Here is a 60,948-nt window from a genome sequence, read left to right as displayed (position 1 = left end):
TATTTCTCATTTTTTAAACAGAAATCACGGGTTAACTATTCGAAGACTTCGATCGAACAGCGGTTAATCAACTTGAAATGATCGAACATTACATATTTATCCATCAAAGCCGGAAAAGACTATCCTCGTTAACGAAGTAATTTTCCAACAACCGTATGTTTTGCGTCATTGAAGTGAAATATTTTACTACTTTGTTAGCAATTCTATAAAGTAGAGGACTTAATGCATTCGTAAAATTGTTTACCGAATGCGAGAAATGGAATATAAATATCTGATAGGATCGCAGACATAAATGATCCTTCATCGTTTCGATCCTTATGCGTACAGTCAAGAGCAAATATGGCCTGCCTTGGAAAAATGTGGCAACGAAAGATGAAGAGGTCCATTTTTTCTAGAGATGTTTAACAAAGAATTTGGGTGCTTTGCAAATAGGGAACTTTAAGACTTACGAATTTTTAGGGAATTTGGGAATTGGGGTATTAGATGATTTTGAGTGTTAGACGATTCAATTATTTTCAGGTATTAGGGGATTTGCGAATTTGAAAAAAGGATATATGAATTTGGGAACTTGAGAATTTAGAGATTGAGGATGAATAGATGTGGAGATTTGGAGATTTAGTGATTTAAAAACTTAAGAACTTTAAGTTCTTAGGAACTTAGGAACTTGCCAATTAAATTTCTAAATAAATATTTTGAGATTTAGGAATGTAAAAAATTTGAAGACTTAGAAACTTACGAATCTAGGAGTTCAAGAACCTAGAGATTTGAATTTCTACGGATTTGGAATTTAGGGATTTTGATGTTCAGGAATTCAAAGGTTTGTGGATTTGAAAATGTAGGAATTTGGCGATTTAGGTATTTAGAAAGGTAGTGCTTTGGGGATTTAGCGATTTAGGGATGTATGGATATGGTAATCTTGAAATTTTTAGGTTTTGCCGTTTGGGAAAATAGAAATTTGGGGGTTTAGAGTTTTAAAAATGAGGGAATTTGGAGAACTAGCAATTTCAGGACCTAGGAATTCAGAAATGTAGCTATTTGGGGATAGTGGAATTTGGATATTTCTTCATCTTTAAATTTAAAAATTTCAGAAATTTAAAAAACATGTAAGATTGAAAAATCTAACAAATTCTAAAATTTGAGTATTCGAATACTATCAGATTTAACAATCCTAAAAATATTAAAAGTTTTCTCAACATCGTAACATAAAATTCCAAAACCTTAAAATTAACAACTTTTTCTCATTTATACAGAGCAAGTTTACATTACACTCATATTTACAGTATATCTAAAAGTAATGTAACAATTAATCAAGAACAATTGCACAAATCACAAACGAGCACATCTGGGGAATTACAGTTTCACTGTATAAATCACAATAGGTATATGATCGATACACGATGTCCAGTTGCACATTTTTTTAACTCTCACACATCAGTTATACGCAGTACAGTATGTACGCGTAGAGTATTAAAGTTTCACAGGCAATTCCCCTTGGTTTATGGTGTATTTAGTGTTCAGCCTATGGCTGTTTCATAGACCATACATTGCCGTGGCTGCTCGTCGAGAAGGCTGTAAACCAAGAAACACGATCGGTTACGTGAAGGCTTTGCTTCGTTTCCTTTTTTTTTTTGCATCATTCATACATTGTACACGATTCGTGCCAACTAGTGAATCTGTAGACCGGGTGCCTTATGCGTATGTAAAAATGTATTTCAAATTTTGACTACCTAAACATATGGATGAAACATGAGTTTTAGAGATTTTAAAATCTGAACGATCAAACGTGTGTGAAATATTGAAAACGATACTAAACATGATTATTGTTGATTTCATTACGACTAACAGCAATGATGACCGTTGTCGTCAACGATGAGCTGCAAGGCTTTTAATGTGGTTCTAAGTGATTATATACATCAGAAATTATAATGCTTTGAAAACGTAAAAATTTGTTATAATATTTTCAGTGATATGAGATTGAAATTCTCAAAATTTCTATATTGCAAAGATTCCAAATTCCTCAAATTGTCAGATTGTCAAGTTCCAAATTTTTCATTTCCAAAAGTTCAAATTTCTAAATTTCAGAGTTTCAAAATTCCTAAATTTCTAATTGTATGTTGCTAAATTTCTAAATATCTAAGTTTCTAAATTTTTGTGTGTACGTTTGTACGATTGTAATTTTGTAAGTTTCAGAATTTTTAAATCTCCAAATGTGGCCCTTACATTCCCAAGTCTCCAAATTCTCAAGTTTCCAAAATGTCCACTTTTTCAAGTCCTTAAACTTTCAAATATCCACTGTTGCAAATTTTCAAAATTTCAAATCCTTACACCAATCTTTTCCCTAGAAAACCATACTTATTATTTTGCAACACATACAGACATGTCACAGTAGATGAATTCGTGTAGCATTCGTGTGTTGCGTGTCTGACATCGTTACTCGCCTGAACACTGTCACAAGTTGATCTACTCAATCTTACCATCCTACTGAATTTTTCCATCTGAAAAATGTTCATTTACACGCTAGTGAGCGAACAAATCACCGCCCGCTGCGATTTGTCGTAATTAGCATATGATTCTGCCTACGCATCGAGTAGCATTCGCCACAAGATAGTTTCTTTCGTTTTATGGTCCCACGCAGTTCAGTCCTCGTCTGCTCGTATTTCTATACATAACATACTTAAATCATAACACTAAAGAACCAATCAGGAATAATCTATTACAATACTAACTAGAATATAAGCTTGAAATGTTCGCTCATTAATAAATATCACGAGAATTGAATCTTTTTGTCATAACAAAAGTATCTGCAATGTGGCAGAACATTCAACCTATTAGCTTCATATGAAATTCGTATTAAGTCCTTAACCTATAATTTTCTAGGTATTGCGCCATTCACAGCTATATAATTATTGCTACAACGTTGAGACAAGTAAGGAAAGTTAAAATGGTAGGCACGTTTTGCCTTCAGCGATTCTTGATGGTACGGATTGTAGTTGGAATTGAACCCAAAATTCAATTGCAGGGAAAATACGAGTCTGGTTTATCGCATTTCACTCCACAATCACGTTTACCGTAATTATAGTCACGTGTGTGACACGTAGTTATAGGGTAAAGGGTTAATAGTGTGTGTTTTCAAAGAAGTTCTCTGAAAGATTTGTAGAGTTTATTAAATATACTGAAAGGATATTTTACTATTATTATTAGGTTGTTAGTTGAAGTCAGCATATTTATTAATAAGATTTTTATAAAAGAGTACAAGGTGCGTCACGCAGGTGGAAGAGTCATGTTTTAAATTTAATAACAGACAGAAGAATACTGTTGAAAGAAAGGTTGAATTGTATTGTAAAGTCTATTTTTTTACAGATTTATTTTATTGTTATTGCTATGTTGTTACTTAAAGTTGGCATATTTATTAATAAAATTTTTATAAAAGACCACATATATTTAATAACCTGATAGCAGAATACTGTTGAAAGAATGAATTGTATGGTAACGTCCATTTCTCTACAGCATTTTATTGCTTTACTGTTAGTTGCAGCCATCGTATTTATTAATGGGGAGGCATATAAAACTGCGCAAGGTACGTCACGCAAATACAAGAAGAGCTATATCTCAAATTTAGTAACAGATGCAAGAGAGTTGTTGAACAGAAGATTGAATTGTATGATTACTTCTATTTTTCTACGACTTCTATTTATTGTTATTTGAAGCTATCGTATTTATTAATGCGGGTCGTATAAAACTTCAAGGTGCGTCACGCAGATGCAACATCATATCTTGAATCCTGTAACAGGTGGAAGAAAATTGTTGGTAAAAAAGTTGAATTATGTCATAATGTCTATTTTTCTGCGACTGTGATTCATTATTATTGTTAGGTTGTTATTTAAAATTATCGTATTTAGTAATAAGGGTCGTATAAAACTGCAAGGTGCGTCATGAAGATATTATATCTTGAACTCTGTAACAAGTGAAAGACTAATAGTTGATAAAAAAGTTGAACTGTGTAATGATGTCTATCTTTCTACATCTTCATTTTTTAGTAATAATGAAATATTAGCTTTTCCTAACAGTACCGTAATGACTACATATATGTATGTACATTTCTCATGAGTATTATATGTATATTTACAGTGTATGTACCTGTTTATTTCTGATAAAGTAATGGAACAAAATTATCAAGACTTATATATAATCGAAGTTAATATTTATATTAATCCACGTTAACAATTTTATATCATTATTATTATTCATATTGAACTACTTCTGAATAGCGCTCGCCCTGAATAGTATTCATTGAACATTAATAACACTCATATTATTAAAACTAAGCTCAATCTTCCACCTACACCGATTGACAAAATATAACGTACAATTTTCTAATACATCGAAAAATTTGTCGATATTGAAATTCATGTAAGCTGAATGGTCAGTTTTATAACTGTATATTCTAGTATGGAACGTGTTAAACAACATCAATATACCAATACCTTGGTTGACTGCCGAACAAAATGGTAGTCTAAAAATCGATTAGCACGATTCCCGTGTTAACCCGTCCGTGTACTCTCTCTTTCTCTCTCCCTCTTTCTCTTTACTCCCCATAAACCTCTCGCGTGTCGTGGTCACGTTGCATTAATAATTCATTTCCGCGTGTTGTGCGTATTTCGTGTATCACGCGAATAATCAATTAATTTCCGTGGAAATAGGTTTTACCGTAATGCCTCGTAAAATTCTACCACGCGTTGCTATTAAACGCTCTTCCCACCCGTTACTCTCCTTGAACAGTACTCGCCTTGTGTTTCATGACATTGTTCTTGCGTTTCGCTATAAAATTAAACGAAATGGCAGATTGTCATCGAACGTACACCCTCGTACATAAATACCAGGACATTCGGAGCTATTATACACGCAGAACAATCACGCTTTATAGATAATATATTTTCTTGGATTTTTCGAAACCTTTATTGGTATGTACAACTCGGGGCAAGAGTTATTACGTTGTGGACGTCGGAAATTTAAAGTTTTTGTTTAGAAATTGCTAGCGTGTTACAAGAAACAAGTTAAGAAGTTTCTATGATAAACTTAAAAATTATGTAACTTGTGGACATTTGGGTTAAGTGATTTCGGAAAATTCTTGGAATTTTGGAATTTGGTTATATGGTAGTTTGAAGAACTGGAAATTTGGGAATGTGTAAATTTAAATATTTGTTGTGGAAATTTAGGAAATTGAGGCATTTGGTTATTTGATCATTTGGACATTGGGACATTTGTGGATTTGGGGATGTGGTCATTTGGTCATTTTGCTGTTTAGTTATTTGATCATTTAGTAATTTAGATATTTGATAATTTAGCTTTAATTACTTAGGTATGTTGCTGTTCAGTTATTTGATAATTACTTGGTTATTTTGCTGTTTGGTTATTTGATGATTGAAACATTTAGACATTTGAATATTTAGAGATTCAGCAATGTTTGAAAATAGGGATATGAAATTTCAAAAATTTAAACATTAGAAATTAAGGAATTCAATAATTTTTTAAATTTTCGAAGATTAGCAATTCGGAAATTTAAAAATTCAACTATCTGTTTCAGACATTACAAATTTCAGAATACAAAAATGAAAAATTTTCTAATCCTCCAGCTCAAAAAGATCAATACCTAAAACTGCATCCCTTGCATGTCGGTGCACCTCGCATAGTTACGCATCACTGAACTAAGCGCACATATACTTGACAAGTTATTAATTCCTGAAATTATTGCTATTCTATGCTTCATACACAATTTTTCTCAAGACTGGTAATGGCTACAATAGGAAGTCGTTACAGAATACCGGTAACCGTAATACCATTGTAAGTCAAATCGATGCACGCGAAGTGCTTTCGAAACTCGCTCGCTCCTCCCACTTTAGAAAATAAATAATAAGCGGACCAAGTAAGCGGTAGTTCGCGTTGTTTGTGAGGCGATACGGAAGCTGCATTAGCCACGGTATTTTCGCTTACGAAAGAGAAAGGATACGCTTTTCTTATTTTCTTTACAACGCAAATGATGTATAAATCTGACTTTTAATTTAAGCGTATTAAATTGAGTTTCAAATTTCACATGTCAGTTTACATTTTAATTTCGATGTATAAATCTGTCATAAATTTGACGTATATATCTCAGTTTCATATTTCATTAATTAATTTAGATTTTAACTTCGATAAATTGGGGTTTTAATCTTGATGTATTTTGAGGTTCATATTTGACGTGTATTATATGTGTTTCAAGTTTGACCTCTACATTTAAGGTTTGATATCATGGTATGGATCTTCAAATTTTATGCATAAATCTCAGTTTCAAATTTGACATGTATGTGTTGAGTTTCAAATTTGACGTATATCTACAGTCAGTGTAAAAAGTATTCGTACAGTAATTAATTTCCACAAAAATGTTGTGAAACGTCATTTATTAACAAAATTTGAACAAATAAAAAATACATACACATTCTTACATAGAATACATAGACATCTAAGAATATGTAAGTATTTTTTATTTGTTAAAATTTTGTTAATAAATGACGTTTCACAACATTTTTGTTGAAATTAATTACTGTACGAATACTTTTTACACTGACTGTATGTGTTTCAAGTTTGTCCTATACATTTAAGGTCTGACTTCAAGGTATGGGTGTGAACTTCAAATGTTATGCATAAATTTCAATTTCAAATTTGACATGTATGTTTCAGTTTGAGAATTAAGTTACAACTTTGACATTCCATTTTAATATATAAATCTGAATTTCAAACTTGACGAGTAAATTCGAGTTTCAATTTCGGTATACGAATATCCTTTAAATTTTATCTAATTTGATGTACAAATTTGATGTGCAAATTTAAATGTCAAATTTGACTTAGAGATTTAAATTTTAATATCGAAATATAGATATGAATGTCGAGTTTGATGTATAAATCTCAGCCTTAAATTTGTAGTACAAATTTGAAGTTTAATGTATAAGTTTGATTTTCAAAGGCAAAGTCATGTACATAAGAAAGAAGAAGAATGAAATGACACATGTCGACATATTACGTCAAAGTCGAATTTCACTAGTAACTTCGTAACCCAATTTTATTGGTAAGTTGGTAAGATCTACAGAGTGTTAAAGATTGATACAAGATTCGATTAAAAGAAACGCGCGAGCTTAGTATGAAAAGCAGTTAGCGGCATATCATGAGAAGAGAGAGCGCTTCAGCATCGAGGAGAATCTTTCTCACGGAGCTATAGGGCAAAGATGTCTGCATATGTCCGACGACACGATTATGATTTATGCTGAATCGAATCGAGACTGATTTATGAGAACGTAATGTTCTTAACTCTGGAATATACAGGGTGTTCATTTTACGCTTTCCTCGCAAATGCTACGTGAACTAAAATATTTTACTGTTTTTTATCGACATAATCGTTTACGTTTGCAATGGTCTTCCATAACCTAGCCGTGAACGCTATTACTCTTTGACACCTTATTAAGATTATTTATAAATAGTGTAATTAAGTGTAATTTTATTCATGAACTACTGTAATTTTATTCGTGAACTACCGTAATTTTAGTCGCGATCAGATGTTCAAGTAAGCTTGATTATGTTATGAAAGATGTGAACGATATGAAAGTACAATTCGAGTACTGGTCGAGTTTTCTCAACTAATCTGCGTAAATAAGATAACATATCTGCATGACAAATAATTTACATTAAAGTGAAATTATGTGCGATTTGCATAGGTTTACACAATCGAACGAAAAGAAATAGATAAAGCTGTAACGTTATGGATGCTTTAGATTAATGCAGGTAGGAGTTACCGAGGTTCGACTGTATCGCATAAAAATAAAATGGAATAGTACTTAAGAGAACATATTGGAGACAGGAAGTTAACTACTATTCGTTTCTTATGGGCCTTCATTAGCGGTAGTATTACTGGTTATTAAATTATAATGCATGTAGTTTCATAAGCTGCCTTTATGATATTATTCCCTAAGGTGCTATTTGAATTAAGATTATTGGGAGAAAAAATGTATTCAAAGCTTTACATATTCAGTTAATAAATATTAAACAGTGGTATTATGATTATTTAATGTAAATTGGTAATGTGAATATTAAATCACACTCGCTTTCTCTCAATTTTCTTTAAAAATATGTTTTAAGTATATTTGAAAATCGTATACTTTTTAAATACATTTGAAAAATGTATACTTTTTAACTGTATTTAAAAATCGTGTAATTTTTAATATATTTGGAGAACGTTTATTTTTTGGTATTTATGAGACGTGTACCTTTGAAATACATTCATAAAATATATGTTTCTGAATTTTATAAAGACACATCAGCTACTAATCAATGATAAGTGATTGATAATAATAATAGTTATAAATTTTTATGAATTGCATGTTGTAATTAGCCAGAAATGCAATATATAAATTAAGTCTCAAGTTTTCGATTAATTGAACATACTTATGCAAGTGTAGTTATTATAATATTATACACTCCAAGTACCTCTAGTAAGTAGTATTAATCAATTGAAAATGGATCAAGAAAGAACTTGGATTAAGGAAACTATTTGTACACAAGTAGAAAATCAATGAGAATATCAACTAGAGTTATTGTTTTTAATATATTTATTACTTAAAACCCAAATATTTTGACATTAAGCTAGTAAAAGCTGAGATCAGATTGAATTGTATTGGAAATATGAGTAGCCTTTCGATGTAGTTTGTAACGCACGGCCATTTTGTTTGCAACATCACGCGTTAAATGGCGACCGTGTTGTCTCAGATTATTCCTTGCTCTTATTATTGATATTATTATTACACGTTTCACTTTTTTGAATTTAACAAATTTCAGTAGTCTTCTTACAGCACTTTCAATTTTAAATTAGAATAATGTCAATTTGAAAATTTATTGCATTTAATATAATATAAATTGGACCAATCTATATCTGGTATTGAAAATTTATTGAGCATAAAATATTTAAAGTGCTCAGTTCAAAAGGTTATAATGATGTGATTAATGACTATAAATTATTATGGATTATTGACAAAAACAAGGTAATGGCTGTAATGTAGTTTCTGATTTTCAAAAACAAATTACTCACACGCAAATGTAATATATAAATATATCTCTTCAGTAAAACACAAAGCAATGCAAGCTGTATATTCACTTATTCCATGAATGTGAACGAGGCTTAATAAAATCATAAAAATTATTAAAATTATTAATTTATGTATATAATAGACACTGTCCGTATTCATAAATTTATTGGTAGAGAAAGAAGTCGTAAATTTCTACTAAAACATATAAACAAATAAAAATACACATCAGACAAGAATATAAACTATCGATTCAATAAAACCATAATTATATGACATTATGATACTTTTACCTGCTTTAAAAATCTTTTATAACGCCAATTAGTTAATAATTTCCTAGCATTTAATAGAATATAACTGTACACGATAAGTAACTCGTCTTTTTATTTCTGCATTTGAAAATAGTATTTTTTTTGACATTTCTATTCGAGTTTCGAATGGTTTGATTATCGAATTATATAGTTTCTGAAATGGGCATTTTGATGTCAATAATAATTCATCATTTTATCTTTTCTTTCTTTTCTTTTTCTTTGATTTTCTTTTTGTCGAGGGATCTTCCAAGGGAACACGTGGAGGCTTAGGAGGTGGACTACCTTCGGCAAGACGATTAGCCACCGGAGAAATTCCAGCGATATCTTTGATCGAAATTCCCGGTGAACGGGTATCACCTTTCATCTTCTGATTTCCGTTATTTGCTAAATTACTCGCGTATGATCCCAGCATTCCTGTCGATTTCTTCGACGACTCTTTAAAGTTGCATTTATACTCGGGCCCCTCGGGCTCGGTTTTGAAGAAGAAGCAGTTGGGCGCGAGAGCGGTATATGTTAACAAGCATCTGAAATGTTTATATTTAACTATAAACAATATTGTATATATTGCAAATATTGTATACTAATGTAACATTTAATCATATTATATATTAATATGATACTTACTTATATTATATATTAATAAAATATTTAATTATGTTACATACTGATATAAGATTTCAAGAAAAATAGATATTCAATTTCAATGTGTTTACTCTCATGTAGATTAGTATTAATCCATATTATAAAGAATAGTTGTAGTTGGTAAATTTTTATTTAGGAAGTGAATATTAAGAAGGTTAATGATTATTTTAAAATATTGAAGTATATAAAGTAATTATTAATGTTTTCTAACATTTTTTAATGTTATAGAAAATGTTATAGAGAGAAATATTAGAAACAAGGTATTAGAAGAAATAAACAATTTTGTGAAAGAAAATGATTTAACATATTGGAAATAAAATATGGTGTAAATAGTGTAAGGATTATATAATTTACAAGTAGGTAACTATTTTTACTATTTGTGTATTAAGTAGTTAAAACTGTAATATATACAGCCATATGTACATCATTTAAATAAATATTGTTTGAAAATGTGTTATGAATTATAAGGAGATAGTGTCATGAATTACAAGATTTTAAAATTAGGGTTTATTTGATTGATTTTAAAAAATATTTTTGATACCTTCCTAAATTTGAAATTGTTATATCAAGATCTACCTCGCCGGCGAAACTGTGTCCAGAATCTCTGAGTTCAAATGGTCCTCTAAACTTAAAAGACGATGGATTTTCAATACGTTGGGAACCCTAGAATATAAAAATTAAATTATTGTGACGAATCTCGTATACTATAATTAATGATATGATGATTAGTATATTAATATTTGAAAAATTTTATGATTGATATTTTAGCTGTATTAATAATTATATTTTTTAATTAATATAAAACATTAAAATGAGTAAAAATATTGGTTGAAGTTATGATTGATCGAATTGACACGATTATTAATTAGAAATTAAATTTCTAGAAATCCAAAAATAAATTATATAGAAAGTAGATAAAAATATCTAGAAATTAAATTGGTAATTAAATTACAATTATTAATTAAAAGAGATTACAAAACAGTTAATATTGATTTTTATTTATATTAAATTCGGTCAGACGATTCTTATTTTTGATTAAACGAAATTAATTTCAAAATTAAATTATTATTCAGTATTCAAAATTTCAATTAGCAATCAGTAAGTTAATCATTAATTAATAAATTCTTGCAATAATCTTTCAGTCCTCAACATAGCAAGTTTGAATTAAATATTAAGCTTTAATTTTCAATTAGTAGATCGTTCTATTAACATTTATATGTTAGTTATAACTTAAAATCGTACTCAATTATCGATTACAGTTTGATCACTTATTGATATGATCAAAAACGTCTGCTCCTTAACAAAGTCGTATCAATATTCTCATATTTTTACGCAGAACAAATTTAATCCGATAAATATTTTATATATAAATCTTTTAATGAACGTAACTCGTAAATTTAAACGAAAGATATCTTACTAAGTCGCAAGCACATCCGCTGAGATGCGTTTGAAGATAACAGACAGGAAAACTGTCCTCCACATTGAAAACTCCAATTGATAACGGAACTCTCTTCATCTTCATGACCAATTCCTCAGAAGACATCGAGAAATGAATAGACTGGCCATTATTGAATTTGTAAATGAAAAGATTGTCGTCTTCATTGCGAGATCGTTTGCGTTCCTTAATTTCTGTTGGCGGAAAATTAAGAAAGACAACTTTCACGAAAAGCGTTGCTCCGCCGGTATCGATGTACACCTCTTTATTTAAAGTTAATTGTGATACGAAAACGTCTAAAAGATACAATCCGAACATAACAGAATTCTGTACAATGAAGCACAGAAAGCGTGTTATGACGAATACTTATTGCAAGGTTAGAGTACACTTGAAAATTTGTGAAGTGAAGTTGCGTCGGTCAAATAAAAATTTGTGGTTAGATCGTTTCTGTATATTTATGGATTAGAGTTGAACATAATATACATTCTTTAATTTTACAACGAAAAATAACTTCACTTAATTTGACAATTTAATGTCTTTGCAGTAAGAACTTAATTTTTATTTTTTAATGACAATTAATTGTACTTATCAATTTCACTTTTTTACAATAACAGTATAATTTTAATTTCCCTTAATTTAGCAATAAAAACCATTCGCGTATCAAACACGAGTTGTATTATTTTAGCAATATTATTAGAGAATTAAAATTAGCCAAGTAAAAGTTCGCTAAAAATTGTGTATTTAAAACGAAATTAAAGATATTCGTTGTTTAAAGTGTAGACTAAATACTGAAAGTAAAAATGCACTTTTAGATATTTAAACTTCAGTTACGTTGAATGTTTAAATTCAAATTTTCTGATTGAAGTACAATACGCAGTCAGGGTTAGGAACCGCGGAACCGGTTTCAGGACTATGAATCCATAGTTCCGAGCTGAAGTAATTTACTGTTGGACATGTGAATTAATAGACTCGTTTGTAATAATTGTCTAAACATCGTTAACCGTTTGTGTCCGAATTATTTATTTCAGAGATTGTAAATGAGAAAGATATAGGGGATCATTTACGCGCAGTAAATGAGACGATGGACACATTATTATTCTGGGAAACAGTATTTATAGGACACTTGCAATATTAAGCATCAGATTTTTATTTATGTTAAAGTTGAAATCAATTCATTCGACTACAGTTGAAATTTGTGTACTAGATGGGGCGTTTCAATCATTTCCTTATTGTACTCTCGTTAATTTAATAACACTGCCAAATTCTTAAATTCCTAAATTTCTACTCCACAAATTTTCTGAATTCCGATATCACTATGTTTTCAAATTCCTATATTTTCAAATGTGTAGGCCTTTAAATCTTGATATTCCAAAATCATTAAATCCCTAAATTTTTTAATTGTTAAATGTACAAGTCCTTAAATCTCCAAGACCCAATCCCAAGTCTTCAAATCTTCAAGTTCCCAAATCCCCAAAACCTCAAATTCTCAAATCGCCAAGTCCTCAAGTCCCCAAGTCCCCAATCCCCAAACCCCAAACTCCAAGTTCTCAAGATTCCAAATCGTCAAATTCCCAAATCTCTAAGTTCCCAAATCCTCAAGTCTCCACATCATCAAGTTCCCAAATCCCGAAGTCCCGAAATAGCCAAGTCCCCAAATGCTCAAGTTCTCAAGTCCCCAAAACCTCAAATTTCCAAATCCCCAAGTCCCCAATTCTTCACGCCCCCCCAATCCCCAAATCTCCACGTTTTCAAGTTTCCAAATTCCCAACTCCCCAAATTCCCAAATCTCCAAGTTCTCAAATCCTGAAATCCGCAAGTTCCTAAATCCCCAAGTCCCCAAATACTCAAATCCTCAAATCCCAACCTTCTGAAATTCTTAAACTATTATTATCATTTCCTAAGTTTAAAACTTCACAAATTCGAAAATCTTCGAATTAGAACCAACAATCAATATTTCCTCTTTCTCGTAGGTCACTAATTTCCCTAGGGAAATCCAAATGACATCATCATTTTCCCCACGGATGCCTACCGTGTTCATCTACCTATTCAATCCATATATCTGGAATCTAGAATTTTAATCGAACAACCTGTGCTGTGTTAATCAACGCTTTACCGTGTTTAGCAGGGGGAAGGTTAATAAGCAATTGAATATGATATACGAACAACTTGCAAGAATTCTTGGTACTATTATTTTTCGTGGGAGCTGTTAATTGGAGTTCAGAAAACATTCACCAAGGAACTAATTATTATTATTAAGACGTTCAGAGGCTTGTGGCGCTAGCTCATATCCTGTCGGTATTCGTGTTATATTTACCAGTTCGTATCACGCAATTAATATAACATCTAATAAATTTTTCGCGTTTTCCTGATGTTTCCTTTGACATATTTTATACGCTAGGCTTGTGAACCAGGATATTTCATGTTTTTATATAATGTCGACAGGTTACCGAACGGTGCAGTGATTCGGGCCATGTACTGTTTGCAATATAAATGTTTAGTGCATTTTCTCGATCTGATGTTTACTTATCGAAATTATAAATGTCTCTAATACCAATAAGGACGCTTAACAGATTCTGTTTTACGAGAGCCACTTTTTCGTAATTATTCATTGATAAGGGCAAGGTAAATTGCACATATTTTTGTGTTCTGATTAGAAGAAATATGGGTGGTTGTAGGAAATTATTCATAACAGTAAATAGAAGAGACTGATTAAAAACGCGAATACCGCGAATCGAATGGAAAAAATTTTAAAAAGATTCTGATAAGAATCTGTATAATAAATTTAAAGTTTTATTTAAATTGCAGACAAATCATATTAGTTTCTTTACTGTGACGCTGTTATTTTTTTATTATTGCACTGCTATATATTTGGTATAGAAACCATAAATTCTACGAACTCAAAAGTGCAAAAATGTCTCATTTTTGTGTCACGTTTGTGTCATCTGTCACTAATGACCATAGCAGTGAAGGTGTTAAGCAAAGTGTGATGTTCGCCTCAAACGAGTAACGTGCCAGGTCAAGGTGTAGTCCTCGTGGGGAACTAGGAAGAACATCTGGTTGAATGTTCCGATGAAAGTAACATGATTGTACGTTCATTCGTACCTTATTGCGGTGATAAACAACACTGTTAATTTTCAGCCGTGTTCAAGCGACGACGTTAACCCCTGCTACGATATGATATCTCAATGACGGCTGTTAAATTTGCATTGCGCCAGGAGCGTCGCTGGAACAACGGTAATGTTAACAAGGGAAGGTGTTAACGAGCGAATGACTCGACAAGTGCGAACAAAAAGTCCAGGCAGTAACAATAACACTTGTCGTAATTCTACCCCGTTTAAATTTTTATCCGGCTCGTTCAAACTCTTGGAAACCAGAGCCAACAAAGCTGGATTCACTCTATCGTTCCTAGATCGTGTATGGCGGTGTTTGGAAAATTTACGCGTCGATTCAAAGTGAACTGAATTGGAGTTGAATTCGAAAGCGACGTGTTTCCTTTCGGTTTGTAAAATAGTGATAAGTGAAATGGTGAGCGAAAGAAAGAAAAGTTTTACCGGTATTTCATAACTGAGCGTATATTTGGATAGTTAAGAAGGTTTATATATACATATGCTTATGCTAAACGACTACTGATGCAAATACTAAACACAGTATTCGTCGTAATTTTACTACTTGTTTATTTCCAAAAATTACATTATTTTGTAAGTCTTTTATTTCACCCATTTCGCAAAAAAATCGTGTATAATACAGGCAGTAATATCAGAAAATTAACTTTATACCAAACAGTTACTCAGAGTTTCTTATCTTTATTTAATAAAACACTCGTTGATAATTATACCATTAATAAAAACATAGGTTTTTTCTTGTAATACGTAAGTACATGTATTCGTGTCGTTCCTCAATTTTACCCTTCATATCTTTCCATCGATAATTATATGTTGAAAGGTTCGAAATTTCATTACCATGTGCTAAAAATCTACCTACTTTATCGTTAACGAGTTTAAAGACATTAAGACTGAATCTGACCAAATTATATGATAAATAAAACAAACAAAATGGATGTGTATAGCTAACACTTGAAAGAATATTTAATACACACGGTTTATACACTATGTTTCTTTGTAACATAACTATCAATAATTTTGAATTAAAAATTTCCTATTTTATTACTTATGTAAATACAGAAGCCTGATAGAATCAAGCACGTTAGCCTGCGATATTTTATCTCCTATACCCTTCATGACTTTTCAGATTAAACTTCAAGATTCGTTAGAAGTTTAATGCCTACCATAATGATAATATGTATTCACACGCAAATAACCAGAAAAGTGTGTTTTAAATCAAACGAACCAGTTCCGTTTAAATTAACATGGGTGTGCAAGAGGAAAGAAAAATGGTCGTTCCATGCAGGACGATACTTTTCTAATAGAACCGTCATGGAAATAAATTTCTATCCAGGATCGATTCACAGGTTGCTGATGTTTCCCACAAGTGGCTGAGCATCGCTTTACAAATAGATTAAAAGCAGGATTCCATCAGGAATCGTGCACCGTAGCATCGATACGTTAACCTGCTCGTAGCCTCGCGTCAAGCTAATCTTCGACGCAATCGCGTTTGAGAGGCATAAGCGAGTCGAACCATCACACGGTCTCCCATAGACGCAAAATAAATTCCACGGAGACGGTCTGACAAGGATTCTCGACGGACGGGAAGTGTCCCTCTTAGTTATGGTCGTGAACAACGTAAGCTGTGCAGAAAATCGCCGATAGGTGGAAACGGTGGAATCATAACTTCTTACGGGGCGACGATTACTCGAGCATCGCCAGATAAAACCCAGCCTCGTCCTAACGCGTTCACCTTTCTCTTTCACCCTCTTAATCCTCCTCATTTTACCTCCTCTTTCTCCACCGTTTTCTCCGTCCTCGTCTTCTCGGTTCACCCGGTGTTTTTCTTCCTCTTCTTTTTCTTCGTAGTTTCTTTAGGCTCGAAGCGAATCTGCTCCGGCTCGCATGCGAGAAAAAGGTGGGCACCGTTTTGCCGATAACGAACTGGTTAACACGCGTTCATTATCCGCGGCCACGTAGGTATATTAACCAGGCTATCCCGACCGGATTCTCTACTTGCCAGAGGCCACCTCGTAATCATTTCTTTCCGTTTCCCCTTCTTATAATTAGATACGCAATCGGTCACACGCTGCTTTATCGAATTCCATTGGAATACCGGGTGCACTGCCTCTGATTATTCGGATAACTAATTGGACCGTGAGTTATAGCACCTTCCTCGTTTTCGGTGGTCGGACTTTCCGATCATTTAGTATTACGGTAGCGAAGTCTTTTCTTTCTTCTTTATAATGCCCAAACTTTTTCCAAGATAAATAAATGTTCTAACGCTAAACCTACCGACATATAAAGTGTACTTAATTCGAAATTAAAAATGAAGTTAAAAAAGAAATGGACAAACGACGAAACATAAATTAGTACACACATTTGTTCTTTATCTTGATGAAAATCAGTACTGATTTCAAAGAATGTACTTTAACAGAATGTGTGCCTTATAATAAGAAACTTGTGCAGCGACCATTTGACCTGTTTGATAGTTTTAGATTAAGATAGTATAAAAACTTTTCAAATGTTGTTGTAGTAACTGTTTAAGTATAGTATTAAAACTGTTTAAACGTAACGTAAAAATTGTTTAAACCTAGTATAAAAAATGTTTAAATACGGTATAAGGAAAAATGATATGACGTCAGCTATGAGAAATGTTCGACGCATCATTAAACATGGTCGCTTGATAATTTGGGGCCATTTCTCATAACATGAAACGGCTGCTATCGATTATATTAACACTTTAATAGTTTACATAATCAGCGGAGAATGCGTTTGAAAAACTTAACTTTCCAATAAGATAACTTTCACGATTACTTTATTTTACGCAACAAAATTATTATATTTTAAATGTCTAGGGAGACATTATATAAAAGATTATGAAACTGTTTAAATGAATGTTTAGTGTAAACTTCAAAAACAGTATAAATGATTGTTGAATTTAAGAAACAGCATAAATGATTCCTAACTTGATCTATAAATAAAATTGTAGCACATTTATCAGTAGAACCGATATTAAAGCACAATATTATTATTGATAAGAGATATTTGCCTATGAAGTAGTAAATGCAAGATGCACAAGAGTGCATACTTGTAGAATGATTAATGAAAAACGATCGAAAAGATTTATATTATCCATTTAGATAAGTACACAGTCATAGCAGAATGGTTCCTTACAGACAGACATTTATTATTTATATTATCAGATCGAACCAGACAGTTACATCGTGCAACAGTGGTTACCATTTCACGATAGTATTGCATTCTTTTTTCTCGAGATTTATCGAAAGTGTGTCTTTACAGAAAAAAGTCATATTACTCAAAATAATTGTAAAGTCATAATGATGAGAAATACATTGAATGAATACTACATAAAATGAATTATGTTATCTTAAACAGCAGAAGAAACCCGAAGTTGAAAATAAATTAAATATTTAAAGCAATGTTATAGTCAATTATAGATTCCATAAATAATAAAAAATTACATTAATTTTATTCTTCTATATTATCGTGTACTTATTTTCTAAATTACCGTACAATATATCGACTATAATACCTTGTACGGAGAATTATGTTCAAGATTATGCATACTATAAAAAAGAGATAAATTTGTTAATATAAGAAAACATCATCCGTTACATGGATCATTATGGAGATCGAAAAAGAAATCTAAACGCTGCAGAGTTAAACAACGTTTAATGATGCGTTGGAAATAATAACAAAGTCGTTTTATATACTTTATTTAATCGTGTAGCGCAATTATATATAAATATCCTTTACACCTTCAGGGAAATTTCCTCGCGTACGATTTTCTAAAATTTCATCGATGATCGTTGAGTTTAATGGCAAAAAATTGTATGTCACGTTTGCATACCACATTGTAATGATGGACATCCTCTATCGCCTTTATTTACATAATTGTTCCAGAGACGGATGTAAAATGATCCAATCAGCACCTTGAAAAACTAGTTTTATCTATTTTTATGGATCGTATGTGCTGAAGGAACAATATTAACATCCTTCAAGCAGTAATTTTAGGAACTCAAAAAATATGCCCGCAGATATCTAGATAAACACTCGATTTTCTACCGTGTTACGTTTATACTAAGAACATGTTAAAGTTTAACACGAAACGTGTAAGATTTACTTTTAAACTATCCTGTTCTTGTTAAGTTGGTCTTCTATCGAATAATAATAACTTACACATGTTGCAAAATGTTGCATTACGTTATCTGTCCATACATAATTTTCAATTTTTATCGTCCACATGCTATCACTAATGACCGTGATGTTTGCAAATCAGCCATCTTTAAAAATTAGAAAATGTCATGTTTGAGAATCTACCCAATAAAAAACTGAAGATTGTTGTCGGTCTTTTCAATTTACATTTGAGACGCACTTCATCTACCGGGTGTCCCATCTGACTTGACCATCTTATCTTGCTTATTTATGATAGAAGAAAATGTTAGCGAGAAACATTATTTTCAAATGGGCGAATATTATGGTGCTTAAAAAAATTTGTTCAAGGTCAATTGTTCTAAAATTTCAAGATTATTAAAGTTTTTTTAAATGAGGTAATATTTTTTCATCTCTATGGCGTAATTCAGGTCAAGACGAATGCAACGACCGATATGATCTTAAAGTACAATAAGTAAAAACTAAATAACTGATGTACAAAGTGAAATAACTAGTAGAAACATTAATGAAAGAAATTTTTAAATTAGGTGGGACCTATATGTATAGTTCAATTTTATGTATGTCGTGTTATCAGAAACTATTGAATACACTTTTATGCAATTCTACACACACATGTGTCTGATACTGTGGATGCTATTAGGATATGTTTTGTGGTGATATAAATTGAAAAAAGGCAAAAGTTACTTTAATCACAATTTTACATTATGGTTTTATAAATTTTAATATTCCCCAAAATTCTGTAAACGTTTGTAATAATTATTACAATAAATAAATTTGGTAATTGATATGATCTTTTCTTCAAAAATAGATCACGCGAATTTAACAATCTTATAAACCTTACAAACTTTGAATCTTACAAGCCATATTTACTTTTAACCCAGCAAGTAGACCAATTAGTATTTTAAGTTCCCAAATTTTCATGACATAATCATATCTGAAGAAAATAATATTATATGTTCTATTAGCGATATTTTTTCACAATTGGTCCACCTTAATCTTGAAACTGCTGCCGAGTCGAACGGCACGGAATGAACAGTCGTACAGGGAAGGCAGCATTAGCGTGCTAAGCAGATGCAGATGAAACAAATGGATTCGCTCGGCGACCATCGTAAATCCATGGTATCGTTGACACGATCCGTACACCCTCGCACGAACCGTGTTACGAACTCCGTTACGACCTTCTGCCTTTCCTGCCCTTTTCTCATTCTCGATGCCCAGAAACGGGCCATCATGTGGCTGCATTTTCTACGCGTCACTTTTGATTTACGCTTGGTGACGTCGCACTTACTGTACAACCTTGATAACTGCGCGAAAAGGAGCTTCATAATTGAGGGTTCAGAGACAACGTTTACACCAAAAATTCACTGTTTGTGTTAATGACGGACTTATGGTCATGAGAGTAGTTTTCAATCACAAGAATTATGAAATGATGGTTTGAAAGTAGTTGAAGATATACGTAGATATAAGTAGTGGAACTTTTTATAAAGTTTGTTGAGAGTCTGAGAATTTTGGAAATTTATAAATTTGGGACTTAAGGAATATTAAAGTTTAGAAATTTTTGAATTCATGTAGGAATTTTGGGTACTTGGGACTTGTGGAATTTCTGTACTTGGACTTTGCAATTCTTAGAATTGCACCATTTAGAATTTGGAATTTTAGTATTTTAGAATTTTAGAAGTTTAAAAGTTTAGAATTTTAGAATTTGCCAATTTGTAAATTTACAAATATTGTTTATTTATAAATTTTGTAATCTCAAATTTACAAGTCCAGAACAACAATACCTACAACTTTTGCATTAAAAACTTCCCCGTCCTAAATTTCTAAGTGAAAATACCATTCAAATCTGAAGCCAATGAGATTCCACAAACAAAAATTCCCACACGCAAAGTAATCCACACCTTCCTCGTAGTTCGCACCTGCCTGCAGTATCATTTCGAAAATACAAATTCACCTGGTGTATTTCATTCGTTAACGTCTGGTTTGCAACGGTTCGACTGGTTTCATGATCTCCGTATGTTATAATCAACATAGCTGTTTTTGTTGTGTTAAGTGTGCGGTTGAACAAAGAGTTGGTTTAAGACATTAATTAACGGGGCGATACCGCGCGGTACTTTCGTAACACGAATTGTTACCCGCGTAAGACGTTATTTCTCACGAAACGGCGTGGCCGTAACGTGCAAATTAGAATTCACATTGAAAATGGCTGACGCTGAGCGAATGACTAAATCTTTCGACGTGAAATTACGCGAACAAGTGATTTTGCAATGGAACACCGTTGAACCGTGTCAGCGGCTCGTCGTTGCGCTAAATTTCTCAGTCGGTACACATTGAACACATGTAATAAATACGTTGTCTCAATTGGAATTTAATTAATGGAACGCAATTCCACTTATCTCGATCGAAAGCTTGCGGTATACCTCCGTTCTATTAACGCGATTTACGAAGCCTCGGAACCGACAAACAGATATGCTTATGAATTATTTCTCACGCGCTTCTAACGGAACGGTAATATTTCCGGCCTTTGGGATACTGGTTGCATTCTCCTTGCAATCGATAAGTGTAGTAATTGCGTTTTATCGGTGAACGTTTAGCCTGTTATTAGATAAGAAATTAAGATCGAAAGCGTCAACACTTGATAATGTAAAAGCGTCGTGGAATTATACTTATATAGGGTGATCTGGTGCAACTGAAGATGAATTTGTGTTATAAAAATATAATAAAATTGTGGATTACGATTTTTATATGCGTAACTTGAGAAAATTAATTAGTCATATTAATCATTAGTTATTAGTCATAACTTAAACATTGTCTGTATTAACATATACTCAAATTTCAATTTTTCCGATTTCCTGAACCCCCAATACTTTAGATTAACATTTATTTAATTCTCACAGCTTATAATTTTTAAATACGTCATCAAGTCCTATATTTTAGTAATTCATATTATTAATATTGTGTATTGTATAATGAATTATCAAATTACTTAACCCAGAAGTGTATGGATACGTGTGTGCCTAATTCATAAAATTTCAGTTTCCAAAAAATACGTCTCAGGACTACTAACTTCTCAAACTCCTACATTCTCAAACCTTTACATTGTCAAATCCCTAAATCCCAAATTCCTGAATTCCCATATTTCCAAACACCCAAATCCCTAAATTTGCAAGAGCCAAAGTATCCAAATCTCTAAATTTTCAAATTCCCAAATTCCGACATTTTTAAATTTCTAAATTTCTAACTTCCCAAATCCCTTAATTCGCGTATCCCTAAATTACCATATTTCTAAATTCCCAAATCCCTAAATTCCCATATCCCTAAAATCTCACACCCGTAAAATCCCAAATCCCTAGAATCCCAAATCTCCAAATTCCCAAATCCCCAAATTTCCTAACACCAAAATATCCAAATTTTCAACTTAGAAATTTCCAAATCCGCAAATTCCACAATTTCCTAATTTTCGAATATCCAAATTACCATACTTCTCAACGTCTCAAAATCCCAACCCCTAAAATGTTCTAATTCGATAATTATCAAGTCCCCAAATACTAAAACTGCACACTTTCACAACATGTACATTCGACACTCATCGTATACAAAGTTTTTCGACCTAGTTAACAAAAAAAAAAAAAAAAACGGAAGTGATACTCCGCTTGTTGCATTATGCAAATGTAGTCAATATCGATGCATATATTAAACGGCGACTTGTTCACCAATAGTCGACATAAGCATTATTTACCAAAGGAAACGCTGAATCTGTGAGTCTCGATATTACATTTGTCCACGATAATATCGTAATCTGAAGCTAAATTTCTAGTGGGCGTTTCGCTGCAACCATCAGGGAGAAACCAGGCGAAAAGAGGAATATTTAAAGGAGAATCCAGTGGAAGAGGACAGATGTTGAAATACGCAACGAGCCTGACTGATAGAACATAAAAGGATATCTGTATGAGACAAGTGCTTTTTTCGCACTTCGTTGTAATAGTATTTGAGCAAATAAGTTGAAGTTAAGGTATTCTTATCGGTTTTAAGATATTCCAGTATTTTATTTATCGCATGTTGGGCACAAAATTGCTTTGCATTTAGTTCGCTGATGATAACATTTACAAATGTTTATTACATTGAATATATTGTAAAAATATACAGGGTGTTCTAGTATTGGAGAAACAAATAGGGGTGATCCTATGTGCAGAAGTGAAATGTAGATGGTTAGGGAGTTAGAGATTTTACGGATTTTAGAATTTGGAGATTTAAGCATTTTACTTGTAAAAATCCAAATTTGCGGATTTAGATATCAAAGTTTGAGAACACTAAAATTTCCAGTCTTGGGACTGAAGGAAATTGGTAATTTTGTAAATCGAAAAGTTGTTGAAGATTTGGAAGAAATTTAGAATCTCTATTATTTGCAAAATTATGCAACTAAAGATTTGAGGAGGTTGGGAGTATTTGAATTTGAAAAATTGAGAAGTTGGAGATTATGCATTAGACAATTGAAAATTTTGGGAAATTGAAAAATTTTGTTTGAAAATATAAATAACCAGAAATTTCAATAAACTGAGAAATTTATTGAGAAAATTGAGATAAATTGATAAAAGTTTTAAAGCTGGGTAAATTCTAGAATTGAGTTTTGAAAAGTAACTTATATATCAATATCGGAAACGTAAATAATTTGAGAATTAAGAATTCGAAAACTTGAAAATGAAGGAAACGTTAAATTGTGCATATACATCGTTATCAAAAGGAAGTCTATATTGCATCCGAGTGTACGCGAGAATTCGACTACGACAGCACCGCGAACGCTTCGAATCCTGCGACTTCCTCATTCCACGAACCGCTGGAATCCCGTGTACCATCCAAGGTTAGCCGATTCAATATTTCATCGCATCGGTAAATAAAGGCAGCGCGTCCGCTCTCACGTGCCAACAACGCGTTACGAACGCGCTATTAATTGCTCTTGCGTCTCTTTGCAGTCTCCGCGTCAAGGTCCCTTGATTTACGCGGCCCAAGCAGAATAAGACGCGCCGCTGCGCCCGCTAAATCATCGCCGTCCCTATCCGTTCTTCGCCTTGCTTTTTCCGTTCCTCGTTATCGTCTCTACCAGCCCCGATATTTTGCATTTCAATGAAGCTCGCGCCATCGCGTTCTGGCCCGCGAGAAGCGCCGTATTTATGGGGGACTTAACGCTTAAACGTGTCTTGCTGATTATTGCGACAACAACGCTGGATTCTATGCAAATTTTCAATCGGATTTTCTCCCGGTTCTTACTGAAACTCATTTTTTTTACGTATCGTACTTCAAATCTGGAGCCAGATATTGATACGACTGCAATAAGTTCTTTGCATGTGCAGATATGACTGCATAAGTTCTACGCACGAGCAAATATAGCTGTGCATATTCTGCGCATGTGCAAATATGGCTACGTATGTTTTGCACACGCGCGGATATAGCTAAGAATGTTCTGCGCATGTGTACATATGGCTGCGCAAGTTCTGCGCATGCGCAAATATGGCTACGCATGTTCTGCGCACGCACAGATATAGTTACGTTGGTTCTGCGCATGCGCAGGTATGGGTACGCAAGTTCAGCGCATGCGCAAATATGATCGCACAAATTCAGCGCATGTTCGCGGAGACCATTGACAGATTTTGAATTCGTTGATATTTAATTTGACTTTAAAAATATCAGACTAGGGATAAAAGGAATTGTAGATGTTTTTGTTTGAAAAAATATCTACTGTTTACAAAAAAGATGCTTAGATTAAAACCTTAGCAAGTAATACATAGTAGTAGTATATATTATCGCGGAAATATAATATTATACGTCAAACATAAAAAAGTTAGTATAAAACTTATATTACTTTTGTCCAACAAGTTTCTACATCCATTTCAGTTTTTTAAATAAAACGTATCCTTTTCCTTTCCTATGCTTGATTTTCTTATTTTGTCTGATTTTTATGATACATACATTTATGAAAAATTCATTACGTAAATTACAATTCTGTTTCGTAAAATGGTGGCGATTTTCACGTCATGTTTTAAATGTTTCTTTTGTCACTGTACGCGGTACATTTTTTTTGTCAGTGTCAGAATTGATCGAGCACTGCGATTGTTCTTTCAAATCCCTGTATGTTACTAAAAATAAAATTTCTCCATAACCGTTCCAAGAGCTGAAATCGATATCGTAACTGTTTTCAACGCCTGGTTGCGTCAGTTTACATAGGAAACGTTTACGTTCCAGTAACTTAGGTACGTGTTAACTATTGTGTCACGTTACCTTAAGCAGACTGTTCCTTGTATAATATGCAGATCCATTAGGGTGTTGCACAATTACCGATATTTACGGCGACTTTTCACCTTATTAAAAATTCCTAATCGTACGTAGTGAAAATGATCGGAAATGGTCGTGGCAGGTAAGCAGTAACTGTTATCGCGGATACATGTTCGCGATAGAAACATTTATTTTCGTAATGGAATCGGAACGGAGCTGGATTGACAATGACTTAGCTACTATATGGAAAGATTCGACAGGTATGCGCAAGGTGCGCCGATAAAAATGAAGGATATAATCCGAAATTTTAATAGCGGTCAGAGAGGCGATACGCCTTTCGCCATTTTCCGTTCAGCAGAGTTGCAATAAAAATGGAACTCGAGTTACCGCAACCTCGATTGCATTCCGAGATAGTAGATCGGCCTCGAATGATTTGTAAACAATACTGTTCAGGACGAAACAATAATATGAGGTAAGGTCCATCGAAAGGTCGTCCACAGGAAAAAGAGTATTACGAGAGAATAAATACAGTGTTTCACAAAATTACAGAATAACGAGAGGCATGATAGCGATTTACTGCTTGTTTTTTTAATATACCTGTTTCGAGTTTCATTTATCTTGTGTTATTACGTTATACTACGTTTATGTTACGTTAGCTTTAGCCGAAGTTTTCTAAGGAATATAAGTTCAATTTAGAATTTTGGAAATTGAGAACCTTTGGATCTGGGATTTTGGTCTTTTGGGACTTTGGAACTTTAGAACCTTTAGACTTTGAAATTTTTTAATTTTAGGAGCTTGGAAGTTTTAGAAACTTTCCATATTTGTTCATTGGCATATTACCAAGTTTGTAAGTTTCTAAATTATTAGACCAGAAAACCTATCAATTCTTATATTCCCAAGTTTTGAGATTTCCAAATCCCTAAATCCCCACATCACTATGTTTCCAAATCTGTAAATACTCAAACATCTATGTCCCTAAATTCCCATATTCCCAAATCACTTCATACCACATAAGTGGACATACAATTATAGTTTCACACATTAGCATATATAGTAGTCTTAACTCCAAATGACAATTTTCGTTATGTCACATTTGAAGTGCATCCACAATATACAGATTAGTATAATTTTATGTAACATCTCGCAGTATTGTCCCGAGTAGTATAAATCGATCAGACAGATCAACCGAGATATCCAGCAAGCTATTTGAAGAATTCTCGTGCTCGTGGCGACCTTAGAAGGTCTTCTCGCGACTGTGTCGGCTGCCCATTATTTTCTCTCTCGCTTTTATCCCTCTTTTCTACCTCCCACTACCTATCTGATATTAGATCTGCAATGCAATCCGAGCTCCGGAGCAGTTACACCGTTCAGACGGTATTCTAATGTAGCCGGTATTCCTGGATAGGGTTTCGTAATGCTGCTCTGGATTCTGATCTCGCCGGATTTTGTGACCTCTTAATTTTATGGTGTATCAAACGCAGTCGCGCTGAGTTCGCCATAGCAGGGCACAATAATAAACGTGCAACATTTTAAAGCTGGCATACCTGCAACGTATTCGGTTCCCCTTGTATACTTGTTACACTAGAATTTTTTCTGCTGCCTATTATCTTTACTGCTTCGACGTATGGACATTTAGAAATGACGCAGGCTTCATGGTTTATATTTCCGCAGGAATTTATCTCGGCATTGAGTCTAGTTAGAATACGAGATATCTTACTATAGGCGGTATGTACAATGTTGATGACTGTGCATTCTACGCGGGAAAGTAATTGACAGGGTAGAAGATTTCTTTCACGCATGAGATAGGTAATGTTGGGTAGAAGCATTGTGAAATTTTTGAAGATATGTGAAACATTTATATGTTTCATATGTCCATATAATAATCATATTTTCCTATATTCATACATGTACTGATATAATAAACATATATGTTTCAGACTGCGATACATATCATTACCCATAAACATTGTGGAATTGAGATTTGTACTTTAATATGTGATAATAATTTTTCTTGTGTTTTTAACTGTTGATTTGTGTATTTTACTCAGATTGGAAATTGACAGTGCAGCATATCGTTTCTTTCAAACATGAAATAGGTAGACTGCAATGTTGGCCATAAGCATTGTGGAATTTTTGAAGATACGTGAAACATTTATATGTTTCATATGTCCATATAATAATCATGTATTCGTATATTCATACATGCATTGATACAATAAACATATATGTTTCAGACTGGAATACACAACATAGGCCATAAACATTGTGGAATTGAGATTTGTAATTTAATATGTGATAATAATTCGAAGTCTTGCAATTGTACATCGACTTAACGAATAATTGCAACAGACTTTTGAAACGATTGTCAAATTGCAATTCTTAAAAAAGTGAAACCCGGACATTTACAGGAGCATTAATACGTGACAAGAAATTTTAACGAACCAATCGTTGGTGTATTGTTCACGAAGTAGTTGACCGTTTGCTCCCATTCATCTATGAAACTTATCATTATCTCATCAAGCAAGTAATTACGCGAGACGAGAACGATGAAGTGGAAAGGAGAAAGAGATGGAGCTAAATGGTTAACTGTAGTCCAACTCATTAGAAGTCGAGCGTGTTTGGATATACAGTGGGTGATCAAATTACTATGGTCGAACGAAACAAATCATGTATTTTATGTTTTCGGTGGTATCATACTTCCAATAATATAGGTACTTCGCAATAGGAAAATAACACGCTTTAGTAGTTTAATAATTGTATAATTACTACACAATAAATTTGAGTACCTTCTATTTTCAACAATTTTATTGTATCGTAAAATCTATTAGCTCTATTATTCGTTCTGTGTCGGTGAAAGTAGACCTAACAATTATATTGCAAAATTATCTGTACTTATCAAAATTTTATTATACTCGACAAACTGCTTTTATTACGAAATGAGGGCATGCGTGGTATTTATGTAAAATTGTCTGAGTTGAAGTTAGAAATTCGAAAGTTTTCAATGTTTTGAAAATTTAGGTACTTCTGAATATGAGAGGACTAAAATTTATAAGTTTGAGAATTTGGAGATTTAGAAAAGATATTTAACGATATGCAAAATTTCGCTATTTGACAACGTGAAGATCTAGAAATTTGTAAACTCGAAGATTTGAAAATTAAAATTTTTGAAGATTGAAAAGGTTGATAACTTAAAAACTATAAAATTTGGAAATTTGTAAATACTCAAATATAAAAACTTTAGGATTGAACAATTTTCAAATTCACGTATTTAATCCTCAATAATCACGAAAACATACTACTTAACTGCATAAATTATTTTCATCTAATATATTGCACTTAAGTACATCACCAGTGCCGCATATCATAAAAATACTTGTGTTTACATTTTTTATCATACAATTACACAATCTAACTACATTTCAACATATCATAAACCCTTATTCAACGACAAACAAATTAATAAGTAACAATTTATTTTCTGTAACAAAAACGACTATGTCTGTAACATAAAAGGATAAAACTATTACTTACCCGGCTTATTAAAATTCTAATGAATGTACGGTAGTAATGATGCCTTGAAAAACGAACGAGTAGAATGTCAAGAAAGAAAAGTCACGATCTCTGTCAGTAACTCGAAGTCATTACGAGCTCAACCGACCAGTATATATACGATGTTAACCTCATGCCAATTGCTGTTGATCTATTAAATTATAAATGGCTAACCTCCGCTAATTACTTTACCATTCGTGATCTCGTGCAGACAGATGGACACAAGTTACAGTACTTCTGATTTCGGATTCATCTCGGAAGTTATGAAGGTATAATTTGCGTTTCATGCATTTTAAGTGCAAAAAAATGGAGGTAAATGTTGTATCGGAGATAGGAAATAACATATTGTTTCTTCTTATTGATATGTGTGCATGTCAACCTACGAGTTGGCGCGTGATCGACCTATAGTAAAAGAAAATTTATCTATACCGTAAACACTTCTCGTGCTACATTTCGGCAAATAAGAATAATAATGACAGTAATAACTAATGAACGCAAATAGCTCTATCTCACTCACTTGAGAGACGTTTGCCGACTGTCATTGTTTTTAGCCTAATTGGTGACTGCTCGAGCCAATACCACCGTCGTAAATTCGTGTGAGGCGTCCATTTTTCTATCCTGGCCAATTGGAGTCGTGTCTGTTTGGGGATGTAGCGATTTGGGGACATAACGATTTGAGGATGTAGGAATTTGGGGACATAGCGATTTAGGAATGCACCAATTTGGGGATGTAGCGATTTGGGGACATAGGAATTTGGGGACGTAGCAATTTTGGGATGTAGGAATTTGTGGATAAAGCGATTTGGATATGTAAGAATTTGGGAATATAGGGATTTAAGAATGGAGAAATTTGGGAACCTACCGATTTGGTGACGTAACGATTTGGGGATGTACCGATTTAGGAATACACCGATTTGGGGATGTATGGATTTGGGGATATACCGATTTGAGCATGTATGAATTTGAGAATATACCAATTTGCGGCTCAAGTAATTTGGATATGTAAGAATTTAGGAACACAGGGATTTGGGAATGAAGTGATTTTTCTAGTTTGACCAATTAGAGCCATAGTTCCTCTAAGGACCTACATCAGCCTCTTCACGCACCAACTCGTGAGATAACATCAATATATTACATCGTATATCTTGCTATTTGAAGATAGACACCCACTATTTTTATCGTATGACGTTTTCTCCGGGAAATATTAAGATTATGGCAACTTTACAAGGTTAATTACTTAATTCTTTCGATTTTGACATAGTTTTAAAATTGTTTTATAAACTGTTATTAAATTGAATAATTATACATGAGTAGTGAACGAAAATGATATAGTGAAGTATGTAATTTTAAAAAATATAAGGAATTAAGTCCTCTGTCTGAAGAATTAAATGTCCAACTTTTATTTCATGTTTGTCTACAAAGATCTAATAATAGTATCATTCATTTTATCAATTAAAATTCTTGTTTTCATTAATTTTCAGTTTACAAAAATTATAACCTTCAAACATCCATTCAATACAATTCAATCGCTCTAATTTCTCATATTCAGTTTACCTTTCTAATTTTATTAACTTCAAATTACAGAACTCGTATATCAACTGTATCTTAAGGTCACGATTAGTTGACTACCGTTATAGTTAAATACTATTAAGGTTAAAATTTACGGAGAAATTACTATCTTCATGGACGTCATATTATCAAGTAATTCTTACCTATGGCTGGACAGCAATCCACTTTTATGTCGTGTAGAAGAAAGAAACGAGCATATTACAGAACGTAAAAAGGGAAATAATTGCAAATTTTATCCGTGTTGGTGTAGCACTAAATTATAGTCTACACTATAGCCGATCCAGGACTAATCAGGATATCACTATTATTATAGTCTATTCTGACTTATATAAAACTTCTTTTATCTTTTTCAAATAAAAATGTGTTAATCGTTTATTGAAAGAACTTCCTGGGTAATGAAGGTTGGTTAGAAAGAGATCAGACGATGTAAGTTAACAGGAATTTTAGACCTTTTATCATTCATTTCCTATGGTGTCTACCTGCAGAAGTTAAGTGGAAGATGGCAGTTGCTTGATAATTGCCTGTATTTGGGGCTCTACGAGAGGAAAGATAGAATTATCTAATATCAATTATGCATGTACTCTTGTTTATTGTTTCATTGCTTATATGACTGCAATTTGCAAATACAGAAAATAACCAGTATTCAAATAATAAGAAGGCATGAAAATACATTTTAAAATTACTTGTTCAAATATTATAGTAAAAGGAAGTCGTATTCTTAATCTGTGAGTGACTAATCTTTCTATAATATAACATTTAAATTAACTTCAGTTATACAAACGCAAGAATAATACTTAGTCGAAATATCAATGTGAGTGAGTGTACCTCCATGTGGGCAGTACGGTAACCTTCCACGACAATGAGTATCTTATCGAAAGATCTACGGGTTAGCGGCAAGATAATGCAACGTGCAGTGTTTAAGATGGTAGTGGTATTATAAAACCGAATCAGAGAAGGCGGAGTCACCTGTAAAATGTCGGCACAATGCTCGGCCATGTCACAGGTGTCTCGTCGTGAAAGTCCACCAGGAGTACTTGAGTTGGTATCCTCGGCTAAGGAACCCACGTATCCAGACAATGAGTAAAGACCCATTAGATCCACTGGACACATTGTAATTGAGCTTGACGATTCAATGCGATATTAGTCGTTAATTTATTCGCATCCAGGGAGTTCCCTGTCTGAATTAACTTTGACGAGAGCAAGAACCAGAATCAGATAAACGAGCAGATTGCTAGACTCGAGCAGCTAATGTGAGTCGCGATGGTCTTTCTGTTCTACTTCCTTGTGGGTGAAAATAGAATTTTATGCGAGGGAACAAATTTTGGTTCTCGTGGTATACTTTTTCTTCAATTTTAGTCACTAATAGGAATTTAGAGAGGTTTAAAGAATGTGCTTATTTGTTGCTTTATGATACAATGATCTTGTTGTTTAGAAGTTTAGAGTGCATTATTGTTTTCCTCGAAACACTCCACAACATTCATAAATACCTACGTCCCTAAATTCTTACACATACCCGAATTCCTAGATTTTTAAACTCCTAAATTCTCATATACTAAAATCTCCAAATCTCAAAGTCCACAAATATCTATGTCCTTCAATTTCTACATTCCCAAATTCCCAGATCCTCAATTCCCTAAAGCCACACATTTTTACATCCCCAAATTCTCAAATCTGCTAACTATCATTCTCAAATTCATACATCCCAAAATTCCTCAATTTCCAAAACAAACCCCAAGTCTCCCAACTTTCTATACCTTTTAATTCCAAAAGATTATTTCGCATATTCCTAAAAATTTACCAGTAACAGTCTTCTCCCTCGGTCGCCGTGTTTTCCGTAGGAAAGCTTTGCTCTCGACTGTACGTCCACACTCGGCGCCACCGTTGCATTCAAGCGGTCACCAACCCTGAGCGACTGAAACTTCGGCATGACGTTATCCGAATAAATCAAGAATATGACAAGTTCGAAATAAAATGACGAAAAAGGAACGAAAGAGGTACCGTTAGAGCAGCTGGTGGTTGACACATTCCGGCAGAAGCAGTCGGGCGGTCTTCGGCAGCAAAGATACTACGAGTCCGATACGCACCGGGCGACGTAATAGCAACGAATGAATCACGTTCTTGTAGGAAGTGACCGGCCGGTGAAAATGTCCGGTTTAGACAAAGGCTCGCGGCAACGTGACTGCACTCTTTGTAGTCACGCTAACGAAGAGGGTCGAGGCGATAGACGATCTCAACACGGCTGGAATGTTTCGTCTGGCATCGAGCATCGCATCTGCCATTAGCATTCGAGCCCTCGTAGCCTCGATGGTGCGACGTTCGCTGTTAGATTCGATGCTGGCCAGCAACGTCGTGCACGATTCCATCAAAAGTCCGCGGTACCAGTTGATCAGGATGCGCTCGTCCACCTTGGTCATTTATCTTACCACTCGTAACGGCGCCACAGTCTGATTTTAGCAATCTAACTGAACATCGATTTTGTTGTTTACTATCTTCTGGAATATTTTGTGTTTACAATAATGGATGTATATGCATTTAACGACATAAATTGACAGAACGTAAACGAATGCTAAAATTCAGCGTGTATACACCCTATCTGTTAGATTAAACAGCTAATGATTACATAGTCTGATATTTTATTGATCTAACAAACCTTAGATTTCATTAATGTCTACAATCTTTTTGAACATTGTTTAGAAGTCCTTGGAATAATCTCTTTGATCATTAATGTGGATTAATGATCAGTTGGACTTCACTGACTCAAGTTTAGAACACTATCATTTTATTTTAGCAATGTAGAAAAGAGTGATATCATAAAGAGTGAAATCATTAAATAGTTGGGATTAATAGACTAAATAACTAGCTCTCCATATGATTATACATTAGAAGCAGAGTAAAACAGTAATGAAGCTACGACTATCACAATTCGAAACAAATGATTTTAAGAACGCTATCGTTTAATTCTAGCTATAAAGGTGTTATGAGGGGTTAAATAGTCGAGGTAAAAGCGCCGGAGTTTTCTCATTAGCTATTTCCGAATGTTTCGTAACAACCACACATAAAAACAGAATGGAGCAGTAATGAAGATATGACTATCAGACTTCAGAAAAAATAACTTGTACCTTTTATTTTAGTAATGAAAGGAATTGTGACATGAGGGGTTAAACAGTGAACGTAAGGACAACGGAGGGGCCCATCATGGGGTTAAATCAACAGGTCGCGATCGTCGATTCGAATCTGTTCCACGTACCATTACGAGCAATCGACATCTCGACATCGACAGATCGGTAGACGTGGCTCGATTAGAGTTGGCTCGCGTTTATTAGCACGCAACGAGGCTTTTATCGAGCATGAAAAGGGCCGGAGGTAACTCGATTCGAGCAAAATCGAGATGGGTTGCGGTAATCTGCGCTCGGTCAGCCACGGATTGCGATGGAAGTTCCTCAGGGCGTGGCAGATGCATTATGGATACTGTTTTACCAAGGAACGTAGCACGCATCGCCGCAATGAAACTTTGCCCTTGCGACGTGTAACTCGTGCTTTTATGTTTTCGCTCACGCTTTAGAGATTCGCTCGTGATTGCTGTTAGCGCGAGCCAGCTAACCGTTCGCGTGAATTACCGTAATGCAGCGCTCTATGTCGGGCCAGGTCAATTAGAAGGTTTTTCGTCCGATTTCAGCCAACTTCATGCCCGATTATTCGTACTGAAAGCAAGAGATATCCGGTTTTCACCTGGTCGTATGTAATTTGCGGATATTAACACGTTTACTCTCGTAAGTGTCGATGGTACTTGATTCGAATTTTTACGTAAACGGATCGTCGGTGATAGGAAATGAAAAATGAAGTTTGAAATGATGTTATGGGAGCAATGTTATGGGAATAATGTACGTTGTTAAACGGGAAGATTCAGATGAAATATTAATCGTATCCTTGTGTGATTGATGCATGTCTTACTACGTACGTATGTTTCTACTGCGGCAGTGAACATGTTGAGATGGAAAATGGTTTCAAAATTTTTAACTAAATTTTAAAAGGTAGTTGAATATTTTTTGAGAGAGAATTAATTAGTTACATTACTGGAGGTAGTTAAATAGTTTACAATTATGAATTGATCAATTAAATTGTAAATGATAATTGAATACTTCTTAATTAAATCTTGAATTAGTAATGAAAAAATTTTCTATCAAATTAATACCAACAGTCAATTTTAATCGAGTGTAGCTGTAATTATCGATTTCAGCATTTAATTAAAGAAATGGTTATCAATTAAATATCTATCAATATTACTACTTACCAATGAAGTAGCTGATCAGTTATTATTTATACAATTATTACACGATTATTTGAACAATTATTAAATAAATATGGCGTGCAATTTCTCCCGGTATATAGCTACTGATTTCCTGTCCATTCACGTACAAGGAAAAATGAAACAAGAGAAGTCGAGAAAAAAGTGTGAAGTCGAAGGAGAAAAATAAAACAGCTTCATCGCAAAAGCAGAATATGAATTATGGATGTAGCTTCTCGCATCTTTATTAAAAAGACAAGTCTGCTCATGCTGGAAAATATGCATAAAATAAATTATATGGTACCTGTGTCGATATTAATAAAAAGATTGTTCGTGGTGAAGCGTGATTTAAACAACCTGGGATTAATTCGGGCGATCTTTTATTCACTTTCGATGAGATAATATTGCAAAATTAAATCGAGAATCTTTCATAAATTATTTTGTTCAATAATTCGAGAGAAAGTGTAACCTATATTGAACAAGACAATGTCCAATAAATTATGAGTATTTTACTGTTTCATAAATACATATTTATGAACGTTATAAACTTGTAACGTTAAAAAGTTTGAAGGAGAGTTATGGATAAATCATATCTTTAACCTGCTTCATTTACTTCATAAAAATTATAGCAGATAAATTATTTTGTCACGTTACAGAATTTTATATTTTAATAATGTACTGTTCGTATATTTAAATAAAGTAAAAGAAATTTTATTATAGGAGAAAACACGGGAGACATAAATATATTTTCTATGTTTAAATATTTGTTCATCAACAAAAATATATTGTTTGTATTGGAATATACATATTTTAACATTATCTTTTGCAATTCTTTAAATGGCACCCGTTTCTCTTTAGGCGTTCGCTAATCTCCTGTCTTCCGCCATACATTAGTGAACGTATTAACGTTAATCTGTTATCATTATACTGTCCCAAACTAATTAGAAGTCAGAACAGAAAGAAAACGTGTAAAACAAGAAATAGTTGAGGAACCGAGATTCTTGTCTCGCAAAGGGGTCAAGCGTAATTTAAGATAACACGAGTTTTTTTAATGCCTTACCCACGTTCGAGTTGTTAGACGCTTATCAACCTTGTTATCTTCGAGTAATTATCAGGTATCGTTGCATGTCTGCTTACGACTAACACTTCGACGTACATGTGCTTTGAACTTTAATTACCGAAGGTGTTAGATGAGCTTTTAACGATGAACTTACTTCTCTAAACTTTCAACGGATTATTCTTTGTCAATGGAAAATTCTTCTTTGTCGTACTCCTGAATACGTTGGAGCATAGGCGCATAAAAAGATTATAAAAATTATAAAAAGAGATTAAAATATTAAAAGAAATTAAATATATTGAATTTCCTATTAGAAATAAATATTTGTGTCATTTTAACCTTGTATTACGTTTCAAATTGGGAAGTTAAACTTCAAACGTTTTATAGTGAATTAAATACAGATTTCAACCCGCGAGTTGACGTGTGATCGACCCAAAGTAAAAGAAGTTCCCTACCGTGATCAGTTCTAGTTACATTTCGGCAAATAAGGATGATAATGACAATAACAACTGCTGAACATAATTCTCACTATCCCACACACTCTCGAGACGTCTGTCGACTGTCATTATTTTTGGCTGAACTGGTGTGCTATAAACAGCAACCATTTTGTCAGAAATAATTTGTAAAAAAATGGTTATGATAGTAAACTTGATTTACGTATTTAAGAGGAAATGACAACTAGTCATAATGAACTGTACATTGATAAAGTATACCGTGCTCCTATAACATGAATCATATGTGTTTCTAAGAAAATGGATATCGTATGAGGGATCAATAACTTGTTCATTTTTAGTTGGTCAATTTTCAAATTTAGTAGGTTGAATTTGGAAACTTGAAAATTTTAAGTTCAGAAATTTATAACCATGAATATTTGTAAAGTTAGAAATATATAGAGATTTGAAAATTTGCAGACTTGAAAATTTAGGAATCTGCAAGCTCATAGATCACACCGTTTTAAAGCTTAGAACTTTAAATTCGAAAGTTTTGGAATTGGAGGATTTGAAAATTTGTGGACTAGGGAATTAGAGAAACTGAAAATTTGGAACTAGGAAATTAGAAAGTTTGAGAATTTGGAAAATAGGCAGTTAGGGAGTTTGAGGATTTGGGAAATAGGGAATTAAAAAATTAAAAAATTTGGAAATTGGGGAAGTAGAAAATTTGAGAGTGTAAGAGCTACAAATTTGCACATTATGTTGATTGAAAATGTCAAAATCATTTGGAAATTATAAATTTTGTGAAGTTAAGAATTTATTGTAATTAACAAATTTTAATCTTGTAAACTGAATTCCCCACACTGGAAGGCAAATAAGGCATTCTTTTTCTTAACTTGTTCTTATTCAAAAAAAAACAGCAGTACACTTAAATACATACAGCCAATAGTACAAAAATTGTTCATTATTTTTATTACAACAAAAAATGCAAGAAATTAAACAATGTATTATTACTTTCATATTAAAAGAGTGATGAAGATCGATGTTTTTTGAGTGATTCTTGACTTGTATATCCGCAAGGATGGGTCTTGAGTATTTCTTGTCCGAGGGTCTAATATTGGATTTCGTGCAAGAAAAGCGTAAAACAGACTCTCGCGGCCACTATGACAAGAATAAAGTGATCAGGGGATCATGAATGTGAGAGAAGTTACAGATTTCGTAAGTTACAGATTCCTCTCTTACCGACAGAAACGATGCGAAATAATTGCAAGATTTGAATATGGCGCTAGCAACCGATGTACGTTCTTCTTTACCGATTGCATTGTTACATCAATGTATCTCCAATTATACTTCCGAAATTCTCCACTTGATAAACCTGCTAACATATAATTTACACTTAATTTGAAATTGACAATGAGACGAAAAATAAGCAAGCAAACAAAAAGTAAATTTTATAATAGTTAATGCGCAATAGATTTTTAAGTATGGTAAAATAAGATTAAGTGCAATATTGTTATATAAATATACAAAAGATTTTTTATTAAGATATTTTGACTATAAATTACACTTATTCCTAGGAAAAACTAAAAATATTGTGCATTTAAATTACGGTGTATTTAACAACAATTTCATATTTGTGACATTGAGGACAATGTCCAAAATTGAACTGAATCTTAATTTTTGAAAAATAAAATACAGTTTTATTCATACAAAAATTTACAAAATGATATATTTATTCGTCTCATTCATAAAGATACTTTGATTATAAATTATGTTTAAAAAAAAGTTAAATGAAGGAAGATATTTGCAATAATCGCATATATGTATCAAATTTTGCATTACATATGTGATGCATTTGTTACATGCAAAAATTTGCGCAATACATTTTTCACGCATATTCTTCCTTGTTAGAAACAAAGCAGAATAGAAATATTTAAACAATACTGAAATATGACGTATTTCTTATCACCAAACAAGACTTTGTAATGATATTATCAATAATGATATGATCGATCAATTAATGATAATTATACACCTCCATTGTATATATGTATATGCATTAACTCTTGTTCATATTTACTTTCTCATGCAAATAACACCAGTACATTTAGTCGCATGGTTAATTATCTTCAATCATCAGTTTTGATAAAAGGTTACCACTCAAAAGTGTAGATAAACATGTGTTCTATCTTACAAAATAATGAATTCAAGTATTACGTAAATAATGAACACAATTAAATTACAATGAACAATTTTAAAAAACAAATATAGACTTACGTGTTTCTAAATAATTGTACTCATCAATTTTCTGTTGTTAGGTATCGCTTAAAAATTTTACAAGGTATTTCGTGAAGTACCTTTTTTGTTATTTATGATTTTTGTCGCTACAATTTTTGGTTGGTAAAAATTTTCATTATCATAATTCTTCGTTATTAATAATTATCATTGCCCTAATTTTTTGTCACTAATAATTTTTGTCGTTAGAATTTTATTATTATTATTAATAATTCTCGTTATCATAATTCGTTGCTATTAATAATTTTCGCTGGTTTAATTTTTTATCATTAATAATTTTCGTCATTAGAATTTTATTGTTATTAGTACTTTTCATTATCATAATTCTTTGTTAACAATAATCTTCGCTATTCTAATTCTTTGTCACTAATAATTTTTCTTATTAGAATTTTTTTATTATTAATAATTTTCATTGTCATAATTTTTTATTCTTAACAATTGTCATTACTATAATTTTTCGTTACTAGTAATTTTTCTTATAATAATTTTTCGTTATTAATTCTCTATTCTGTTATATTTTTGCGTTATTCAAAATTTATATTATTATAGTTACCTGTCATCCACAATTATCGTTATTATAATTTTTTCTTATTTCAGTAATAGTAGTAATCGCACTCATGATCATGTGCAGTATTTCTTAGAACTACAGCAGTAGTTCTTTTATACTGCAGTAGTATATAGCAATACCTTCGCAGTAGAAAATATGAAAATGGAAAGAATCGAGGTTTTAAACTTTAAACGATCGAACTAGAATTTATATTTCGATTCGGGTAGCCACATGCTTGTTTCAAATTCCTGGCTCATCTGAAGCGTAATCGCCGGTGCAAATACGGTCCAAGTTATCGCACGATATTTCTACAGTTATCTACGAAATTCAAATCTTATGCCGACTATGCCATACGCTTTACCGTATATTTTTAAAACCATTTCTTCGTTGACACCGCTCCGTTCAAACGTAAAATAATTTCACGTTATTTGCTACCCACTTGCCGCGTAATTTATTTCCCCAACATTTGCCAGTATAGCATACCTATCGTTATTGCAAACTCTATCGAGAAATTATTCGCCCATTATTTTCAATTACCTGTACCTTCCACTATACAAATCATTGACTGAAAAAGGGAAAAGAAAAGCACGCATACACTCGTGCTCAAAAGTTATTTCATATAGATCCTGAAAAAATATGAATGAAAATTGTTAATGCTATTCAATATCTTATGCAACATACGGATATGATAATACGTCTGTGTAATAATTATTTCAACAATTATAGCTATTTGATAGGGGCACAACTTAATTTCAAATTTACTGTTATCGAATATACGGTTAAATAATTTTTCATTAGTTGATATTTTATCATGGTTAGATTTTTCATGATTAAATAGTTTTGATTTGTAATAACTGTTGGTCTGTATTTAGCATTTTTAAGACTGTATTTTTTTGAATAGTCTAAAATTTACATGTGTAAGTTGTGCTATTGGTGTCAAGCAGTAATAGTTATACTTGAAGTTTCTTTTCATTTGTATGTCCTGCATCTTACGTATTTATTTGACTAATTGTAATACTTTAATAACTAGTTTCTTTTTCTATTATCTATGCACCCATTTTATGTGACAGAACGCGATTTAAGAAAATGGAGAAGGAAAAATGTGTATTTTTTATTGTTGGAACACTTAAGTACCTAATTACTTTATTTAAGTATTGTAAAATATTAAGTGTTAAGTATCAGTTAATAAATTATTTACTATATAGAGTATGCTAATAAAATACGTGTATATAAAAACGTACATAATTTAACAAGTGAAGCGAATAGAAATTAAGAGCTTGAGACTTTGGGGTTTTTAAATTTCGTAGCTATGCTACACATTGTGTCACAATGTAAATTTATTAAACGAGAAAATTTCTATAAAACACTCTTCATATGGTGTACTAATTCTTATTTAATTTAATACCTGATATCATGTCACACTCGTGACGCACAGTTCAGTTCAAATGTGACGACATTACAATTAAATTTTCATTATAATTTAACTTTCCGTACAATTCGAATTACAATTTGCATAATCGAAGATTGCTGAATGCAAAATGTGCCTCATATCGTAACTTCCTTCGTTTCTCTTAACATTGTAGCAATAACTAAATAGGAACGAATGATGCAACTGACTAGAAAACTGAAGGTTACGGGGTTAACTAGCATTCATTCAACTCTTTAACACGACACAACCCTATTTTTAAGCTACTCGAGCTCATTCACATTATAACTACATATCACCTCGCTCATTTTGCAACAGATTCATTCATTAAGTTCGTGTTTAAAAATATAATATTTGTTTATCTAAGCATTCATCTGTGTTCACAAATTTCGTTTCACACGCTGAGGGCCTTTCCTCCCTTAAACCTTTATCAGCCACCTTTCATCACATTTGACAATTTTTACAGAGGTTTTGGTCCATTTTAAGAAAGTTCAATTCTCTGACAAAAAGTCGTATGTGGCACGGTTCAGACTGTCCATATGCATACGTGAGTGAGTGATTGGGGTTTTATAGTATTAGGTCGAGTCATAAGTAACTTCCGATGCAGCTAAATTGATTTTATTGTGTGTATGGCGAGATTATGAAGGTATAAGTCACCATGAGTTGTTGAAGTCAAATTTAACGATTACTGCGGATAAATACATTCAGCAATTGCAAAGAGTGCAAGAGTAACTCCTAGAAAAGCGCCCTGCACTCGTCAATCGTAGAAATGTCATTCTTTTACACGACAACGCGTGACCGCATACAGCAAGGGTGACTCAAGAAAAAATTCTTGAGCTTGGATGGTCTGTTTCACCACATCCACCTTACTCCTCAGATCTTGCCCCGACAGACTACCACCTTTTCTGTTTCTTACAAAACTTTTTAAATGGAAAAACCTTCAATTCTGAAGAGCAAGTCAGGCAGGCTGTTGAAAGCTTCTTCCAGTCCAAACCAACCACATTTTACAAGGAAGGAATTGATAAACTACCAGGAAAATGGGAGAAGGTTATAGAAAATAGTGGTGAATATATAATAAAATAATATAATTTTGTTGTTTAATGAGAACGAAATAAATGTCTGATAAAAAAACGGAAGTTACTTATGACTCGACCTAATATTTTGATTGATTCATAAATATACTTATACTCAACTACATTCATTTATATTCATTTTCATAGTTTCAATTTTCTGTAGAAAATGACAGAGAAATAATGATCACTATTGCGAAATAAATTTCTAAAATGCGAAGTGAAGAAGTGCACTTCAGTTTCCTCCTACTAGAGGCGCCACTGTAGACAAATACACAAATGTGACAAATCAAACTACTTTCATTGCAATTAAAGTTTTGATACAATTCTAATTATCTGTATAGTCAAATATCGTTAAATACAAGATGTACCTAATATTAATATATTAACCTTTATTATTCGTCTTAACATCGCAGCAATAATTATTTAGTAGTGAACGACGCAACTATCTATAGTTATAAGTTATTGATGTAATATTGTAGTTATAAATTAAGGTAGTTATAAGTTGAGTTATAGTTAAAATCACTTTAAACAGCAAAATTCTATTAAAATTCTATTATGAATCACAATAATTGACTCCTCTACTTCAATCCGATAGATGTAATTTCAATTTCATAACATAGATCAGTTGAATTATTTAAACTAAATTGAAGACGATATTACTTTCGCTAGCAAAAATTACTGAAATTCTGTTATGTGTCACAGAGATTTCTGTGAAATTTAGTAAATGTAATTTCAAATTCGTAACATGAATCAGTTAAATTATTTAACTAATATTTCAACTTCTATAACATTGTATCACTCACATATTATTGTGTGACGCAGACTACAGTTCAGACTTGACGAACCATACCCCTTTCATCTTAACTAAATTTTTAACTTAAAATCTGAATTTTCATCTAAACTGAAGTTCAATTCCAATTATAATTTTTGTAATCACTCATCATTAAATGCAAAGTTAATACATTAACTTTATTTATTTTATCATTATAGCAATATATACAGCCTAAATGTATATAAACTAATTTATTCACTCAAATAAGTTGTGAACGACACAAATTTCTAAAAATTATAGGTTAGAGACCCAATCCTAAATCCTGTAACACTATGCTTAAACTTTTGTCTGGTAGTGTATAAGCAAAACGAAGAAAAGAGAAGAAACGCTGTGCTGCATGTAAAGACTAGCACACAAAGTAGTCTAAAGGCAAGTTTAAGGAACAATTTGCCTTATTCAGCCGCAAAACGAACAACAAATTCGAAGCCATTTGTATGCTGGCGAATGGCAACGTGCACAAGTTTATCCTCGAATTGTAAGAGGGAAAATCAGCCTTTCGAAATCTAACCAGGGAATATTGATATCCGCGGAACTCGGAGGATGCGTTTGCCTTTTCGTTTCGTTTTCAATCCATGAATGTGCATCGTGTCTAACAAGCAGACCGGTTTAACGAGGTCACGATCGAAAACGCGTCTTCTCTTGCATATCTTCTACTCACGAGGGAGTAACTTAGGGTAAAGTTTTTAACCGACTTCGAAAAAGGAGGAGGTTACTCGATTCGATCAGTATATTTTTTTTTTTTTTTCTTTTTTTTTTTTTATTATTATTTTTATTTTCTATGTGTGCCCGCCTATTACGCCTAGCTGGACGCACCGATCGGAACGAAACCTTTTGCATCTGGTAGGTTCTGACTCCCCATTGGTACCATTATCAAAAAATTTTTCATTTTTCAATTGCAAAGTGTTGTTATTGCAAAAAAACCGGCAACTTTTGAAATAAACTTTTCTCGATTTTGGTGCGCTTTTAATATCGTATCACGGACATGATTCTGAACAATTTTGTTCATATACAAATTTCGCGGAAAGGTTTAGTTTTCGAGATATTAGCGAAAAATTGTTGAAAAGTTTTGAAATCAACTTTGGACGATTTTCATGTCCTTTTAGTATGTTATCAGGGACACGATTCTGAACAACTTTTTCCTTATCCACAATTAAGGGGAAGCTTTAGTTTTCGAGTTGTTAGCGAAAAACTATTGTTACTAATATATTGAATACTACGTATGCCTCCGTGTCTCTGGTGGTGTATGAGTCAACATGCAGTCGCCGATTTTCTACTGTTTCTACAAACGTCTTGCCGGCCGATAAAAAGCGTGAAATAAAATAATTTTTAGAAAAAAAATACACCGACTTCGAAATGCACTAAAAAGTATAAAATAATTTCTATTTCCTAATGAAGTAATTTCTATTTCATTCAATCATACAATTACGTAACAGATATGAATGAAACCTATTTACTCGTTAGGTATTATATTAAATACATTTCAACCTTTTCGGAGGCGGCGCAAAATTAAATAACATATTTAAAATAATCTTTTAATTTTGCGCCGCCTCCGAAAAGGTTGAAATGTATTTAATATAATACCTAACGAGTAAATAGGTTTCATTCATATCTGTTACGTAATTGTATGATTGAATGAAATAGAAATTACTTCATTAGGAAATAGAAATTATTTTATACTTTTTAGTGCATTTCGAAGTCGGTGTATTTTTTTTCTAAAAATTATTTTATCTTAATCCGCGATATTTTCTCGTTCTATGACGCGAAGTTGCCGAATGCAATTCGTGTTAGTGTTGGTAGTCTGAATTTATATTTAACTTCGATTTATAAGAATTGTTACCTTATTATTTTATACTATATTTTATATTTATTTTAATTTATTTTAGTAGTAAATCTTTTAATAATCTTTGAGTGACTAATTTAGACTTGTAACAGAAGTAAATTTATTTAGGTTTTGTAAGATTTATGTTAATGTTAATTGTATCATTAATTTCATTTATTGCTTTAATGTATGAAGTGGAATTTAATGCGACATATTAAGATATATTGTTTCATTTAACTTTTCTTATTCCATAGTTAATTTAATATATCATTTAGTTATTTCGGAATGAATAATTTATAATTGCAAAAGGAATAAATTCTCTCTCATATTTTCTTTAGGTTATGCAAGATTTATATTTATGTTAATTGTATCCTGAATTTTATAATTTATGGGGTATAACGGGCAGTTCCTACTTTTTTTAAACGGATTAAGTATTTCAATATTTTTGTTTACTTTGTCAATATTTTCTATTATTTTGCGATCTACGATTGCAGTAATTTTATTAGAATGCGATGGATTAAGATCAGTTTCACAATAAAAATGCTTATGATTCTGGTAGACAACCTAACTTCTGATGTATAACCTAACCTAATCATTTTTAATAGGTGAACTGTGGGTGTAGAAATTTTAATATATCAATATTATTTGCTTAAGGTAGAAATTTAGTAAGATGACTGTTACTCGATCCTAGCCTAATTACTTTGTAGTACAATAAATAGCTTTTGACTTTCACAGTATTACAAAAATATGAAAATAGTATCCTTGTATATTGATTTTTAACCATAAAAGTAGTAGAAATCGTATAATAAAGTGATACTAAAAAATAACTTAGAGTTGCGATTTAATTAAAATGACCTTCAAAAATTTGAATCAGTTTATCAAATTAGATTAGACGGAAATTACAAGTGGAAACATTGTAATATATTTTCAGATATAAATACCGCGTATTGTACGACTGCAATCGATTGCAGTGGCTAGTGATTGTTTTACGAGGAGCGAATATAGTACCTCGTAATAGCAAATGGGTTAGAGGTATTTTATCACCAATGTCAAATTTCATTACCTTATATTGTATTATCTTTATATTTCATTCAGTAGCAAGTACTTTGCACGACATTCACGTTTCTGATAACGTTTAATAACTTTCGGATGAACTACTGATGTTCTAAATTTAGAAACTTCTTCGTTTGAAAATTTGAAGGATTAAAAATTACGAATTTGTAGCTATATAAATTTAGTATTTCTGTATTTGTAAGTTTTTACGTTTCTGTATTTTTGAGTTTTTAAATTTCTATGTTTATAAGTTTCCAAATCTTATAAATTTTCAAATTCTAAGGCAAATTCGTAGTTCGTAAATTTTTAAGTATAAAAATTTGAAAACTAGAAAATTTGAAATTTCTTTATTTTTGGGTTTCTAGTTATCCAAATTTCTGACATCTTAAATTTCTTGGTCCTCGAATTTACAAATTTAGTATTTCTATATTTTTATGAATTTAAATTTATAAATTTCATAGTTTGTAAAACCTTAAATTTATGAATTACAAATTACCAAATTTCTCAAGTTATAAATTTTTTAATTTTCAAATCTTTAACCATTCGCATTTATAACATTTGAAATTTTCAAATTTTTTGGATTTTGTAATTTTCAAATTTTTAGGTTTGAAGAATTTTTTATATATCCATTTCGAAACTACAATACTTCTAAATTTCTAGATGTGAACATTTAGAAACTACACGGTTGAAATAAAAGTTTGTGTTTTGCTTCTCAAGGAATTTCAGATTGAGAATATAATAACAAATGCAATAAGATGCATTTACAACAGGTTTATAAAGAGGATACTGTCAGCGAATGGACAGCATAAAAATGGTTCCAAAGATTTAAGGAAGGCAATGATGCGTTGGAATGTGAGGCACGTTCTATAAGTCATGTAATTAAAGATGAAAAATTGCATGTATACCTACATATGTAGATACAAACCCATGCAAAATATGTGCGAATGTAAAATATTGTCTGCTAACAAAAATTGATATATTTTATTTCAAACTTATGGAAATTCAACCAATACTTAATACAAAAATTTACTCTCTTTTATACTGATGTAATATTTATTTATGCGGAACAGTAATATATTTTAGATGAAAAGTTTTGTAAATCTGTGTGAAGTGATCGTATAGATCAAATTTGTGATTATTATTTAGGTCATCATTTTATAATTATTACTAAGACTTTCATTCTACGATTATTATTCACATTAACATTTTACGTTATTGTTTAGATTATCTTGTAATTGTCATTTATATTACCATTACGTTATTTTACATTATAATTTTTATTTTGGTCTGTTCATCTTATTCAGATTATAATTTTATAAATATTGTAAGCATAATCATAATCATAATTACTCATAATTATTTTATCATTTCATTATTTCATTATTTCAATTTTTCATATCATAATTATCATTTTTTATTATTATAATTTAATCATTGCATACTTTTTATTTAGACTACTCTTTTATGACATTTTTTATCACATTTTTTTATCGCACTTTTTGTTTTAGCTTATAACAAACTGTATGAAAAATATACGCTTCGACAGAAATGATGCAATGAAGATAGATGATACTGTTCGAAAGAAGAATTAGTTTTGCAACATTGTAGACCAACGTCTTAATATTTATAGCATGTTCATGAAGTATTAAGAGGTTTTTATTGAAATCTGACATTTATGGGTTGCGACACCCCGTGGCGAAAAGTATAAGCCGTGAGAGCCACGAATACGCTATTTTGCTGAAAGCTATGTATTAAAATTATTGCAACTTGTTGATGCAACCATGGTTGATCCAGGATTCGGTATTGATGAATTATGTAAAGTACGTTGCTGCAACTGCATAAAACTGCAATTTCCTAGAAACCAGAAGCAATTTACCAAAACGGGCTCAATTTTAACCTTTATAAATTGCTACAGTTGATCTTTTACCATTTCTGTGGTGATCTATGCTGTAATCTATATGATTTCGCCTATTTTCAACTACTTTCAACTTGTGATCTAGGAATTTGAGGATTAGGGATTTGAGAACTTATAGGGTTTTGAAGGTTTAGCCATTCGAAATCTTTACAACTTGAAGATCTACAAATTTTGAATTTAGGAATTTTAAAGTTTAGTATTTAAATAATTTGATCATTTAGAAAAATATGAACACAACTTGTGATCGAACCAATTTCAAATTAAAATTAAATGAAACAAAATCAAATATGCCAACTGGTTTTCCTTGAACAGTCACGAATATCACTCTAAATTAAATTATCATATTAATTAATTGATTGTATTAATTTACTTCTTTTGATACAATTTTCTGTCAGAAGTCAAATATTAAAGACATGTATAACAATTAGATAATTAACTCCTTGCACTATTTTTATGAGTCTGACACGTAACGTACTCGTACTTTAGCTGCGATCAAATTTAGTCGAATTTTCAATACGCTTCAATTTGAAATTCAAATCCAATTACAATTGGCATAATCAACGATTGCATAATACCAAATTGACATAACATTTCAACCTTCTTTAGTATTGTAGCTGTTACTTAAGTCTGACTGACGCACCTCACAAATAAGTAATAGGGTAAGTTAATCGCGCAATTTCTTTCACATTTCTATATATATTTTTCTCGTGATAGTATAAGAATTCTTGTTTCATGAAAAGACTACAAATTTCCCTTACAGAAAAAATTTAATCCCTAAAGATCTCACTTCATAAGAATAAAATACTTGTCACACACTCAGACGTTTTAAGACCCCAACTTAAAATGTTTCTTACAAAAAATCTACTCTAGTTATTTTAACTGAAAAAAAAATCAAAATTTGGAGGATTTAGGAATTTGTAGAATTAGAATTTTTCAAGTTTGGGATTTAGAGAATTAGAAGTTTGCAAGTTTGGGATTTGGAAAATTAGAATTTTGCAAGTTTGGGATTTGGAGAATTAGAATTTTGCAAGTTTGGGATTTAAAGAAATAGAATTTTGAAAATTTGGGATTTAAAAAATTAGTACTTTGAGATTTATAGATTTATAGATTTATAGAATTAGAATTTTGCGAATTTCGGGATTTGAAGTATCAGATTTTTAAGAGGCTGTGCATTTGAAAATTTGGAAACCACAAAATGTGAGTATATACAAATTTTGAACCTTGTAAGTGTAAAAATATTAAGATTAGGAATGTGAATATTTATAAACGTTAAGCTCTAAAAATTTGAAAGTTCGAAATTTGCAAACATAAAAATACAAAAACCAAAAGAAATTAAGTTGTATATTATCTCATAAAAAACTGTTAAAATCCAGTTCATATGAATCTTTCACTCATGGTCCTCGTATTTCGTCGACGACAATAATTCTCTCCGTAATAAATTGCAATTTACGCACGACTGTTTACGATTTCATTTCAGGCCATATCTCTTCTTTAATCGTGAATTTATGTCAGAATAACTTGCAACGGTTGAATAATACGAGACAAGTTGCAGATTCGTCCCTAAATGTTGGATTTCGAGATCGTCTGTCGAAACCAAACGATCGAGCTCAAGAGAATTTAACAAGGAATGCTGTAGCTTTCAGGAACACTGCCTACGGTGTGGAATAAATACGTCACCCCGTTCTGACATCGATATTGTCAGTACCAGAGAAAGGAAAGTACAGAGTGACGCAAAAATCATGGAACAGTTCGACAGATTATTAACCCTTAACTGTCACACTAGGATATGGATCGATCCCAGTAAATTTAGCTTCAATTTTAGTCATTTTATATCCTGAAGATACGAATAAATACTTTTCCTCCAATGCTGGTATTTTTATTATTTTTTTCCTCAAAGTGTTATGAGTCAAGATGTGTTATATCTCTGATGGTGTTCAGCTAAAATTTTAGCCCTTTGCATTAAAATTGAAGAAAGTTTTCAATTTTGCTGTGAAAACCTTTGTTTTTTCATTTTGACATGTTTCTAAATTTTGTCATATTCAACGTTCAAATTTAATGCAGTGTGAAATGTGTTAACACAACTTACAGAGATTAAGAGACTCTTTAAATTTCTAGATTTTCAAAATTCTAAATCTTCAAATCCCAAACTTGCAAAATTCTAATTCTCCAATTCTCAAACTGGCAAAATTCTAATTCTCCAAATCCCAAACTCTCAAAATTAATTATTTTCCAAATTTCTAAATCCTCCAAATTTTAATTCTCCATATTTCAAAACTCTCGAAATTAGAATCCTTCAAATTCCTAAATGCTCCAAATTTTAATTCTCCATATCTCAAAACTCTCAAAATTCTAATTCTCTAAATCCCAAACTTCAAAAATTTTAATTCTCCAGATCCTAAACGTTCTACATTCTAATTCTTCATATCCCAAACTTGCAAAATTCTAATTCTCCAAATCTCAAACTTGCAAAATTCTAAATCTTTAAATCTCAAACTTGCAAAATTCTAATTCTCCAATTCTCAAACTGGCAAAATTCTAATTCTCCAAATCCCAAACTCTCAAAATTTTTATTTTCCAAATTTCTAAATCCTCCAAATTTTAATTCTCCATATTTCAAAACTCTCGAAATTAGAATCCTTCAAATTCCTAAATGCTCCAAATTTTAATTCTCCATATCTCAAAACTCTCAAAATTCTAATTCTCTAAATCCCAAACTTCAAAAATTTTAATTCTCCAGATCCTAAACGTTCTACATTCTAATTCTTCATATACCAAACTTGCAAAATTCTAATTCTCCAAATCTCAAACTTGCAAAATTCTAAATCTTTAAATCTCAAACTTGCAAAATTCCAATTCTTCAAATCCTAAACTCTCAAAATTCTAATTTTCCAAATTTCTAAATCCTCCAAATTTTAATTCTCCATATGTCAAATCTCTCGAAATTAGAATCCTTCAAATTCCTAAATGCTCCAAATTTTAATTCTCCATATCTCAAAACTCTCAAAATTCTAATTCTCTAAATCCCAAACTTCAAAAATTTTAATTCTCCAGATCCTAAACGTTCTACATTCTAATTCCTCATATCCCAAACTTGCAAAATTCTAATTCTCCAAATCTCAAACTTGCAAAATTCTAAATCTTTAAATCTCAAACTTGCAAAATTCCAATTCTTCAAATCCTAAACTCTCAAAATTCTAATTTTCCAAATTTCTAAATCCTCCAAATTTTAATTCTCCATATTTCAAAACTCTCGAAATTAGAATCCTTCAAATTCCTAAATGCTCCAAATTTTAATTCTCCATATCTCAAAACTCTCAAAATTCTAATTCTCTAAATCCCAAACTTCCAAAATTTTAATTCTCCAGATCCTAAACGTTCTACATTCTAATTCTACAAATCCTAAACCCTCAAAATTCTAATTCTTCAAATTCATAAATTCTCCAAATTTTAATTCTCCATATCTCAAAACTCTCAAAGTTATGATTCTTCAAATCCCTGGTTTCACAAAAATTTAGGATTCTCAAAATTTCTCTTATGGCAACGAACAATGTCACATACTTATACATTACCTATACTTAAAATGAATATTTTAATGAAAGAACAATTTATACCATACTTTAAAATAGTAAAATTAAAATTGTATTTCATACTAATGTTTCACTCTTGTTAATAACATCCAAATTTTATGAACATATCCATGTATCTATCATTCCTAATGAAAACAGAAAGTACCTTAAATAAAGCATATTCTCATCGGAGTACCATTTTCCTTCCTTAGAGGGCGCAACCATAAACTCGGGACTTAAAATGCAATCGTGCGCAGGATTCTAATCTTACGTTCCGTTCGACGATTTGTTTCGACCGGTCACCATAAAACGCGGACTCCGTTAAACATTCACGAAGGAAAAGGGAATTTCGAGCATGCATTGAAGTCACGTTTTCCTAATTCCATAGCTATAAACGGTGAATCGACGATTAGGTTACCATTATGCGGTTGAAACGTCTTAGGGAAACGTGAACGTTCAGAATGACCGAAGAAAAAGTTGGATTCAAAAGCTTTTAATTACAATTCATGTGACTGGACCGCCTCGGTGTTCATCCAGAAATGAAAGTTGCGTAAATTTACCGATGTATGACTCACCCAGAAAGAAGTTAAACGAAGATTAACAGATACCACCTATGGTAAACTTGATAGAATTAGCTGTATGTTCGTAACGTCCACATGCTTTGTGCATTTCAAGGAGCTATTTCAATGTAACGAACATGTACTTAAGATGTTAGTGCGAAATATGGTTAGGAAACTGATATTTAGAAAGAAATATAATTGGATATCATAGTCGAAAATTTGATAAATTGCAAATTTAGTAATTTGAACATTTTTAACTTTCAGTTCGAAAGTTATCATTTTTACACTTGAAACTTTCTGTACCTTCAAGTTTGTTGATTTCTGGGTCCTTAAATTTAGATATGTGTACATCTCTGAATGTGAAAACTGCTTTATTTCTAAATTTGAATAGTTCTAAATGGAAAATGATGAATTTTCACTATTTTCAAAGTCGAAAATTTGAGAAAGGTTTCTGTATCTCTATAGTTCAAAATATTGCAACCATAGTTCTCAATTTGAAAATCTTTATGTGTGAAAAGTGGAATATTTCTACGTTTTTGTAATTTTAAATTTGAACATTTCTAAACCTCTAAATTTGGAAATTTTTTAATCTCCAAATTTGAAAATTTCTATGTCCCTCATTTTGAAAACTAGTGTATCTGAAAATATGCAAACTTCATAATTTCAAAATTCGTATATCTCTAAATTTCTAAATTTTTCAATTGCTAAATGTTCAGATCCCCAAATCTCTAAATATCTTAATCTAAAAATATCGAGGACTCTAAATCACCAAATCTCCAAATCACCAAATTTTTAAGTTTCTATATTTCTAAATCTCGATATCTGGAAATCTCCACATCTCCAAATCCCCAAATCTCTAAATCTATAAATCTCCAAACCCCTAAACATCTAAACCTCCAAATTTCTAAATCTTTAAGTCTCTAAAATCCTAAATCTCCAAGTCTCTATATTTCTAAATCTCCACATCTCCAAATCCCCAAATCTCTAAATCTGTAAATCTCCAAAGCTCTAAACATCTAAACCTCCAAATCTCTAAATCTTTAAGTCTCCAGAACCCTAAATCTCCAAGTCTCCATATCTCTAAATCTCCAAATCTTTAAATCTCCGAATCCCCAAATCTTTAAATCTCCAAATCTCTAAATTTTCAAATTTGAAAACTTCCAAATTCCTAAATTCGGCAATTTGCAAAACCAAATATTTCAAAAGATTAAAATTCCTACATCTATAATCTTAAAATTCTCAAAGAAAAAATTTGTTTAATCTCCACAGAAAATCCACGAAGTAAAAGATTAAAACCAGGCAGTTTAATTGTGGCATAATTTCTCACGCTATAAGTTTCTTACATAATATTATATAATAACAGATAAATTGTAAAACAAAATTACATGTGAATCTTTTTTCCAATCAATATATTGCAAAATTCTGTAGAAATATCCGTAACCATATGAAAAAATTGCACTTGTATTAAACGTAACGATAATTGTATAATTATGCAAGAAAGTTGAAAAAATCGATTCCTTTTAAAAGCGTATACCACAGGAAACAAATACTCGCGTTTTGTTCCACTTCTCACTAAACTTTACGTAATAATGTAACAGTCCGTCGATAAAAGAGGAAGGAAAATACGTCACATGCAACTGACTTAAAAATAATCCACTATGACACACGAACGCGGTCGATGAATAATTTTCGTGGGCGCCGAAGAGGAAAGTAATTACAAATGCGTTACATCGTGCCGTCGCTGAATTATGCATTTCCTGAGAAGCCTTGTTCGATCCTTGTCAAACTGTCCCCTCGTGTCATCGCAGATTTAAGATTAAATTCGTTTTCGGTTGAAATGCTCGTCGTTTCTCGTTGAATCTCTAACAGCCTGTTAGAAATGACATACTTTATCTCCGTGGTTTTACATTTCCCCACTTTTGTAATTGCTGGTTTATGTTAATTAATCCTTTCAGGGGAAGTAAAACGTATACTTAACACCTTTTCTTTCTTAGTTTCTTCCACTCGAAGAAACTATATTTACTTAGTACTACTATACTTACTTAGTACTTCCAGGCTCTTAGGAACTTTTGAAAGTTACATTTATTTATTTACAGTTTTTTATTAGAGTGAGAAAATAATTCTTTCATTAAGTTTAAATTTAGTGGTGCAAATAAATTTGAAAATCATCGTTTGCTCTTGACATTTGAACATGGTCTGTAATAGGTACACTCATTTCATACGATGTCAAAGAGAAAAGTGGTACAAATAATGAAAAATAACCTGTCATACACCGAATAGCAACGGTAGCAGATAATTCTAAATCTTAGCGGGTCACTGCATTGTGGACATAACAGGAAGAGAAGATGCTATACAGGGTGTTTCCAAAACAGTGACCCACCCAAAACCAGGATGAATTTATTTAAAATAAAAGGTCAAAAATATACAATAAAATTTGTTCTTATGCAGCTCCATTCCCAAGAAAAATAAAAATTAATCAAGTATTTATAAATGAGTTTATTTACAAATATAAAGATATTTGTACAACGTATAAAATCAACAAACTAATTTTTAATGGGTTAATTTGTTTACTAATTCGGCAGTTTGCAAATATAAATCTGTAAATACTGTGGTATTAAAATATTGTCATTATTTGTAATGCATATCGCTACTTATGTGTGTTTTCAACGAAATTCACCACATTATGCATTAATACTTACGTCAATAGTAATACAAAGAATTAATAGTAAAGTGCAGTGGTATTAACGACTGAATCTATCAATAACATTCTTAATTCAATAACATTCTCAATTCTTACATAATTACCTCTTGAATTAACAAAGAGTTATAGCATTCGCCACCTGTACCTCGAACAAAATATCCGCATCAAAGCTATTCAAATTCAATTTTTCCAACAATGAAACTGCAAATAAACATTCTAAACTTTTAGCATATTTTTCACGCAGGTGTTCACCAGATCGTAAACACCCTGTATATCAGAAACAGAAGGCAACGAAGCGCGAAATAAGTTTAGTGAATAATAAGTCCATAAACTCGGTGCAGGCGCCATGGGAATGATGTGTAGAGCACCGTGACAGGATCCTAGAGTGAAAATCTTCTTAGTAAAAGCTATTTCAGTTAAGACGACAAAAGGAACCTTCTATGCCGAGGAAGTAAAGAACGTTCAGGAAAAAAGTATAATAGCGGACAACGTTAAAGCAAAGATCTTCCGCTAGAATGCTTTGCTCAGCCGACGTTGTTGAAGCAAGCTCTCTCGAAATACAGAAAAATTTACGTTCGCAAACAAAGCATCACTTTACTCTTGTAACGCGTAAAATGAGCAAGAGATTACGACAGATATGTATTTGTGAGCGGCAGGTTGCTCTCGCGAATGCTCGTGCGTGCGCAGTTATCGAGGGACATACTTGTCGGTAAGTGGTGTATATGGAGAAAGGTACGAAACGTCGTCGTTAATTTTGTCGAACGACAACCCGTACTCTCGGGTAATCTTCTTTTCGTTTGCCTAAATCGTTTGTACAAAGTGACCGATGACAAAGATATACCGGCTGTAATTCTTCCGTCTTAAACGCGATCATCGTGTTCAGGTGGTTTCATATCTGAAATTCAGACGCGATAAATTTCGCAGCTCATTTTTCCCGCAATATATTATTATTTTTTATTTTCGCCAAAAAAATTGAGTCATGAAGCGTTCTTTCATAACACGGACATTTTTATTCGCAAGATTTATCGACGAAAAAATGAAGTTTATTAATATCTTATGCATACATTTTTGTAGGTTAGTGAAAAGTGATTACAGTGCATTGCACAAATGCCTTGCATTTTCAATGATCTCAGATCTTGGTAGGAAATTATGGATTCCGTAAATACTAACTCATAGTGTCCACAGAATAAATCGTGTGAACGAAAATTGACGTGTTAACGTTAATAATAAGCAGGCTTTCGTGGAACCTGATTTTCAGGCGTTTTATAAATGTACCTGGGCGTTAATCGAACTCCATAAGTAGACGAGTTCATTATGTTACGCAAACTGTATGAATAATTTATATTAACATACCAATTTTTTTTTTTGCGTAATTTACACACTTCAGGTAAATATTTCAAAAATGTTGGTCATAATTTTCAAACTCCAAATTAAGTACACAGGGTTGGTATATGACGAACTGAATTTCTTAAGAGCTTATATTTTATTTACCTTACATTTTCATGTTACTACTAGTCTGTAAACTAACTCCTCTTAGACAAACGATACAATACATTGTGAATAAATTAACTTCCAACAATCGACTACTGATTGAAGCTTTCTCTCTTCCTGTTTTACCAAAAGGTTCACTGTAAATAGCTATTACTGAATAGTTAATCATCGATCACATAAATTCTTCACTATGTACTTTTTATCTTATTTACGGGACAACCATGATTCATGTATCCCGCTACCTGTAACATTTTACTTCTTACATGCATATTACATAGAACATGCTGTATTTAAGAAAGACATGAAACTTACAGTCATTACATTTACAAAAAGTTCCGTTTAGATTAAGTTTAGTTCAGTTTTAGTTGAACTTGAAACAGGTAGATACTAGCAACGGAAAATTCTGTTTATGGAAATATATTCTTCGAAAAAATACAAAGTCTCGATTTTTTCAAGGATTTGCAGAACTTTTATTACTACAACAGATTAGATAAGGCACCCTGCTTTATTTTTTGTATATTTTCCTCGGTGCATGCATTATGTGCATTTAAATTGTAGTAAACAGAAATAATGTCTGTATTTTTTAGTGCATTATAAAGGAGTGACATTGAACTAGATAAATATTTTTAACGTAAAACACCTTAGGCTATTTGTGTCACGTGTATGTTCATTTTACAACTCTATCGTCAAGTGTAAACTTTATTTATTCTGGTGATAAATTATCGTTGTAACACGTGTGTAGTGGCGAACGGAAATCATGATTGCACAAAACTGTATTTTACAAAAGTAATGAATTTTTATCCATGCGAAACAACAAAATATCAGTATTTAATTCTTAAGTCAAGTTCTACAAGAATGTATATAAAATTCTTTAAATTATAAAATATAAAAAAAGGTTATAGCCTGACCTTGTATCTCACCTTTAACTTAATTTTTTGTGCATGGAAATATATTTTAACTCCTCGAAGAAGTTGTTCAATTTTGAAGTTCAATTTTTATATTAAGAAGAAAATCTGGACAACTTCAATTTTTATTTTCTTTCAAATTCTGTGCAATTTAGATTGCAGAGTATGTGAATGAAAATTTTGACTAACTTGTGTTTCTTTTTCTTTCTAATCAATTTTCTTTGTTTCAAATCATCAAAGTGTGATCGCGTAAAATAAATGTGGCGAGTACTTGTGTACGTGGTTGCACGTGAAAATTGTTAATGAGATCGAATCGTGTGAAAGTACACACGTTAAAATGTGATTTACGGGTCGACTTGTTGCCTGGCGAATTGAAAAATTAATTAACCACAATGTAGTAGCGTCGATTACCGCGGTTAGCTTTTTCTTCGGCTAGTTCGCACGAGAAACGGCGTGGTACGGCAACGACAGTCATTAACTTACGGCCACAGTGTCGTGTCACGTCGCGTCGCGTCGGTGTGACATTTCAGAAATGTCTCCTGCCGTCAAGTGGGTTACCGTAGCAGCTCCAACTGGCACAAGTGGCTCGACACAATCGCTAATAAATCGTATACAGTGGTTATCACTTAAAATCGTACACCCAGCACAGGTCTGATCAAATGTTTGCCCTCTTACTAGCTGTCGCTGCCAGCGTTTTTATCGCTCGTCATGGTGTCATACACGGTACTCGAAATGATCTTGTACCTAATCTAGATCTCTCTGAATGTATAGCCCTTGGAACTACAAACGTCACTTCGTTAATAAATTTGATCTCTCCTTTCACTGAATGCGACGTCAAAGAAAACAGTCATTAAAATTTCAATACTTTCGATATACATTTCGGTATATATTTTGGTGGTGCATGTTTTTGGCGGGATCTGTAATATAATTTTGAAATAAAACACTCAAAATATTTATAACACCATATTCATACAACGCCAGTTTTCTTATATTCCACATAATACGTTGACATCATCGCAGGATAAAAATTATGACATTTATAGCATTTATAGCACAATGTACTTATAGCATTATCTTTCTTGTAGTCTGTAATGGAATACGCTGACATCGTTTGACACAACAAAAATTATGACACTACGTCCACATAACATTATTTTTCTCATATTTCGTGATGAAGCTGACATTATTTGGCGGGACAAAACTTATGACACTATGTCCATACAAAATTATTTTCTCGTATTTCCTGACGGAATGAAAGTGAAAGGATAAAAATGGAGCACCCTTTAGAATTGATCACTTTCTAATATCGACGTGAACAATATCGCCGTAATTCCTTTGTTATTCGTGCGAAAAAGCGGAAGACGCGTAGGCGTTGGTGAGAACAAGAATCTTGAGGAGTGACGCTAAACATCGAATACCGTGTAAGGATCACGTGCGTCCTTTCTCATTACCAGATCCCGGTTCTCGCGTTGCAGATAAGTTTAATTATAATTTAGGCCGTAACTAAGGAGAGCCGGACCCGGCCTTGAGTCGGACAGCACCTAAAACCTTCGTTTTATCGCGTGCCGTGTAAGGAGAGCGAGCCACTCAAGAAGTGATCGGAGAACGCATAAGCGGTCAGCCGATAAGGCAAGTTGGCCAGGACGAAAACAGGACGCAGCAGGACAAGGAGATTCGTGAAAGGTGCACGCGAGAGTGTGGGCCATTCACGGTTGACCACTGGACCAGTGGGTCCAGTTTACGGCCACGTAATTGTGAAATCGAGCCGTATTGCTAGTGATGGGATTGATACGATACATATTGATGATACTCAAACAATTCGATACCATTCTACACTCGAGAGCAAATCTTACCTAGGAAAAATATGGTTGGAGACCTTTCGCTAGATTCACTTCATAGGTATTCTTGAGATTCGAAGATTTGGAGTTCAGAAATTGGGATCATAGGAATTGGCTTTGAAACTTGGAGGTTCGTTTTGGTATCTATGGATTTAAGGTCCTTAGCACTTACTTAGATATTTAGGTATTTGAGAATCTAAGATTTTAAGGGTGTAGGATTTGAGGTCTTTAGACTTTGGGGATTTATGAATTTAGTGTCCATGAGATTTGGAGGTTTGTGGAGGTTCCTTGAGAATTGAGGATGAAGGAATTTGGAAATGCAGTTATTTAACCTCTTTGGGACTTAGAGATCTGAGAATTTAGACTCTTTGGGAAGTGGGGATCTAGGGACTTGGAGATGCAGTTATTTGGGGTCCTTGGGACTTGGAGATCTAGGACTTTGAAGTTTTCGAGATTTGTGGTCCTTGAGATTTCGAGATCCAGCAATTTGACATCCTTGAAATTTACTAGTCTAGGTATTTAGAATACCTTGAAAATTGGGCATCTAGGAATTTATGGATGAAGATATAACCTTATATATAATATAAAGACCAAAAACATAAGAATACCGGTATTTCAAGAAAAGTATTTACTCACACTTCCAGGATATAAAATAACTGGATTTGAAGGTAAATTAATTTTCATCATTTCATACCCCAGGATTAAACACTGAAACGACAGATTTCGCAATGTTCAAAGTCATGAAAATCGATTTTCATGCCGCTTCGTTTTTCTTATCGCCCATTCCGAAACAGTGCAATTCGATTCCTTAGATTGTCAATCACCGTAGCCGCGTGTTTCGAGCAGACGGCACAGTAAATTACACAGTGCAATGTTGGCAAGGCAAATACGCAATCTCGTAGTCGAGCAAATAGCTATGGACCGTGACGTGGATCGATGCACGTGTGTGGCGATGTGATTAAATAGAAAGTACCGGGACGATCTACAGGCAAGTAATGATCTTCGTTAAGTATCTTGGCTGTTTGCCTCTTCTTCAAGTACGATCATCGAGGAAACTCGAGAATGACTCGCAACAGCCCCAACCATAATTTCTGACTTTCCATTTTCTTGGTGAACTGAACTTTTCCAGGATAAATCTTCCTTTCTGACTGGGTGGTTGATATATCGACGTCGAAGATGCCTTAACGAGAAACAGCTTCCCACGTGTTCTCACTTGACTATTTTTGTAAGAAATAAAAAATATTATTAAAGAAACAAATGTAGTGTGGAAGATGTATTATGATTATCGAAAGAATTGATTTACAAAATTATGAATTGCAAAATTGATTTTGATTGTCAAAATGAATAACATGATGTATGGTGTCATAAATATTACTGTCAGAATTAAGATTAGTATATGACATTTGCGTATATGAAATGTACATAATATGTATGATGCACAGTACACATTATATAATATCTATATAAATATGCATTATATTGCTGTGATGATTGATGTATTTGGGTTCTACAGCGATGGTAAGTAGCCGATTAATTATTGAAGAATAGAATAATGAAATACAATAAAGTATAATAAAATACAGTAAAATGTAATAAAATACAGTTGTACAGGATTTTGTGGGCGTAAATAATTTAAATGCAAATTATTAATAAATATAACCAATTTTATTTCAGCAGAATTTTTAACAAGGAACGCAAGCGTCTTAATGCTATTTACTCGGTCGTTGGGAAGAGAATGAATACCTGCTCCGCGCTCACGGACTCGATGGAGCGATAACGCGATACCGATTGTTGACGAACGCTACCGATAACGTCCGAAAATGCTTCGCCCTTCATAGACGCGGAACCTCGCTACTTACGAGCATTTCTATTGAATTTTCTTATAAATTCGAATAATCACTCATTAAAAAAGTCAACTCTGCCGGTTTCGCCGGTAGCTTAGCGGCCCCGGGTCGACTTCGTCTTCCCGTGCACGCGTGAACCTTCATAGCGGTAGATGTCTACCCAATTGAGGTCTATAGCGGCCTCGAAAAGATTTTCATCTTTCCGAGCACGCGGGGAGCTTGACGGCCACAGAAAACCCTTTAGTTTTCCGCGCACGCTGGGCTACACCGTTGAGAGTCGACACAATCAGACTTTTCCGATTTTAATGATAACATATGCCCTTTATAGCTAATATTCCCGCGTCTATGATTACAATGTTGCGAATCGGTGCATCAATCGCTTATAAAATAAACATATAATAATTGAAACAAATGCGCTTCTTTGCTTAACATTAAAGAAACTTAACATTATCATACATTAGATATTAAACATTACAAATAAATTTTCCATTATAATCCATTAAATAAACTTAAACTAAATCTGTACTATACATTCTCCCCCTCGTACAAAATTCACTTGAATTTTGTACCTATTCTGCCATAATCAACCGAATAAGCTTTCGTGCAGGACGCATAAATTCGCCCGTTGACGTACGCACTTTCGCTACCCTGACTACTCCATCTTCGCCAGGGAAGACCTCCACTATTTTTCCGCGTTTCCAAGTATTGCGAGGTGCTTGGTAGTCGATTAACAAAACTATATCGTCCACTGCTAGTTGGTCTCCCGTGGTATTCCATTTTGTCCTTGGAATTTGGGTTGGTAGATACTCTTTGAGCCATCGTCTCCAGAATGAGTCTGCAAATGATTGCGCTATCTTCCATTGATTTTTGGGACACACAGCCCTCGCTTCGTAAGTATGTAAATTAGGCGCCCCTGATGATGTCCCAATGATGAAATGATTGGGGGTCAGCGCTTCATTATCCCTCGGATCTATTGATACGTGCGTTAACGGGCGTGAATTTACGGAGTGTTCTATCTCTGCTAGTAAGGTAAGAAGAACTTCTTCGCTGGGCGCTTGCTCACGCAATACAACACTAAGTGCGTTCTTTACTGATCTAATCAAACGCTCCCAGGCTCCACCCATATGCGGCGCAT

General features: G+C 32.7%; 2 protein-coding genes across 2 annotated transcripts in view; both read right to left on the bottom strand.

Moving 5' to 3' along the window:
* Positions 1–9,473: 9,473 nt before the first annotated feature.
* LOC100878948 (uncharacterized) lies at positions 9,474–11,962 on the bottom strand. Its single transcript, XM_003699498.3, has 3 exons — positions 11,478–11,962; positions 10,602–10,723; positions 9,474–9,942 (listed from the first exon to the last, which is right to left on the bottom strand). Exons 1-3 carry the CDS (start codon positions 11,811–11,813, stop codon positions 9,612–9,614), a joined length of 789 nt encoding a protein of 262 aa, XP_003699546.2. The 5' UTR covers positions 11,814–11,962; the 3' UTR covers positions 9,474–9,611.
* Positions 11,963–60,382: 48,420 nt separating this feature from the next.
* Positions 60,383–60,948, bottom strand: part of LOC143264787 (uncharacterized) — a 3,696-nt gene continuing 3,130 nt past the window's right edge. The window contains exon 1 of the mRNA XM_076533460.1: positions 60,383–60,948. This exon is cut by the window's right edge and continues 3,130 nt beyond it. Coding sequence (XP_076389575.1) covers positions 60,383–60,948 — 566 coding nt within the window.

This window comes from Megachile rotundata, chromosome 7 (genome assembly GCF_050947335.1).
Source record: "Megachile rotundata isolate GNS110a chromosome 7, iyMegRotu1, whole genome shotgun sequence".
Taxonomy (NCBI): domain Eukaryota; kingdom Metazoa; phylum Arthropoda; class Insecta; order Hymenoptera; family Megachilidae; genus Megachile; species Megachile rotundata.
Note: the sequence above shows the minus strand (reverse complement) of the source record. Positions and strands in the feature narration are given on the sequence as shown.

What these genes read in the sequence shown, in the direction of transcription:
- LOC100878948 (XM_003699498.3), bottom strand. Translation starts at nt 11,813, where the DNA reads ATGTTCGGATTGTATCTTTTAGACGTTTTCGTATCACAATTAACTTTA. An exon ending in GCGGATGTGCTTGCGACTTA is followed by an intron (nt 10,724 to 11,477) that starts GTAAGATATCTT and finishes TTTATATTCTAG; the next exon opens with GGTTCCCAACGTATTGAAAA. An exon ending in ACAATTTCAAATTTAGGAAG is followed by an intron (nt 9,943 to 10,601) that starts GTATCAAAAATA and finishes TAAACATTTCAG; the next exon opens with ATGCTTGTTAACATATACCG.